Raw genomic sequence first — 72,089 nt, forward strand, 5'->3', positions numbered from 1 at the left:
TGAACTGACATGTACAGTTAAGTATTTTTGAGACATTAAAGTGAAACAACCAATAGGCTGCTTAGGCACCTAGGGCCTTGCAGGAATTTTTCTTTGTTCACCAGAAAAAGTTCTGTGTGTTTCTTAGTTCTTTTCGAATCCCACAGGCATCTAGAAAGCCCTACGGGTTAGTGCCGGCGCTTCCACGCATGCGCAGTGGCACCACTCACTGGGATGACTCGGGCAATACTTTTTACTTACCCTGAAGTAACATCCTCCTGATTCCCCATCAAAAAAAAAAAAAAAAAAAGGCGGGAACTAGCCAACAGGCCGGAGAATGATGGGACTCGCGCTGAGCACGTCCTGCCCATTTCACACTCTGATTGGTGAATATCCCTGGCTCGTGGCAGAGAGGCCTGCCTCATTGGCTGTCAGTCTCTTGGGGGCGGGTCCGCGACACGGGTCCTGCTCCTTCCTCCCCCTTCCCTAGCTGCCGACGTGGGACTGGCAGTCGCTGGCGGTTAGAGGCCGCAGCGTGGGTGCTGAGGGGCAGGCGGGGATGGGGGGGCTGCGGCTGCTGGCAGTGGCCCTCACCTGCTGCTGGTGGCCGCCGAGCAGCCAGGGTAAGACGTTGAGGGGCAGCTTCAGCAGCGCCGCGGCCCGAGACGCTCAGGGCCAGAGCATCGGTCAGTTCCAGTTCCACGGTAGGTGCGGGGGCGGGGAGAGGGATGAAGGCTCGTGAACATTTCCCATAGGCCGCGCCTCCCCGACGTGTGTGGGAACACCTGGAGCCAGGCGGCCAGGCCGGGAACTTCACCAGTTCACCTGGACTTCCAGCGTCGCCGGCAGCCCTCCCCCACCGCAGCTCACTGGAATCGTGGGGATGCGTTTATTGCCAGCCCTACTATTGCTGCTCCCTACATCCTTGTCAGCACCCTCCCCCGCTTACTGATTGTATTCTGCACCCAAAGGACTGCCTCCCCAACCCTCCCCATACAAAGGTACAGATGACAGGACTGCTGTATTTTTCGAGATCCTTCCCTCAAAGAATCATCATTTGCTCACTTCTGTCTCAGCCTGATTATATACATTAAGGCACTGTAATTATGTGCGCATTTAAGTCCCGCAACGTAGGTTTCCTGTTTTTTTGTTTTTTTTTTAAGATCATTTAATAAAACCTACTTGCATTGGAGAGGAAACCAAATAAAACACTTGATAATCTAATCTAATTGCCACTATTTGGTTACTTCTCTACTACAGGAGTAGATTTAATGTGGACTATGAGGCCTAGAATTAACTTGACAGAAATGTATGTAAAGTGTGTCCTGGAAGCTTCGTAATTTGTATCCTCTGTGGCCCTTCTGAAATTAGAACTGCATTTTATTCTTACCTTCTTGGTCTCCCTCAAAAATCAATAATTCTTCAATGAATTAATTTACAGTTTATTCAATTTTTGCTGTATTTGCATCCTTAAAATTTTTCTTGATACATGCTCTTGGTACATATCCTTAATTTGGCTACTACTGTATTTCAAATAATTATTTCCCTTATGAGGTTAGGATCCTGATTCATAAGGCCTTTAGCATTAAAAGATGCAAGATCAGAATATTGTCCCAGAGAGGATGTTTAGAAGATAACAGAAATCAGAAGCTATTTGGTGTGGGAAAGCAGTTTAAGCTATTGGAAAATTACAGAATTGGTGGTTAAGGGAAGGGAAACTGGATTTCTTTTTTTAAAATCTGGTTTTCAAAATAGCTGAGAAAAGGCGATGCAACTCAGTTTTACAGAATCCAATATGGAATAGACCTTGGGTGAATGAAATACAAACTCTAGAAACAGTTTTATTATTTTTTAGTTAACATATTCATTTTCTTAATCAACTGGCTATAAATATACTTTTGAGTATTGACAGTGAGCAGTTTCACTACAATAAATGGCACAATCTGGACAGTGCCAGAAAATCTGGGATGTATAGAAGCTGTGACATGGTAGTTATTACTCATGTCTAAAAGCGAGACTTAGATAATCCTGATATTTCATGATGATTACCTGGTAAACAGAGAAGCATTAGTAAATCCGGATTTCTCAAGAAAATTTGAGGAATAGAGTTTTTCACGTGTTTTTTTTTCCCTCTGTCTCTATGTACATATGTGTATATATATATATATGTATGAAGTGCTATCAAACAATATGGTGAATGTTTAAATTTTAAAAAATTATTACAGTAAAAGACACATTGCCATTAATCTCCCTCAAACTACTCCCCCTCACTTTGAACATACTTATCCCATCATTCTTGCCACTTTCTGAAGCAATTCTGGAACTCCTCTTTCGTGAGTATCTTTAGTTGTGCTGTCGTGGCTGCTTCAATGTCCTGAATCATTTTGACTTTGAGGAAGAGCCAGAAGTTGTACCATGCCAGATCCAGTGAATAAGGTGGGTAAGGATACACCGTAATGTTTTTATTTGACAGAAATTGTTGTGTACCAGAAGCAATGTGTGACACGGAGCATTGTCACAATGGAGGATAATTTACGGCACACTTTAAAACACACTTTCTCTCAACTGTAGCTCACACCCGACTGACTACACTGAACAAGTGGAAACTTGTGACACACTGTTACTAAGGTTCAACGGGCCACTTCCCTTGTTGAAGACCCCTGCCTTTCCATGGGATGGCACTCGGCAGCAGCATTCACCATATTTTGTGATCACAATGGAAAGGCTCCATGTCACACATCGCTTCTGGTACGGCAATTTCTGTCAAAAGCATTACAGTGTGTCCTCATCCACCTTATTCACCAGATCTAGCACTGTGCAATTTCTCGCTCTTCCCCAAAGTCACAAAAGGAAAATGTTTTTAATCTACTCAGGACATCAAGGCAGCCATGACAGAGTAACTAAAGATGCTCACAAAAGAGAACTTCCAGAACTGCTTCAGAAAGTGACAAGAACGATGGGATAAGTGTGTTCAAAGCGAGAGGGAGTATTTTGAGGGGGATTAATGGCGATGTGTCTTTTACTGTAATAATTTTTTAAAATTTAAACATTCACCATATTGTTTGATCACACGTCATATATACAGTGTGCCAAAAAAATATATACTCATTTTAAGAAAGGAAAGAACTGTATTAAAATTGTAATATTCATTATGTACCGATAACAAAAGATGAATACAAGTCATGTGTATACATTTTTTGGGCACCCACTGTGTATATATATATATATATATATATATATATATATATATGTTTACCAATTTTCAGTGCATTCGAATTCAATAAGATAATAATACCAAAACTATATATACCAAACTAATGAACTCTAATTCAGAATGATATTTAAGATGTTAATAGGGCCTTAAAATCACTTTTAAGACTTTTGATAATTTATAATGTAATCAATTTATGTAGGAGACTTAAACATTCTTTGATTCATATTATAAATGTAAATTATGTATTAAAGTGATAATTATAGTCAAAGTGATAATTATAATAACAAAAATAGAAAACAACAACAAAAAGAATAGAAAACCTTAAAATGAAAAATGAAAAAAACAGTCTACTGCTTTACTTCTCACCGAGTCCATTTCCATAGAGGCAACTATTTTTTGCCATTTATTTCTAGGCCTTAAATGTAGTTGGTGTGTGTAGCACGGCTCATTCTATAGTAGTCTTGCAACATATATCCTGAAAGTTTTATTGTAAAAGTCATGTCAAATTTTGTGTCAGGTTAAATGTCTACCTCAGAGTTGATGTAATTAAACTTTCTTGCTATTAGCTATGTTTATTTTTTACATTAAAAGTATAATTAAGCATTCACAGCCATGTTATATCAAAAAACAAAAGAAACTTAGGCAGGAAATTTCTATATATTATGAACAGATGTTAAAGACATGTGGAGTGGTTGTAAAATAAGGCAAAAATTTTATTATAGTAAAGGTCCACATATAGCATATATTGCTGTTTATTCAGTGAAATGTCATCAGTTATCAGCTGAAGTATAAGAAAACACCACACACTAATGAGCATAATTTGTTGTCTTGCATCTGAATGGGATGTTCTTATATGATCTACCTAGTTAAGTGAGATTTAAGAAAAATTGTGTTCTTAAATTCCCATTTTGATAAATTGAGGTGTTGAATTGTGCTATCGCCTCACTTTGGTACAAGACCAAACTAGTTTGTAATTTTTGTTTTAATGTCCAGGTGACCATGCGCTTCTGTGTGTCAGAATCAACAACATAGCAGTAGCTGTTGGAAAAGAAGCTAAACTCTACCTCTTCCAAGCCCAGGAATGGCTAACGCTACAGGAAAGCAGTCATGGTTATACTTGTAGTGAAAAATTATCCAAAGCTCAGTTGACAAGTGAGTATATCATTTTTTCATTGATTGTGAGATACGTTTTTTCCTCCTTAGTGTTGAAATACAGTTTACAAACCAAGATGTTTCCTGACACAGCACACAGCACACTGTGATGACACTTTGTCTAGCGTGTTTTAAACTGAAGTTTAAGGAAACGAACCTTTTCCTTGATCAAAAGATAAAATGCCTTTTTCCCCCTCTTTATCATTCAAATTTTTAAAAAACATATGTGATAATTTATAAGGGCATACTTTCCCTCATTCAGACTTCTTACAGGTCACATAATTCATACCAATATGGCAGATATATTTTGACCCAGTGGCAGCATAGAGTCAATGATAACATTTGTTAACTGCTTCTTCACTGTCAGCACTGAGCTAAAACTACCGATGCATTATCTCAGTTAATTGTGTAATTTAGCCCACGTGATGCTGTTTTGCAACACGTTGCTAGAACTCGGGATGTAGTCATATGGTGACACAATATGTCATTTTGGGATGTACCAGCACCACATCATTTGTAAACCTTTAGGTTTGCCTCTAGACAGGCCCTACTTTTGTTATCCTAGTTGTCTGAATCCTTGAGCTCTTCCATTCTCATCAACACTATCACAGGCATTAGGGTGTTAGCCATCCAGAGTGAGTGTAGATCTTTTTAATAGAGAAATGAAGAGCATGTGCCATGCTATCTGTTTTACCTCTTGGAAGTTAGTTGGTTGTAGGAGACATTAGGATGTGAAGCCTCCATGAGAAAAAATCAGAATTATCCCTCTCCCCTTTTTACCCCTCTGTTTCCCCTACCATGTTCTGCATATTGTGTCTCTGACTCTTCTTTTAGTCCAGTCACATAAAACACTGCCAGTTCTAAACATCCAGTCTTCCCAGCCTTAGCAGGTCTCTGGTTCCCTCACAAGGCAGCTCGCTAGAATAGGGGTAAGAGTAGAAGTCCCCAATCTTTGCCACCCGTTGTGGGGATCTTTCATTTAGATTTGTGAGATGACATTGATAGTACACAGAAGTCTGAATGAGTGGACTCAGATGTCAGAGAGGCAGTTACGTAAACTATTTTACCTCAGCCCTGAATTTCAGAACTCACCTGGAGAAGTTCATGCAAGTGCTCATTGTCAGTTATCCTTTCTTTTCTATACCAATTTGCGCATCTAAGTGTTCCACGTGTATAAAAAGTTCTTGCCCACCCAAACCTGGTCTCTTCCAATATTCCCTGTTTTAGAAATTAGTGCCACCATCCATCTAGTAAACAAGCTAGAAACCATGGAGTCTTCCAACACTCCCCTCTTTGACCTCTGTATCCCCTTCCAACCTATCCGTATCGCTAAATATCGCTTGAATTCATCTAGTTTTCTTCATCTCTACCCCCATTGTTGTTATTCCAGGTGGCCATAATCTCTTGCCTGAACTAGTGCAGTAGCCTCCTACCTGGCCACTGCAGCCATGCTGATCCCCCGCTGTAACCAGAGTAATCTTTCTGAACAGCATATTTCATTATGTCACATTCACTTCCTCACCACACCCCTAAATACATCAGTGGTTTCCTCCTGCTCTGAGCACAGACAGGCCTCCTTAGCCTGATCAGGAAAGCCATCGTAGTCTAGTCATTGCTTAGCCCCTGACCCCCAGCTTCATCTCACAACTTTGTCCCCCTCCTGCCTCATTTTGTCTGGAGTGCCTGTTTTATTTTAGTGCTATCCTGAGCCTTTGCACAGGCTTTTCCTCTACTTGTCCTTCCTTCCCCTCATTGGCTCGTCCCTCCGCTACATTATCACTTGAGTTTTTATAGCCTCTTGTTTTCCTCCAGAGCACTTATTATAGTTACCACTTTACATTTTATTTATTTGTTATAAAATCAGTCAGTGAGAGCAGCAGGGCTCTTTTGGTCTATTGATGGATTGATTGATTCATTCATTCATCCATTCATTCATTCATTCACTGAACACTTCTGTTGTTTCATGCACTATGCTAGGCACTAGTTACAAATCATGGACCAAAATACTGACACTATCCCAGTCCAAAACACTAGTGGGTGTGACAGGAATGAATCACATCAATGTGAATAAATGTGAAATTGCAATTATGATAAGTACTATGAATGTTAGTTACGTGATACTATGAGAATGAGAATTTAGGATACTTACTGCTGAGTTAAGCATTTACTAAGTATTTGTAGGATGAATTACCACAGAGCTTAGTGCTTGAAGGGTTTTTTGGTTGGTAGTTTGTTTCTATTTGGTACCTCAAAGTCTTTTTCTTTCTCCAATAAAAACTTACCAGGTAGTTTAAAACTTAGAGCTATTGGAATCGATTTATTTTCTTGTATCACATGGTCAGTATTATACCATACACTATATATACTTGCAAAATCATAATTTGGGTATGTGTCATATACCTTCAGTAATAGAACTTATGTGTACAGAGAAATAATAGGATGCAAAGGAAAGACTGCTAAACTGAGACTCACTGCTAGTGACTTATCACAAAATTTTATCTCTGAGCCACACTTTACTTATCACACTGTACACAACAAGGAAGCTAGACTAGTTTTCTCTAAGGTTTCTGAAAGTCCTAAAATGCTGTGGTTGTAATTATAACTCTTTAGGGTGGAGTTGCTCGCGTGTGTGTGTACAGAGGATAACAAAAAAACATATATACATTTTAAGAAAGGAAAACTGTATTAAAATTGTAATATTCAATATATACCAATAACAAAAGCCATGTTTGACTTCTGAAATTACAAGAGGTGCTCAAAGTGGTTACCATCAGCATCCAGATGCTTCTGATTATGGTGAACTATTGCTTGAGCAACATTGACCAAAGTGTCCACTTGTATATATTTTTTTGGCACCCCAGTATATGGCTGTAATTTATAAACCTCTTGGTGTTGTTTCTTTTTCTACTTTCCCTTCCTCTTTCCTACTCTATCGAGTGCAAGGGTATTCTTTGGAATTGTTGGGATGGAAGATCTCAGGAAACACGAACATTTAAAGAAGAAGATTGTTTTGTTAAATTTGGGGGCCAGAAATAAATTAAGTTCTGGTGAGATAGATCACTTTCCACATATTTCATCAATTGTTTTTCCAATAACAAAAGCAAAGTCTTAAGCTAGGAGCTTTAATGCACTGAAACAAAAAGCATATCTTTAAATTCATGACAGTGTAGTAGTACCAAATATTTTTCAATACGTCTTTGTAGAAATAATTCTCATTTCCTCGCCACTAATGAGACTTTTAAAAATTAATAGCCTTTCACCTACTTGGTAATGAGTTCATTAACTATGCCTAATGCTTATGTAAAACCTTACTACTTCTGAACTATGAAAAGACTATCAGATTTGAAAAATCCCCTCGTGTCAAATGTGGCTTGTGAGTATACATTCTCCCAAATTAATGTTTGAGAAATTATTTTTCTGTCTTCCTTTGTTCTCTTTTAGTAATTTCATTAAACATCAATTTTAAAAATATTATAGAAACTATTTTGTAGGTTTTTAAATCAAGCAAACAAGACATTTAAAAGCCCTGAAAATAAGTTTCTGTGTAAAATAAATTAACAAGGAGATTCAGAGTAATTTGCTGTCAGATTACAAGAGCTAAATATAATTTTGTATATAAAACATACATATTCAGGGATGTCTTTGTACATTATGTGCATGTATTTCCTTTCTACATTTGGTATGTTTATAAGTCTTTTAAAGGTGTTAGTATATTATTATTCTGTGTATTTTTGTTAACAATATTTACTTCCTTTTATAATTGAATAATTAGCTATTCAACCCCATTCCCTACAATTCGAGTTTGTTAATATTTGAGGTACTAATTACATCAGCATAGAATATGCGTGCTGTGCTGTAGTCTTTTGTCTCAAAAACAATGAACACACAGTTTTGTCAAAGAGGCTTGTTTCCCAGGCCTGCAGCAAAAGGCAGTAAGACAAAAACTGAAGTCACTATCACTTTATGAAACACACTCTTGTTTTAATTTGATGTAAATCAGCATAATTTAAAATGAAACATTAACAAATGTATTGGTGAAAATACAGTGGTTAATTTTTATATTGTTTTATCTACGAGGAAAAAGTGCAAGTGATAGAACATCATAGCAGAACTTTTATATAATGAGGTTCAGATTATGTAATTGCAAGCTGCACATTTCTGAGCTATTAATACTTATTGATTATATATTGCATTCTTATTAAAGGTCTTCAAATATTTAACAGAAATTAGAGTCTTTGTTACATTGTTCCAGAAGCTATATAGTAAAGAAAACAGTATGTCAGCTAAATTAAGATAGTAAAAAAGCCAGTACTGTGGTATTGTTGATAAAATCATCTTGTCCTGTTTAACTGCTATTAATGAAATTCCCAATCATAAAGTCCAAGTACTCAAAATTTGAATTCTGACTAGATACAGCTGTATCTCATTTATAAAGATAACCTATAAATAACATTTTCCCAACTTTTTATTAGGAAAATGTTCAATTATACAGAAAAGTTGAAAGTATAGTACAACCAACCTGAAAAGTATATATCCTTGAAAGTACATATCCTTGGCTTAGATTCAATAATTGTTAATATTTTGTTACATTTGCTTTATATTTCTATGTGTGTGATTTTTGTTTTTAATGGAGCCTTATGAACATAAGCTGTGGGTGTCATGAGCAATTCGACCCACATTTCAGCCTTCATCTTGGAAGAATAAGGATATTCTCCTCACTATCCACATTACCATATTACACCTAAGAAAGTGAATAATTTTATAATGGCCTCTAAAATCTCTTCCATATGCAAATTTCCAGTTAAGGCATGTCTTTTATTTATTAGAAAGTTTTTCTTCAGTTGAGAATAGGATCAAGACTAGTTGGGATGTGGGGGCAGTCTAGATTTGGGAATTTGGCCCATCATAATCTTATATTGTAAGAATACTTGCCTTGGGACAAAATCAGACTTTTTACATAAGATTTTCATATACCGTCTCATTTGCCCCTCACAAGAATCTGAGCTAGATCTCACAGGTTTCTTAATTTTACTACTGAAAAACAAATTTAGAGAGGTTAAGTAATTTATTTGCTGAGTCATAAGGTTAGTAAGTAGTAGGGCTAAGACTTGCTCTTTTAAGTCTTCTACTCTTTTTATTGTACACAGCAGTTGAGGCACTACTCCTATAACTGTGATAGTGTTAGTGAGTACCTCTTAGGTCAGAATCACAGTTTTAAATTGAGAAGGGATCTTAGACATTTAGTGTTTCGTAGAGAAGGAGGTACTATTGGCATTTTGGGTGGGGGGAGGCGAGAGGAAAGGTCTTTATTGTGTGTGACTTGACCTTGAATTACATGAGGCTTAGCATAGTCCCCTCCAAGTATCTTCTCAACTATTGTGACAACAAAACTGCCCCCACACATTTTCAAATGCCCTGGAAGGGAACAGGGTTGCCCTGGATTGAGAACCACTTATTAGTGTAACCACATTGTTTTAAAGAAAGGTAAAGGAGAATTAACCTTTATTCAGCAAGTGCTGTATGACAGGTACCATGAAAAGAGACTCATATAATTTTGTCCTTGCATCAGCTCTTTGCTCTCAGTATTATCTTCATTTTACAGATGAAGAAAGTGAGTGTCATTGCTTGTTTAACTTGCTCAAGGTCACATAGAGGGTAAGTATTGGAGCCAGGATTCAAGCACAGATCTGTGTGAGGCCAACATTCATGTGTCCCCTCTCCCCACCACTATTTAGACCTAACCCAACGTAAGTCTTATATTCCTATAGTTTCTATTTTTCCATTTTTCTACTTTTTTTAAGAATTACCAATCAGAAAAAGGTTTTGGAAAATCTTTTGAAAGTATTTGTCGGTCATAGTTTTTAGATATGATTTCCTAAGTTGAATACTCTCCTTTAAATTTAATTCAAATAAGTAATTTTCAAAAATGTCACTGTGATGGTTATACAGCATTGTGAATGTACTTAATGCCACAGAACTGAACACTTAAAAATCATTAAAATGATAACTTTTGTGTTGTGTATGTCTTACCACAATGAAAAAAAATTTTAAATGTTACTAACCCACTTGAAATTTTCACAATATTTAAAATTAAAATTCAGAGTTTCAGTGAGACCATTCTACTCATTTGTGGTTTTCATAGCATTTTATAGTGATCCCTTTAGTCAAGATACATTATTTTTATCTTCTTTATGATTTACAGGCCATATACCAATACAACAGAGTTTGGATTCCTAAGGCAGTAAGAACTCAACAAGAGAATGTTAACTTCAAATTGATTATATGACTAAAACAATTAATACATTTGAGAGTTTTGCTTTGAAAGTGCTATTTTCTTTCTCTTTAAAGTGACCATGAATCAGACTGAACATAATCTGACAGTGTCCCAGATTCCGTATCCACAAATGTGGTACGTGTTTTATGCAGACAAGTATACATGCAAAGATGACAATGAGAATTCTCAGGTGGAAGATATATCATTTGAAATGATGTTATTAAACCCGGACGCTGAAGGGAATCCACTTGATCATTTTAGTGCTGGAGAATCTGGTAAGAATATACATTTAAATATATGTCCAAAATACAGAAAAAGATTTATGCACAAGTGTTTTTCATGTTGTGTTTCTAGGATATTAAAATTTAAAAAACAACATATGCGTTGAACAGTAGGGAAATGATTAAATGAATCTTCTACAGGATTTTAATAGCCATACTATTAAGTTAAAAATGCAGAACACTAAATTTTATATTGTATGATTTCAAGACTATGTTAAAAAATGCAGAGGATAAATGGAAAGAGATAAAAAAATATTAACAGATTATTTCCATATGTTGGGTGGTTAGAATTATGGATAGTTTTATTTTCCTCTACATATTTTAAATCTTTTTTTACAGATAACCTAGCATTTTTATAAACAGAAAAATATTAATAAGTTGAGAAATCTAAATTGGAAATTCAATGATAGTGATTAGAAACTATGCTACTTTGTCTCACTATACTTTCAATATCTTGTCTGAGCAGATCTAAGGATTGCCTTTATTGGTGCTTACAGCCATTTTACCGTGTTTCCCCAAAAATAAGACCTAACCAGAAAATAAGCCCTAGCACGATTTTTTCAGGATGACATCCCCTGAATGTAAGCCCTAATGCGTCTTTTGGAGCAAAAATTAATATAAGACCCGGTCTTATTTTCAGAAAAACACAGTAGGAGTGATCAAAGTTTATAATGCTTTCCAAAATTAGATTTACTCCTATGAAATATTTCATCAAAATTTTAGATTGTGTACTTTACTACTGAACTGAGACACCTAGCCCAAACAGAAATGAATGACTTCTCATGATTCATGATAGACATGCCATAAAGGATCCTAATAGATTTGTAAATTAACATGTCAGAATGAAAACTGTAGATCTGTAGGACATCTGTCAAAGAAAAAGGGGGCCCGCCCGGTGATTCAGGTGGTTGGAGCATCGCACTCCTCCCTGGTTGGAGGTTGCCAGCTCAATTCCCACATGGGCCAGTGAGCTGCGCCCTCTACAGCTAAGGTTGTGAACAATGGCTCTCCCTGGAGCTGAGCTGCCCTGAGCAGCAGTGGGCTGCGGAGTGCTGCTACGAGCTACCGTGTGCCGCCTTGAGCAGCTGGTGGCCAGCATGAGTGACCAGCAGCCGGCGTGAGTGGCCGGCAGCCAGCTAGCAGCCCACGATCAACGACTGGCGACTGACTGCCTGGGGGGCTGCAAGGCTCATAAAAGCAGCATGGGCCAGGGAGCTGTGTCCTACACAACGAGACTGAGCAACAATGGCTTGAACCGGAGTGGGGCGGGGGAGGCGGAAGAAGGGGAAAAAAGAAAAAAAGAAAAGGAATTCATGAGTTCATTACACATTTGGAAGAGTCAATCTGCTAGAATTCAGTCTCATTACATCTCATTTGCTATCAAGGTGGGTGGGTAGAGGTTGGGCAGGAGTTGAGGCTACATTTTACCAAAGCGATTGTTTAATTCAAGGTGTACATTGCCACAGGTAGAAAGGCAACTCATGGAGCATGTGTTATGGACAATACATCACAAGTAACTTAATGTATAAAAAGATAAATTTCTTGTTTAATATCCTTTGGTCTGATATACATATATATGTGTGTATATATATATATACACACATATATATGTATACATGTATGCACAGACATATACGTGTGTGTATATATATACACACACGTATATGTATATATGAATATGAGAGGTAGAGACAGAAAGTGGGATGCTAAATGTGTTAAAATAGTAAATTCTAAAAGCTTTTTCTGTAAAGGAAATGACAAGGGTAAACTACTCAAGTTTTTGAATGCAAAGTTTAAACTTAACGGTTAAATTTCAGTTAATGGTAGTTTAGATCAGTGTAGATAGTTATTGGAAGTTAATTCAGCCCTACCGTTTCTTTTATCTTTATAAAAGATGTTGGCTTTTTTTTTTTTCATAGTATGGAAAGACATTGATAAAATCCATGTCTACTGTTGGCATTGGATTGATAGTTGGACTAAATTGTTTTTAAGGCCCCTTTTGACCTTAAGACTTCATTATTTCATATGATACTTATTTTTAGGACTGGTCAAGGCTCAACAGGAGTTAATAATACTCTGTTGCAGTCGCTGTACATGCAAACCCTACTGCCTCTAGTGGAGTCCAGATCAATAGCCCTTCCTGCTACTGTCTTCTAGGCAGTAGGCCTTTGGCTTAAGAGGTTGTTTTATTTATTATATGAATCCATGAGATGCTACTGGATCCTGATACGCTTTTTCTTGCTTCCTTATCTGGGTTCCCATTTCTGATCTCTTTCCTCATTCCCAATTTGACATGTGAACATTGACCATAGACCATAGAGTGATCAAATTTGTGTCCTGTGCCATGCTTAGGCCACTGAATGTCAGTCATACTCACCCTGGCTGATCCGGGACCTTGCCCATGTCTTCTAGTATTTTTTTCAACATCCTGAATTATGACTAGCTTTTTCTTTAGGGTTCATACTAACCATTATGATTCGGTTCTGAGGCCTAACTTCTTCTGACCTATCATCTTCTGTGACTGATTTTGATTAGATGCTTATATTATGTCTAAAATCCTTTTTTTTTTCTCTTTTTATACTAGAATGGGGAAAGTTACATTGCTCATGTCATCAACAATATTTAAATGAGGGACAAAACCTTACTGTATATAATATGTATTTTCGTTACGCATGGGATTCTGTGCAATGCTAGTCTGTAGGGACTGATTATCAAAAAGTGCTAGAAGTACTCAAAAGTATTCAAATATGTTATGTGACTAGCTTAATTCTTAAGGATTACATCATTTCATTGATTAAAGTGCCTAAAGGCCTTAACATAACCATAAAATGTGATTAATTCTACACTGAAGTCTAAATCAGTCGTTTTCAACCCATCACTGTGTAAGCATCTGGAGAGCTTTAAAAAAAAAAGTCCACCCCCAGAGACTTAGGTTTGGTTTTGGAGTGGAAGCCAAGCATGTGTAGTTGGTCAGAGCTCTGAGGTTGTTTCTAATGTGCGGAACCACTGGTCTAAATGTCCATATTCCACGTTGTTTTCGTAATGTATTGCTTTTAAAGTATAGCCTTAAGAGGGATTCTTCCTACTTTGTAGCCTCAGGTATGGAATTGGTTTCCAGGGAATAATACCCAATTGGTTCATTTTAGAAACTTTTGCTCGTTTGTCTAATTTTCTGCCATGAATAGGGAAAATTGATTTGTTATGCTTTCTACTGAGAATTAACTGTTAAACCATATAGCTGAGAGGTTTGAATTAGAATAACCTGGTGCAAATAGTTGCAATTAATGTTACATGTTATTCTGGTTAAATTTTATATTTCTTTTCTTTCAAACTAATTATGTATTTTATATCTACTAGACTTTGGTTTATCCTCTATTTTACAGACATGGTCTAGATTAAAAATAAATAAATAAACTAATATAAATTTGATGCCACTTGGCAAAATGCTACATAGGCATATCATGCTTTAAGTAGAATAAAATAAAACTGCTTCTTGAAAGTATTAGAATCCTTACTAATTGTATTTGTGCTGTTGTTAGAAACCAAAAGAAGTGTCGAGAATTCTGAGGGGTAAAGCATTACCATCTAAAGTAGACTGGTTTCTATTGGTGTATAAAATCTGCCATTTCACTGTTTTTAAGATTCCAGATATGTTCCTTTTCTCTTGTCCCTTCCTCCTCTAGTATCCCAACAGATAATGGGGTTGGGTCTTCCATTTAGCTCTGGTAACATGTTGCTGATGATACACTGGAATGTTTATGGCTTAAAGTAACAGAAAACACTAATGCAAGTGGTATAGACAATAAGGAAATTAATTATCTTACATACCAAAAATTTCCAAAGCTTGTTCAGGGTGTTTTTTTCAGCATCTCTCTACTCTCCTATCCTGTGACTGTCCACTTTGGCTGTCTGTATTTGTAGGTTCTGCGTCTGCAGATTCAACCAACCACAGGTTGAAAAAGTTAAAAAATAATCATAATAATTCTGGAAAATTCCAAAAAGCAAAACTTGAATTTTCCAATATGCCAAGCATTACGCTAAATCCATGCGAATGAAGTGATATGGAGGCATACCCTGCTGTAGCCTCCAGCTACTTTCACAGATCCTCAGCCTCTCTCCAGCAATTGTGGTTTGAACATTGTTCACCGCACATCTCTTTAGTGTGCCATTTTATATAAGGGATTGAGCATCCACGGAAGTCCTGCAACCAATCCTCCTTGGATACTGAGGGATGACTGATGGCAAAATGAGTATCTCTTTTTTTAAGAGCAAGGAAACCTTTCCCAGAGGCTCCCTTGTCACATTTCATTGACCAGAACTGGGTCACATGCCTTTACTATACAACATCATGAGAAAAATGTAAGTGAAGTTGTCAAAAAGAAGATAAGGGTACACTAATGTGTCAAAGTAATGGGTTAGGCTTATCTCTTATTGGCAAGGGTATTGGAATTTATCTGACTGGTTTAGACGCATCAAGAAAAATCTTGAAACAAGAGAAACAAATGAGAAACAAAAACTTATAGACACAGACAATAGTTGAGTGGTTACCAGAGTGGTGTGGTAGATGAGGGAAAAGGGCATCAAATATATGGTGATGGAAGGAGAACTGACTGGGTGGTGAACACACAATGGGATTTATAGATGATGTAATACAGAATTGTACACCTGAAATCTATGTAACTTTACTAACAATGTCACCCCAATAAACTCTAATTTAAAAAAAAAAAAGAAAGAAAAAAAAATCTTGAGACACTGGAGGGTGGGGTGGACATTGGGCTCTGAAAGAGAAAGCATTGTTTGTAGGCAGGAGTAGTCCAGGTGCTGCTTGGTGATGCAATGACTCTGTCCCTTTCTCTTACCCTCTTTTCTCCCATATCCTATTAGTTAGCTGGAGATGAATTTTTTGAAACTGTCCTATAAGTTTTCATCCTACTGAATTTTGCAAATGTTTCTTCCCATTAAGCTTGTCTTAAAGTCTGTGCATTTTGTAAAAACTTAAGTGTTTGTCACCTATTGCATGCTCATTTAAGGTATTTCACGTGTAGGTAAAATTTAATGCCTAGTATCTATCTCTTTTAAAATTAGATTTTAATTTCAAAGTGAACAGATTGCTTTCTTGTGAAGGATGGTGGCAGACCCAAAGTAAAGTTGTTAACCGAAGAGGAAAAAACAGACTTATTTTTCTAGAAGTGATTTATTTAAAAGAACAGTGAGTGCAGAACCAATATTTTATCTTTAAAGTTATCTTTAGACAGGGTCGAGGTAGGAATAATTTAGATAAAATCAGTGAACAAAGTATAGGGCAAATGTCCTAGTTGAAGTTATTTGATATATTATCTCAAAATTTATTGGTTATAATGTTCTAAGAGATACATTTAATTTTGAATAATCCTAAAACATTTTTTTGCTGGTGACATATGTCTTATTTTCAAAAGTTTCTCTCTTTCCTATATTATTTTGATTAGTCAGTAAATCGTCTAAGGATTTTCTTTTTATGGTGGATTTGTAACCTAATGGGTCTGCAACTTTATCTTGTAAGGAATTATAAATAAAAACTTAAATAGAATTCCATGTTTAATTCTTTATACCAAGAAGGAGAGATAAAAACCAAGATTTAAAACGCGCTAGCAAAAAGAATTTTACTCACAGTTACAATATGTTTAGCATATTTTCTGTCTTGTTTCATTACCATAACAATCCCAGGCTTATTGTCCCATTATTTCTAAAGCTGGGATACTTATCTATGTAAGGAATTTTTAAAAGAAAATATGCCTTATCTGTTATTTGATCATCTCTTCCTGAAGTCTAAATATGCCTTTTCACCTGGAATAGATAGTGGACTACCAGCGTTTATGTATATAGAGCAGGAGAGACACCCAGTGGTTGAAATACTTAACCTTTTTTTTCTCCTAACCATGCCAAAAATGTGATTGAGATTGGACTACTTATTGACTATTTTCCCTACTATTTGTATCTTCTGAATTGCTTTTCTAAAATTGTTTTCCATATAATGGAAGTATTCCTTTCTCTGCCTATTGATTGGAGTTTACCCCAAATGAGATATTGGAGCAGATTCACAATTGGAATGGAAGTGATTGCAATTTAGACTGATCCTCCACAGATTTCAATAGCGACAGGTCTATCCTTAGCCACTATCACTGTACTCTAGTGTTCGTTAGGTAGAATATAAAAGCCCTAATAGTATTAGGGACTAGCTTTAGCTGTAACCAAATAAATGTAAGCCATTCAATTCAAAGCTAGCCCTCTAGTATATTATAAAATTTTTCTGAAATTTCTGAAAAATTAAGACACAGTCAAAAGATTCCAAGTAGCAGAGAAAAATGGGTATTTATCTTGAGGATGCATGAAGACTGCTGAAAAGCTGCTAGTAGAAACTTAATGAGGCCACTTAATGACAAGCACGATTTTTAATATAAAATGTGCCAATTTGTTCTTGTCTTTAGGTCCAGTCCCTTTGCTCAGTCAATATTTCAGTGTACTCAGAATTTTTATTTTATCGTGGCCTGGTTTGACTCCTTTGGCCTATCCCAATATGAACTCCTTTCAACTTCAGTTTCTTTTGCCAAATCCTTAGCATGTTTTATGGTTTGATTTCCCAAGAGAATATGATTAGCTTAGCTTACCTTTGAGAACCCAATTGGCCAATGGCTAGTCTTTGGATTGGTAGCCATTTAGCCGGGTGTTATAATTTAAGGTAACTGTGGAACACAGTCACATGATCACCATAGTGTTTCCTTTTTCGTAAGAGCTGAAAACAGTTCCCTTCAGAAGGGGTCTGGTCATGACAGGGATATGGAAGCTTTATCCAGATGGAAACTTAAGATCATGGTACATTCCAGAGCTGTGATTCTCATGCTTTAGTTGTATCAGAATCACCGGAAGGGCTGACTTATTAAAACAGAGATTCCTGAGCCCTGCTCTCAGAGTTTTTGATTCAGTAGATCTGGGATGGGGCCCAAGAATTTACATTTCCAGCAAGTTCCCTGGTGATGCTGTTGCTGCTGGCCCAGGGCTCACACTTTGAGACCCACTGTCAAAGTGTTTTATACAATTGTTGATTGACTAAATCTGTGTCTAGGTGTCTGACGAAAGAAATCCACTTTGGAGTTAAAAAGTATGTCTACCAATGCTGAAATGATTGTTTTAATTTACTGTTTTTGAACAAAACTATGATGTTATGGTTAGGCTTTGGGCTTATTCCCTGGGTGACCACTATGCTTTTTTATAGATTGACTTTAACTAGTTTAGTTTAATCTGCCTACTTATAGTTAAAACTATCCAAAAGTATAAAATTCTTAAGTTTCAATAATTTTCTTTTTTTCTTTCTTACAAAAGTGAATGGTTTGACTCCAGTTATAAAACAAGAAATATGTTGACAGGAAGATTTGAAAGCAACCCAACACTATAACTGGCTTGTTTTACTGAAGCAAACTCCTTTCTTCTCTTCACAGGGTTACATGAGTTCTTTTTTCTCCTAGTCCTAGTGTACTTTGTGATTGCTTGCATTTATGCTCAATCATTGTGGCAGGCAATTAAAAAAGGAGGACCCATGCACATGATTTTAAAAGTTCTGACAACTGCATTGCTGTTACAAGCTGGTTCAGCTTTAGCTAATTACATTCATTTCTCCAGGTAACTCACAACCACTAAAACTGTGTCCATCATTACGTCTAATTAATCCTAATTAGTCCACCAAAATTATGCTTGATTTGATATGAACAATTTTTTTTCACATTTGTAATTTACGTTAATACTCTCTTCTTCAATTCCTCAGTTACTCCAAAGATGGAATAGGGGTACCTTTTATGGGAAGTTTGGCAGAATGTGAGTATCTTTCTGAGCTTTTTTTAAAAATGTAAACCTGCTATCTGCTTCTTGTTTGTTTTCCCTCTTTGTAAATTTTTTTGTCATAATACAATTTTTCTATTCAAGGTTGGTTTGAATTTAGCATGACTGAAAACCGGGCTACAGATTTAGTGCCCATATGTCCTGTTTAGTTTCTACTTAATAGGTAATGTGTGCAGCTCTCTGTTTTTAGAGCATATTTATATGTGTTCTCTCATTTTGTCTTCTATAAAACTTCAGTGAAGTGTAGGTTTGCTTTTCTCTATTTTGCAGATAAAGGATCTGGGCTCAGTGGCATGAAGCAAATTTCTAAATGTGAGTCAGCTATGGAGTGGTAGCATCAAGACTCAGACCCAAGTTTTCTGACCCCAAGCTGAAGTTTTTTTTCCCTATTTTCATCCCTTTTGTACTCTTTTTCTCTATTCTGACCCAGAGCCATAGAATACACCTATAATTGAGCTGATCTCACAGATATATAGATATATATATGTATTCACACACACACACACACGGTGCCAAAAAAATGTATACACATTTTAAGGAAGGAAAAAACTATTAAAATTGTAATACTTAATATATACCGATAACAAAAGATGAATACAAGTCACATTTGACTTCTGCAATTACAAGAGATGCTCAAAGTGGTTACCATCAGCGTCCAGACACTTCTGATTATGGCGAACTACTGCTTGAGCAACGTTGACCAAAGGGTTCACTTCTATACATTTTTTTGTCACCCCCGTTTTATATATATATATGAACTCTTATGAGTTAAGCATGATATAAATAATATTTAAAAATGTCTATAAGCATGACTTTTTAAAGGGAACTTCATAGGGACATCAGGTCATATGCCATTCTCAGTCCTGGAAAACTAGTTGAGATTTGCTCTAAAAACTCAGATTCTGAATATGACACCATTCTTGGGTTTACTTTTCCTTATATTGCCATATTTCTCTTCTAATCTCATCACTCTTTAAAAGGGTATCTTCTGGTAATCTCTGTTATCATCTCAGGACCCACTTAGCCTGATTTAGCTGCCTATTTTAAGATTCTAAAACTTCTAAAACCTTTCATTTTCCTTGTGAAGAGAATATGTACTGTTCACCTACTGAGCATGAACAAGAATTGCTTCTTTTTTTAACATTTTTGAGAACCCTGGTTTCTCCCATTCCTTTCTCTTAGATAATTCAGGATATATAACAGAATCACAGAATATTTTAAAGCTGGACAGAACCTTAGAAATAATTTAGCTTATGCTCTTTAGATGAGGCAATTTTTGCCTCTAAAGAGGCAAAATACACAAAAGCCCATCAGTGGCAAAGCTATTAAACTCAAGAAGGACTTTTGAAATTTTGTATCTGCTATACATAAAACAGTGTATTTGTCTGGCATCTTCACTGTAAGTTAAAAAGCAAAAGTATTCTTTAAAAAACTACAGTAAATGTATGTTGCTCATTTTGGTAGTTCTCACAACAAGTTTGGTTAGTTAAATGATTAAAATTTCAAGATTTTTAATCAAATCCCACATAATGGGATTTTTGTGTGATCTGTACATTTTATCTACAGTTAGGTTATTTTTAAACAACAAATAAGCAGTGTTCTGCCTATCCTCACAGTTATAGTATTATATCAATATGTACATTACTTAGTATATAAAGAAAGGAGCCAGAAAATCAGGTGTTTCCTACTCCCCACCCCCGCCCAGGTAGTTTTTTGCTAATTAGCAATTTATGTAGGAATATTCCTTTGGGTATAATTTTTTTATCTAAGTAACTGAATATGTATTTGTGAAATGTTTAATAAAAATAATTGGCCTCAAAGTCATTTAAAGTCTATGATGAAAGAAAATTGTGCTTGATCTGAAAGACCATGACATTTTATATCATTCAAATGTAGTGACAGTTCATTATCAGAATTCACTATTACAAGTATAAATGTAGAGTATACAGTTGTAATTTGAGTGGCAGAACAGGGGGAAAATACATCAAAATATATATATGAAAAAGTATATTATTAATAAGTTTTTGGCTTGTAACTTTCAAATATAAGTATTGTGCTATAGCTAGTTTTATCTGTTTCCCTAAGAATATCTTTATATAAAAGAAGTAAAAGTTGTACACATCATAGTTATGGATGGCAATTTGGAGAAAGTTTTATTTTGTGAAATTGTGATCATGTTTATTCCAGAATTTACATCAAAATATACTATGATAAGAAAGTGATAATTTTTTTTAAATCAGTAAATACTACCTTCTAAAATAAGTGTGCATGGAACTTAAAGTATTTATCGACTGTTAAACATTATTCTCTTGTAGCAGTGAACTTGATGCTTGCAATTTTGTGGCATCCTTTTTAAAGGAGCAGGCTTCCCCTGCAATGTAAGCGATGGCCACCTGGTGGCACATGACACTAACGCATGGAGTATTTCAATTTGTCTTCAGGACTCCAAAGTCAACAGAATTAATCGATGTTACAGTAGCTATGCATTTTATTGTCATCCTATTTCTTATTAATAGTTTTAGAAAATACTCTTCACATTGTAGTTCAGCCATCAAACAAAAATTAGCAACAGAGAAATGAAATCATCAGTATTCTTTACATTGTAGAAGTTATGTTTAAAATTTGTTTCTTTTAATAAGTAGTAAGGTATAGAGAACAGGATTGTGTAGTTAGAAAAGCTAAGAAAAATGAGAAACACAAAAAGATTTGAAGTTTGTCTTAATAAAGATATGATATAGGCCTATGTGTGTATACATGTATATATGTGTACATATATGTTTATGTACATAAGAGTGTTGCCTTTGTTTTAAGTGTTCTCATAAATTTACAAATTTAATGGCAACATTTTACTTCTTTAGAATTGTTATTCATGAATATCTCTTACTACTGAATTTCTTCAGCTTCTCTTTGAAAATGCCCTTCTTTTTGTGGTTAAAAATATATTCTCAACTCAGAAGGATCGTTCTTTGTATTATAAAACCTTGGTTGACTTTGGTTTTCATTTCCATTAGTTTTTGACATCGCTTCCCAAATTCAAATGTTATACCTACTTCTGAGTCTGTGCATGGGTTGGACAATAGTCAGAATGAAAAAGTCTCAAAGCAGACCTCTCCAGTGGGATTCTACTCCTGCATCCACTGGCATTGCTGTGTTCATTGTCATAACACAAGTGAGTATTGACATTCAGTGTTTCTGCTTTTCAGTATTCAGAAATGTGTGATTGAACATATCTCATTTCACAATGGAAACCTGGGGCCCATGAGGAATTTGTGTCATTTTAAAGTATGAACTTAAAGAGTGACAGGTCAGATAATCTAGTACTCTTTTGAGTGTTGAATTTAATTGTAATTTACCTGAACTTGAGCTTTCTATCAGCTTATTCAAGCACAGTATGTTTAATATTAGGTGAGATTCTCATTTCCTACTTAATAGCTTTCTTTCATATTTTCTAACATATAGTGAGTATTCAACATTAAATGAGTGAATCAATGAATTTGAGATTCATTGATTGGCAAGGATTGTTAGGTCCAATTCTACTTTATACATGAAATAATGCAAGTGAATATCTGAGCTCAATGAAAAAGCAAAATGTAGAATAAAAGAGAATGGGATCTTGTTTTTGAAAACAATTACAAAAATAAATTTGGTCTTTTAGAAAGGTCCTCTAAGCCTTTTTTTCCTTCTATACCAATAGTATAGACATTATTCTAGGATCTCCATATGCCTATGTGCAGTGGATTTATAAAAATTAAGAAGAAAGGTGTAGACATAAAACTTTGTACTGAGTTTGTGACCATCATTGGCTATAGATGAAAATGAAATATATACTTGGGCTCTGTAAAGGATATTATACTTTAAGTTTTAATGCATTATTAAATAAATTCCAAACTCATTAGTAAAGTGTCAAGTCTGTGTTTTATTCTTCTCTGCACCTCTAGTATTTATTTAGTACAGTAGGTGCTGAGTGAATTAGGTATATTAAATTTACATGATTGGTTTTAGAAGGAGATCATGTCATAGATAGTGATATTTAGAAAGAAGATAATGCCAGGAAGGGAGGGCTAATGAGAAGGAACTGAATTAGAAGTGAATATAGTCAGGGCAATATTATACCAACTTAATATTTTTGATTCAGGATTTGTGGAGAATAGTGTTAATAGCAGGTTAGATTCTCATTTTTCAATTCATACCTTTTTTAAATTCAATTTTTATTATTTCCTTGTAAATTTATTACCATAGACAAATACAAATTAAGAATTGAGATTATGACACTACCCTAGAGTGTATATGAGCATTTGTGAAGAATACAATAGGGATGGCCCTGGTCCTCAATAGCCCGACAAGGCAGAGCACACAGGCAACCAGAGTCTGCGTAGATACATATTTATGTTCCACGGGTCATGTCTTCGCATATGTATATACATTGTGAGATAATCACAAGTCCATTAACATATCCATCACCTCACACAGATAGCAGGAAATGGTAGTTCTGTAATAGCACTTTTTTTTTTGGTAAAAGTTAAGTTTAGAAATGTAAGTAATAAAGTGTTGAAGTAAGAAAGAGATGGAGTTAGAAAAAAGTTTATATTTATTCTCTTAATCTTTTCAACTTATTTTCATCCTTGAGATGTCTTACTTGAGTCACAGTAGCAATAGCATTTCTTATATTTTGTAGGCGGTCTCATTTGATAATCGTTTTTCTCTAGTTTAGGGTGTCAACAAGGAAAAGACCACCTGTGCTTTATTAACTGACAACTTTATAGTCTGATAAATCTTAGAACCTCTTAGGAATGTTTATATACTGTTTAAAGGGATGTTTAAAAGGGATGAAAAAATACTTTACCATAAGTAGGTATGATTTTTCTTTTCTCTAAATGTATTGTTTTTTTGCAGAGTATTTTGCTATTTTGGGAACAGTTTGAAGATACCAGGCCTCACAGCTACCATTCACACCACAGCTTAGCAGGGATCCTTCTAATCGTTTTAAGAATTTGCCTAGCGTTGTCCCTAGGCTGCGGACTCTACCAAATCATCACAATGGAGAGAAGTACACTAAAAAGGGAGTTCTACATCACGTTTGCCAAAGTATGGGTTTGGTGGGAAAATGGCTTCTTCTGATCATCAACTTTGTTCTGCTTTCTTTAGGAAGTTAATAAGCAACCACATGCCAACATTAAACTTTGATTATGTGTCAGGCACTACTGTAAGCCCTTTATGTGCTTCACAACCTCATTTAATCTTCACAACCTATGAGATGAACCTGCAGAATAGTTTCCATGTAATTTTTAGCAGGTCAGCTTTGCCTGGCTCGTGATTTCTTTATCAATAGGGATTCCACATTTTTTTCTATAGTACTGGAATTTTTTTAGAAATTAAAATACAGGTTACATTTCTCAAAAGACAGTTATATTAATTGACTACGAACTGTTACTCTCAGAATTATGCAGTGGTTTAAAATAAACCATGAGGAGTTACCCTTCAGCATAGGCAGATAGAACCAGGAGGATGAGTGTGTATTGTTTCAGCCATTTCACTGCATCCATATAAGATGTTCACTGTATTCCCCCTCTCTGTGTCCCTCTTCTGGTAGTGAGATCTACGGTGTTTCCCCGAAAATAAGACCGGGTCTTATATTAAGTTTTGCTCCAAAAGACACAGTAGGGCTTAAGTTCAGGGGATGTCCTCCTGAAAAATCATGCTAGGGCTTATTTTCTGGTTAGGTCTTATTTTCGGGGAAACACGATAAGAGCAAATTTGATTTTTTTCTATACCATTTAATAAAGGAATAGATCAGGAGAGAGATTAGGGCAGTAACATTACAAACCATCCTCCCTAGAGGGTTGTTTTTCTGTCAGATTGAGACAATCCATATTCTTTCATCTTGAGAACTTTAAACAGCTCTCTGATAAGCTGTTTAGTCAGCCCACTCTAGCGCACAGAGTCTGAGCAGTCAGAGGCAGCTGTGGAAGAAGCGCCAGATCCCTTCTTTGGTCCTAGAGTAGAGCATTTTACAGCTGCTGCTGCAGCCCTAGGAACCCCCTTCAGGCTTCTGAGCACCAAACAAGCAAGAAGACATCATTTGCTTTTGAATTTTTCACAGAGATCATAGTGCCTATTTTTTAAAATTTAGTGTATATGTAAGGTGTTTCGAAACTAAATTTTTTCTTTTGTTTTATGTTTAAAATAGTACCATTTTTCTTGAATTTAAAAGTTATTTTTATATGTTATAATTTAACATTTTGAATAGGTTCAAACATCCAAAAGTATATAAAGGATAACAAAATGTTTCTTACCTCTCTCCCATCTATTCAGTTATCACCTCCTCATATAATCACTGCTATTAATTTTTAATTTATCCTCCCAGAGAATTTTGATATACAGCCTATATATTTCCCTCCATTTTTATATAAACAGTAGCATGTATGCTAAGCACATTTTCTACACATTTTTTTTCTTTACCTTCAATACTCTAAGCATCTCAACAGCTACTATTTATTAACTTATTATTTTATTTCAAATTTAATTTTGGAAAAGAAAATACATTGCCATGGTTCTAGGAAAAATAGAAAAGAAATATTTGAAGAGTATAATGTTAAAATGTTTTCCATTCTTACTTGCCCAGTTCCACTCTCTTCTGGACTAACAGCCCTCAACTAGGTAACCACTATCAATCAGTTTTTGTGTATTCTCACATATTTTCTTTGTATATCTACATGCAAATATGAATATACATGCTTATTTTTTACAGAAATATTACACATTTGTACCTTGTTTACTTCAATTATTGATTTGTTACTTAATGTATTTATAGTATATCAAAATGTGTGTATGTAAAATATTTAAGATTTTATATGCTCCAGAAAATACCCATTTGATTAGAAACAAAATATTAATGTCATAGCAACAGCAAATTATTTCTATATTTTATTGCAAGTTCTACTTTAAAGGTTGATTGAGATCTATCCGGATCTCCTAAATATGCTACTAATGTTTTTGATCTGCTACATTCTGAAAATAAAGATATCGCTGCACTTATTTGACTCATTTTTCATTTGTTTCAGGGCTGTATCTTGTGGTTTTTATGCCATCCAGGTCTTGCATGTATTTCTCTCATGTTTAATGACTACCAAAGAGATAAGGTAAGTAATATACATGATAAAAAAGTTTGTTGTAGTCTTTATCGAGAAATTATTGAAGTAGGAAAGGCCTGTTTATCCATCCAGAGATTTCTAGAGTTCTTTAAAATAAAACTTTGAAACAAAATATTGAACTGGTGATGAAATAAATTAGAAGTTCAAAATATAAAAGAAAAAATTTTTAAGTTAGTTATAAGCAAAATGATGGAAAATAGCTTTACTCATATTTTAGACTTTCAGAATGCTATTTTATAAATTAAATTAGAGAATTCATAACACATCTTTGTTAAGGAAAAAATGACTAAAATTTTTTGCTGTGTAATGGTAAAAATCAAGATAGATTTATAAAAATCAATCTAATTACTTTAACAGACTGCAGACTAGAGTGCCACAGTCAAGTATGCCTCATTTTGATTGTGTTGATACCTACTTTCTTAGGTGAACCGCTCCATCATTTCAAAGTAGAGTTCTGCCAGGACCCCTTTACAAGTAATGCAGTATGAACACACAAATGTGTCTTGAGCCTGAGGTATTTACCCAGGGTAAATAGGTAGGAAGGTAGTCTACAAAAATAGAGAAGTGACTTGAGAATTTTTGAAAGGGCTTTTAGAGTACTCTTCAGATTCAGGTAGGGGCATGCTTTATTCCTATTACTATATTAACCAGAAACTGATTTTGCTTATTTCTGTAGTGCGTGCACCCTAAGGAGAGAATGACATAGCAAAGTATTTTTTTGCATCTTATTTTGGCATTTCTAAACTGTTAATGGAATTTTACCTTTGAACAATTACAGTTTTGAACATTAGTCATATTTTCCAATTGAAAATTTATTTGATAAAATGTACCCATGCTAAAACCAGAGGAGGAGGAGTGTATTTGTGTGTGAATATGGAGGGAGGGAGGGAGGGAGGGAGGGAGGGAGGGAGGGAGGGAGGGAGGGAGAGAGAGAAAGACAGAGAGAGAGAGAGAGACAAAAAAATGTATACACATTTTAAGAAAAGGAAAAACTGTATTAAAATTGTAATACTCAATATATACCGATAACAAAAGATGAGTACAAGTCATGTGTATATGTTTTTTTGGCACCCCTGATATATATAGTGTATATATAAAACAGATATGTATGTATACATAATATATACATATGAGGTATATATAGATTCATGATAAATTGAATATAATTTCTCTGTTTTTTTACATGCACTAAAAACATTCCCTTGTCTTTTCAGGTTATTACAATAGGTGTTATCCTTTGCCAGTCTGTTTCCATGGTTATTCTCTACAGACTCTTTCTATCCCACAGTCTGTACTGGGAAGTTTCTTCACTTTCCTCAGTAACACTACCACTGACCGTATCATCTGGACACAAAAGTCGACCTCACTTCTGATACTTGATTTTCTTTAAAGGATAAGTGGATTGATTGAACAGAGTGCAATAAGGATCCAAATACAGTGACTTTTTTTTCATACTTTTGGTATGAAAAATTGAACAGAGAAAGCAGAGCATGTAATTTATACAACTGCATTTAAGCAGTACCAAAACTGAAAAAGGTAATAAATGACGTGTTTTTAAATATACTTAAACTTTGAAGAGTGTTATTACAAGATTATTTATGCATTTTCCATATGGAAATAAAAATCAAAAAGAACTATGATATTTTGGTAAGAGATTCACCACTTATAATGCCTCATCTTATCTCCATAGTTAACTCAGGTTTAACAGTCTTATAAAAAGTAATCAATTAAGTGATTACTTGCTTACATATATCTAAACTAAGTCCAATTATGAAATAAGGGTAGTACACTGATTAAAAACTGTTTTTTTATGCATTAAGGAAAACGCATTTCATATTATAGTTTAAGAGAACTGAAAATGAAATTACTTCAGAAAATGAATATTTGTGGGTGGGGTTTTTCTCCATTTTCTTCTATCACTTTGGCCCTAGTTCAGGTTTTAGTTTTGATTAGGAAAGGGTTTTTTACAGTTTATGAAAAATAAAATTAGATGCATTACATGTGTTTTAAGGACAAAAGTTTTTAAAATATGAACATTTAGGCGAAGGGACACACCGGTTTACATGTTTAAAATGAAAGAAAGGAAAAAGTACTATATGATATGGTACTAAAATTTTAATCCTGATACAATTCATTTGTCTTACATTGAGTCCCCAATCGTAATTAAGCCATATACACAGATTAAATTAACAGAAGCATTTCACATAAATGTGGTTTCAGTCATCAACTACCCATGAATTCCTGCCCAAGGATACTTAATCAGGATTAAATTTTCTATGAATAATTGAAAAACAAAATACTCATTGGATTTGTTATAATCCATATTGGCACTGGGTTCTAAGTAGTTACCATTTTGAATCCTTTGTAATAAAGCCATATTTTTTGTGTATGTATGCCCCAGTATTGAGTATGCTAGCTAAAATATATTCTATCAAGTGCCTATTTAGAGAATTGTTAAGTGGTTGTTGATACCTGCTGTATGAAGTGAGTGTTCCCATTAACAGTCAGATTGAAAATGATTCTGTTTCTGTTTTTCAAGTTATTCAGGTCTTTTCATTTTTACCTCTGGCTTATTTTTTAAAAATATCTTTTAATCTACTTTCAAAGGTATTAACATTTTTAAGCAAGAAATGGTGCACTGATCTGGTAATTAAACTTTTTAATTAAATAGTTAAAATAACATAACACAACTTAAAAATAACTGTGGCTTCATTTTTGCTTTTCCCTTACATTTAGTCCCATTGGAAATGAATAGCATTCTGTTTCATTTTAAAGGCAAAATATATGTGTTTGTTACTAGCAAAATGGCAAAGTGACGAAGAAGTTCAGCCTGCTCATTAAATCATCTCTGACAGTTCTTTTTAAATTATTTAATAAATGAAAGCTACAGGTTGAGACTAGAAAGTGTGGGGTATATTTTAGGTTTATATGATCTGCTGAGTGGTCCTGACCTTTTCTTCCCCTTACCATATCTCACTAATAACCCCAGTTATTGTCTGTTGTGTTCAATTGTCTGTGTGCAGTTTATTAAGCTGAAAAAAAGTGAAGCCTTTTCATAAATTTTATGAACTTGCAACAATGAGAAGGAAATTATGAAATACGTTACTGTGCTTCCATTTATGAAACTAACACCTTTTTTTCTTTATTTTTTAATTTATGGTTGAATTTGCTGATTATTTTGTTATTCAAGAGCCATTGTTAATGAAGTAAAAACAGTTGTTAATAATAAATGTATATAAAGTTTAGTAATCAAAACTCAAATTTATAGTTCATAAGTCATGACATAGCATCCCCGTTTTTCTGAATGTTTACATGGAGATATGTCACAGACTATAGGAAGATACGTGTATACTGCAAACTCTAATTAAAGATCAAAACTTTTCTACTTTTCTTTCTCTGTCAGCTAATGCTTTCTAAATCTATTTTTACTTTTTTTTAAAAGATGAATGGTCTATCCAGAGCTCTTTTTTTAAGAAACATTTTGTTTTTTCAAACTTAAGAAGGTATAGAGAATGTTTATTTTTAATGACATCTATAGTAATGTTAGCTCCCACGTAATTGAGTGCCTACTGTGCATGAGGCCCTTTACACTCATCACTAAGCCCTACTGCACTAGCCACGCCCCCTTTGAGTATAAGAAAGAACAGGGCCGGCCTGTGGCTCAGGCAGTTAGAGCTCCATGCGCCTAACTCCAAAGGCTGCCGGTTCGATTCCAACATGGGCCAGTGGGCTCTCAACCACAAGGTTGCCAGTTCAATTCCTTGAGTCCTGCAAGGGATGGTGGGCAGCACCCCCTGCAACTAAGCTTGAACATGGCACCTTGAGCTGAGCTGCCTCCCAGATGGCTCAGTTGGTTGGAGCGTGGGCTCTCAACCACAAGGTTGCTGGTTCGACTCCCGCAAGATATGGTGGGCTGTGCCCCCAGCAACTAGCAACAGCAACTGGACCTGGAGCTGAGCTGCGTCCTCCACAACTAAGACTGAAAGGACAACAACTTGACTTGGAAAAAAAAGTCCTGGAAGTACACACTGTACCCCAATAAAGTCCTGTTCCCCTTCTCCAATAAAATCTTTAAAAAAAAAAAAAAAATCAATTTAAAAAAAAAAAAAGAACAAATGATGCCTCTGAAGTCACCTGACATCTTTTTCTTTTTCTACTCTACCCTCATGATTTAATGAGCACCTATGAGGTGTGTGTTTTTAGTGAGAATGAAAGGTTGATTTTAGCATTAAGCCTGGAATCGTGCAGAAATCAGAAATGAGCTCGAATATCTATAAGTGCGCACCCCAGCACATTTAATATTTGAACCTTGGCTTTCAGCCAGACAGCTAGCAGGGAGAGAGAATCCAGGCAGAAGAACTTGCTTTAGGAACATTTTTCATGATCTCACGTAAAGTAAGACAAGTCTGATGAAAATAGAAGATATGCAAGTCTAAGGCCAATTCTAACATAACAAGACCAGGACCCGTACATCATCTTGAACACTGGCCCCTTCCACATGTTGCCCTAAGGAGACTGCGTATTCTCTGGAAAGTCTTGGAAAATCTGAAATTATTTGTGAAACATTTTCTTTAAATAGCTTAGTAGTGTCATCTTTGAGGTTTTTCTGTGTGTTTTTGAGAATTGATGTGATAGCCCATCGAGACTGGATCGGAAGAAGTATTAATACCATTTTTTCTTTCAACATGAATAGGTGAATTGAGACTAAATAAGTCTGGTTTATCTGTGAGATCTGAAAACTAGTGTAGAGCACGCTAGCCTGAACTCTTGCAGTAGTTCTCTAAGTAGATTACTGCTTCCCTACTTGACATCCTCTGCACAACTGCCAGGGTATCCTGTATCTTGTCCTGTAGGAATGGCATTTCCATATAATACCAGAATGCCTGGAGTCGTGGAAAAAGTGGCCCTGCTCATTCATGCTCTGCAAAGCAAAGCTGAGTGATAGAATTCTTTGTGCTAACCTTACACCTTTTTTAAAAGTTTGACATTATTTTACAATAGCGTAAACAAAATTTTTACTGCCCTGTTAAAAACTCCATTTGCTTCCCATTGCACTAAGAAAAAAGTGATCCATGCTCATTACCATATTCTGCAAGGCCCTACAAGCTCTGGTTCCTGCTTCTGTCTCCGATATCATTTCATACCACTCTCCCTCTCACCAGGCCCCAGCCTCATCATCAAAAAATGCCTCATTTATGTCACTGCCTCAGAGCCTTTGCACCAGCCCTTCTGCCTGAAATATTCTCTTCTAAATCTTGGCATGGTTGCATGGCTGAATCCTCCTCATTTGTCAGTTCTCAGCTCAGATTTCTTTCAGAGACCTCTAACCAGCTGTTGTGAATTTATATGGTACACGTTTAGCTCAGTTGGAGATACGTTCCTCAGAATTCACCCTGCAGAATTCCAGGATCGTGTGGGTCACAAGAGATGTTTGGTGTGAGATTTAGAAGGTGGAAGTAAGGTAGCTAGATCCAGATTCCTTTTATACTTGAAAGGTCCAAGCAGGGCGAACATGGTTGCTGCTCACCCATGTTGTTGCTTATCTGCTGGCTCATCTTCTTGGCCTTGGGCCAACAGACAGGCCCACAGGAATACCAGCTCCTGCTGGATTGCCACTTTCAGCTGCTCTGACTCCTGGGCCAGGTGTGTGCTTTACTCTGTGACGAGGATGCCAGGTTCTGCAAGACAACCTCGTTGTTGAGGTTGGAGACTTGGCGACAGACTGATATGAGTGCAATTCTGTCCTCATGCGTTCTACTCATCCTGGCTGGTTCCAATGTGTCCTTGCTCTGCCCACTTCACAGCCATCTTCCCTTCCCACCTACCAGACACAAAACGAACAGTCTCCAATAATTTCTATAACAAATCCCTTAAATAAAGATGTGTGTGTGTGTTATCCTAATGGTTCTCTTTCTGATCATATCCTCACTGATATTTCATCCTGTCTAATGCTGCTTCCCATCCTAATTGCTCTATTGCATTATCCCCTTTCTCTTTATAGTACTTAGTGCTTTATCTTTTCTTGTTGCCTCTCTCCCCAGTTTAAATGTAAACTCTAAGGGAGTTTGGCCATTGTTTGTATTGTTCATTGCTGTATCCCTAATACATAGAACATTCCCTGATGTACACTAGATGCTCAAAAATATTTTTGAATGAATGGAAAAAGAGTTCCAGACATAGCAATATAGCGTTATTAAATAATAGAATCTCTCAGAGTGACTTCCATAATGCCTTATCTTTCTTTATTCAATTATGTGGAACTGAAAATGTGTAAAACTCTTGAGTAGTCAAGTAGTTGTTATAAAGTCTAATCTCTAAAACTCATCAATTATGAGAGTTGTCAAAGAGGCAGTTTCCTCCTATTTTACATAATAGTGTATTAGGACCTTTGGTCTGGTTTCTCAGCCCACCACACTAAAACCACCAATTCAAGAGAAGTTTGAGTCTGCTGGAGGGAAGGATAGTTGAAAGTAGTCACGCAGCTGGAAGAAGACAGAAGAACCAAAAATGACACTCAAATCAGCAGCCGGGGTCATTCAGTGTGGATGAAAACAGCCCAGTGCGCCCTGATAGACTCTTAGAGCTTCATTGTTTAATATAATTCATGACAATAGCCTAGTTAATCAAAAGATTAAATTATAAATTATATTCAGTATCCTCAGAGAAACGTGCAAATGCATTGCAGTGTTTCAGTCTTGTTTTCAGGTAATACAGGCACCCTGTACAAAATTCAGGAGGTTGAAAAGGGTAAAAACATCCTTCTCCCAGCCACTCATTTCTCTTCTCTGAATCTAACCTCTCTTACCAGTTTCTTGTTTATTTTTCTACAGATGGCCTCATGGATGTATAAGCATACATATATATGAAACACAAATTATAGCATACCATATGGATTGTTTTGCGCATTAAGCAGTTTATTTTGTATCCTTACCTTCAGAGTTGCCCATTCTTTTCACCAATTGCATGAAACTGCCATTATATAGGTGTATTTTAACGTTTTAAATCAGTCCTTTGTTACTTGACATTGTTGGTTTCTAGTCTTTTGCTATTACAGGTAGCCTCCAAACCCTTGGAATGAAAAATTTGCCTGGCCCTCTACCTCTTCTTTCAGTCCTCTCCTCTTCAATCTCCCCCTCTCCTTTCCCAGGATCAAAATACTTGGAACTTCCAGAGTGACAGAATATCTTGTTATTCATCGTGGAACCTGGTTTATGCTAATATAATAACTCAGGATGAGGGCCAGCCACACCAGAATGACCAACCATGTAATTAGCGGGTTGGGGCTTTAAGTCACAGGGATATCAGCCTGACCTGGGGGGGAAGAGGGCTGGAGATTAAGTTCCACCTTGTAGTCAGTGATTCAATCAATCATGCCTACATAATGAAACTCCAATAAAACTGCACACTGAAGCTCAGTTGAGCTTGTAGATTATTTTTTTGTTTTGTTTTTTTTAAATACAGGTGAAATTATCAGGGTTTTTTTGGTTTTGGTTTTGGGGGTTTTTTGTGTTTTTTTAATGGCTTCTATGTTCTACCTGGGTCACATGTGGAAAGCCTTACCTCTTTGAGATTATGTTTAAATCACCCATATTTTCTTCTAGTAGTTTTATGTTTTATTTTTCATGTTTAAACTTTTGATCCACCTGGACTTTATTTTGCTGTAAAATCTGAACTAGGGATTCAATGTAATTCTTTTTTTCCCCCCAAATGATGGCCGACTTACTACAACATCACATACTGTGTAATCCACCATTTCTTTACTGATTTGTTGTTAGTCTATTTCTGGGCTTTTAAGGCTGTTCCAGTGAACTATTAATTCATGATCTGATACCACACTTTTAATTATTGTAGCTTTAAAATAAGCCTTACTGTCTGGTATGGATAATTTCCTTTTAGTGCTCTTCCTCATAATTTTTCTGATAATTCTTGTTATTTTTATGTGAACTTTAGAATCAGTTTTTCTGATTTTCAAAGGAAAATTAAATCCTGTTTATAATATTTAGTGAGATGAACTAAGTTTCAAAATCAGTTTAGGGAGATTCAGCTTTCTTAACATGTTGGATGTTAATACCACAGATGGCCGCTCATTCTGGCTCCTTAGCCAAGCATATCATCAACTGAGTCTGTGGTTGCTTCCATAGTGACCCAAGAAACTGATACGAAATACCTTTCCACTTCTTCAATGTGAGCATGTGTTTGTCACTTTTTAAAGACTTCCTTAGCTATCTAAGGATAGCTTGTACATTTCTTGATACCGCCAGATATTTTAATGTTTTCTTTCATTATATTTCACATTCACCTGTTGCTTTACACATGAAGGCTGTTGATTTCTATATTTTGTTTGTGCTCCCAATCACCTTACTGAATTCTCCTAACAGTTGTAATAATTTTCTAGTTAATTCTCTTGTGTTTTTGAGGTAAGCAATTATATCATCTATAAATAATGATCACTTTTATTCTCCATACTTTTAACATCTCGTTTTTACCCCTTTTGCTAGTATCTCCAAAATAGTGTTAGTTTTGGTAATATGCAGTAACATTCCCGCATTGCACATGAAGTGGTTCCAAGTGGCTTTGAAAAGTTAAATATGTATATTATAAACCCTACAGTAATAACTACAAAACAAAACAAACTGCACAAATGTTTTATAAAAACATATAGTAGAAAAATTAAAGTGAAATACTAAAAAATGTTCAAATAAGCTAAATGAAGAGAGGGAAGGAGAAACAGGAATTAAAAACAGGAAAACAAGCAGAAAACAAAAGACCTAAATCAAAACACATCAATAATTACCTTAAATGTCAATGTTCTAAATACACCAATTAAAAGAGAAACTGTCAGAATAGATTTCTTTTAAATCTCCCAACTATATGCTGCCTAAAAGAAACTCACTTCAAATATAATGATATAAGTAAGTTAAAATAATGGGACTAAAATAAAATATACTCCCATGCAAACAAACGAAAGATGAAATGACTATATTAATATCGAAGTAGACCTCAGAGTAACGAAAATTACCAGGGATAAAAGAAAGAATGAAAAGATTAAAGGGTGAATTCACCAAGAAGACTGGAATCCCAAATATATACACCGAACAACAGATCTTCAAAATACATACAGCAAAAACAAAACTGAAAAGAGAAATAGACAAATCCATAATTATAGTTGGAGACCACAACACAATTCTCTCATTAATCAAACCAGTAAAAAATCAGTTAGAACACAGAAACTGAACAACATTATCGACTGAAGCTAGTTGACATATTTAGGTCACTCAACCCAATAGCAGTGGAATATACATTCTTTTCAGGTGGCACATGGACCATTCATCAAGATAGTTCATATCCTGGATCATAAAACAATATCTAAAATAATTGAAATTATACAAAATATGTATAACCAGTAATGGAAAAAATCATAACAAGTAATGGGAAAAAAATAACTGGAAAATTTACAAGCACGTCGAAACCACTTTTAAATTAACAATAACCAAATATTTTGAACTGAATGAAAATGAAAATACAGCATATCAAAAATTGAGAAAGGAAACAAAGTATTTCTTAGAAAATGTATAGTATTAAATGTTTATATGGAAGTTTTAAATCAACAATCTAAGCTCCCAACTTAAGAAAATTAAAAAGAAGTGAAAAATAACTCCAAAGCAGCAAAAGGAAACAAAGATGAGAGCAGATATGAACTTAGAAAACCCACAGACAAAAGTCAATGAAACCACAACTGGTTCTTTGAAAACATCAATAAAACTAATAAACCTTTAGCAAAATTGACAAAGGAAAAAGGGCAACACAAATTAATGTCAGGAATCAAAGAGAAGATACCAGACTCTGCAGACATTAACAGGATGACAGTAAGGAAATATTGGGGGGAAAAAACTTCCACTAACATATGTATGACAATCTAGATTAAATAACCAATTTCCTAGAAACTATGTCAAGAACTATAAGGGTCAGATTTTACCCTACTTACAAGCTAACTAGGTAGCCTGTTACTACTTCGTGAAGGCAGCAGAGCACACAGGACTCCTAGGTCAGAGATGAAGGATTTTATTACAGCACAGCAAGCTTTGTGAGTTTCATGCTGATTGGCATTGGTTACACATACCTCCTGAGTCGATGGGGCAATGCAGCTATGACTAGATAGATGCTACACACATGCAATGGATTCATGTAGCCCCCAAGGAACACTGAAGATTTTTGAGGGAATTTATCTCTTTTATAATTGGCTTTTTCAGAGAGAGATATTACCTCATCGTGCTCTCTGCAGAAATAGCCCTGAGAACAGGCTTTTGCCCCAGGTAAAGAGTGGTTGGAGCATGCATTCTTGACATACCCAGCAAGAGCATGCAGGGATGCATAAGGCCCATAGTGGATTATTTTTTCAGCACCACAAACTATCAAAAGCCACTCAAGATGAACTAAATATCCAAAGTAGTACTGTAATGACTAAAGAAATCTTGTTTAAAAGCCTTCTGAAATAGAAATCTCTGGGCTTAGATGGTTTCACTGGAGAATTCTACCAAACATTTAAAGAAGTAACACTGATTCTACACAATCTCTTCCAAAAAAGATAGAAGAGAAAGGAGAGAAATGTGCAAAGGCATTTAGTGGAAAAATTAATGTCTTCAACAGTGCTGGAACTAGCAGACATCTGTATGCAAAAATAAATAAACCCCAACCTAAACCTCATACCTTATACAAAAATTAACTCAAAATGAATTGTTGATTTAAATGTAAAACATAAAACTATAAAACTTTTAGAATACATAGGATGAAATCTTTGTGACTTAAGGTTAGGCAAAGAATTCTTTCACACCAAAAGTGCAATTCATAAAAGAAAGTATATTTGCAAACAAGGCTTCCAATCAGGGGCTAATATCCAAAATATACAAGGAACTCATACAACTCAACAACAAAAAAACAAACAATCCAATTAAAAAACGGGCAGAGGACCTGAATAGACATTTCTCCAAGGGGACATACAAATGACAATAGACATATGAAAAAATGCTCAACATCACTAATCATCAGAGAAATGCAAATAAAAACTCCAATGAGCTATTACCTCATACCAGTTAGAATGGCTATCATCAACAAGAAAAATAGTAACAAGTGTTTGAGAGGCTGTGGAGAAAAATGAACCCTCATACACTGTTGGTGGGAATCCAGATTGGTGCCACAGCTATGGAAGGCCGTGTGGAGGTTCCTCAAAAAATTAAGAATAGAATTACCACATGACCCAGCAATTCCTCTCCTGGGTATCTACCCCCAAAAAATCTAAAAACATTCTTCCGTAAAAATATATGTGCTCCAATGTACATTACAGCTTTATTTATTGTGGCCAAGACATGAGAACAACCAAAGTGTCCTTCAATAGATGATTGGACAAAGAAGATGTGGTATCAATACACAATGGAATACTACTCTGCCATAAGAAAAGATGAAATACTGCCGTTTGCGACAACATGGATGGATCTTGAGCTTATTATGCTAAGCAAAGTAAGTCAGATAGAAAATTTCAAGAACCATAGAATTTCACTGAGATGTAGGATATAAAACTGAAAACAACAAAGGAACAAAACAAATAAATGAAGAAACAAAAACTCATAGACACAAACAACAGTTTAGTGGTTACCAGAGAGTAACCAGAGGGGGAGTGGTAGATGAGGGTAAAAGGGATCAAATATATGGTGATGGAAGGAGAACTGGCTCTGGGTGGTGAACACACAATGTAATATACAGATGATGTATTACAGAATTGGACACCTGAAACCTATGTAACTTTACTAACGATTGTCGCCCCAATGAACTTTAATTCAAAGAAAAAGAAAATATTGATAAACTTGATTTCATTAAAATTAAAAGCTTTTGTTATGCAAAAACACTGTTAAGAGAATGAATAGACTAGCTATAATCTGGGAGAAAATATTTGTACGTCATATATTCAATAAAGGACTCTGTATAAAGAATGTATAAAGAACTCTTAAAACTCGTGAGTAGTGAGAAGACAATCCAATTAAAAATGGAGCAAAGTACTGAATAGGCACTTTACCAAAGAAAATTTGCAGATGACAAATCAGCACGTGAAGAGGTGTTCAATAGAATGAGCCATTAGAGAAATCTAAGTTAAAATCATGGTGAGATTCTACTACAAATCTATCAGAATGGCTAAAATAAAATATTGAAAATACCAAGTCTTGTCAAGGATGTGCACCAACTGGAACTCTCCTGTGTTGCTGGTGGGAATGCAAAATGGTACAGCCACTCTGGAAAACAGTTTTGTACTTGCTTATAAAGTTAAATAAATTACCATATGACACAGCAATCCCACCCTTGGGTATTAACCCTAGAGAAATGAAAACTTATGTTCACACAAAAATCTTTACACAAATGTTTATGGCAGCTCTATTCACAATCATAAAAAACTGGAAACCCAGATGTCCTGAATTGACAAAGTGTGATATAGCCATACCAAGAAATACTATCAGTGATGAAAAGAAACGAATTATTGATTCACACAACTTGGATAAGACTCAAAGGCATTCTGCTGAATAAGAGAAAGCCAGTCTTTAAAGGTCATATACTATGTGATTCCATGTAGATGGCATTTTCAAATAGACAAAGCTACAGTGATGGAGAAAAGATCAGTGGTTGCCAGGAGTGGGGGAAGAGCATGACTATGAAGGAGTAACACCAAGGAGTTTTTTCCAGGGTGATGGAACTTTTCTGTATCTTGATTGTGTTGTGGTTACATCAGTCTATATACTCGTATGTGTTAAAAATTTAAAAACTGCACACTAAAAAAGTCAATTTTCTGTGTCATAATTTAAAGATTAGAATAATTTTAAAAGATGTGGGATGTTGTCTAATGTGTTAGAGCATCCAAAATGTGATATTAGTTTTCTCTTTTGTTCTATTAATATGGTGAGTCGTATTAGTAGATTTCCTGATGTAGAACCAATATTCAAGTATTTTTGAAAGTTTTACCATCCCAAACTCATGAGATTTTTTAAAAATCTGAGATACTTAATAGGATATAAACCTTAGCAGTTTGGAGAATGAAAATAATTCAGATTCTCATTCCTTGAGGATGTCTTAGATAGACAAGACTCACATGCATTTGTTCTGAAAAGTATTTAAAATAAGTTGTATTATTTTGAATTTTTGCTTTATGCATCACTTATATTTCAGGTTTATTGCCACGAGATGTTTTAGAGGATAGCTGGTTAGGTATAAAAATTACCAAAGTCTTTCATATATAGAAGGCGTCCTGGAAAGAGCATGGATTTTTGGCAAGACAGAATGATTTCAAATCCTGGCTCTGCCATTTTTCAGTGATTTTTCTCATGTGATTGGGTTTCGGAGCAAACGGTGATTCTTTTAACACAGAGAAGGGGTCTTACTGAATAGAGTAAGGAGGGGCCAAACATGAGAGATGGGCTCTAATATCACTAACTCATAGGATTGTTGTACAGATTATGTATGGTGCTTGTACCTATTCAGTACAATGTTTTTTATTTATAGACCTGAAGCTTGTGTGCACAACTTTCAGTGAACCTGAGGTTATTCCTAATCCATTCATTTATGGAGATAATATTTAAATGTCCATAAGATGAAAGTGTTTGTTTTAAATGATCATACATATGTGGTTAGAACAGAAAGTAGGTGTAATTGGAATATGTTTAAGATTCTATCTAATTCACACACGACTACATTCCAACTTACACCCACACAAAATAAACTTTTAAATCTCTTGCCTAGCCTGTGAGCCTTATAGATCTTTCAAAAGATTAGTTTTTAAGACTTACCCAGAAGTTGGTGTTTGTAAGAGGGATTTTTTGGAGGAGGGGGAGTGGATTTTTAAAGTGGAAAGTGATTTCTTTTCAGATACCAATCTCTATGACTGAAGTGCTGCGTCAAATTAGTAAACTATATTACTTTTTATTTCCTTTTGTAAAGAAATCAAGTTTTGTAGAAATAAATGATATTCAATAGTTGTCGAAATTTGATATTTCTAAGTTAACAATCCTTTTAAACTCCTGTAAATTCCATGATAGTTCCTCAAAGAATATAGACTGGTATGTAAAGTTAAGCTGAGAATTCAAGATGGAAAGCATTCCTGACATGGTAAGATCTAGTTTTAAACACAACAGCAAAAATCACAAATTATATCTCCTATCTAGATTTCAAGGTCATCGATCTCTTACCTTTTTCAATATAAATTCCCTTACAGAGATCAGCATTTCACTGCCTGCTATTCAGCTTCCAGGAACCCATCTTTCACATCTGGCCACTCCTCACTCTATTCAGTGACCCCTTCAGTGTTCAAAGAATCAGTGTTTGCCCTGAACCAGATGTTTTTCCTCAGGGCTCTGTGTTAAGATGGTAAGGCAATATTTTCTGCCCTTTGTCTTCTTATTTTTTCATACTTCTACTCTTTATCATAACGTTGTTTTGGTGTTTTTGGTTCTTGATGATACACCACTGTCAGCTCAAGCTTATGCTATGAATTTCAACAACTGTGACATGTCTAAACTGCATTATCTTGAAAGGGTTGGCACTGGTGAAAAATAGAAAGGAGCCAAATTAATAAAACAAAACATTTCAAAGGGTTCCTATGGATACATCCTGCAACCAGGAAGTACACATCGGGTTGAGTTGACTCATTTAGCCTATAATAGCTTCTCCTATTTTACTGTATCATTTGTGTACACACTGTATAATACGTGCTTGAGGAGAATTAGAGCATCTGATGATTGCAATCACATCACTAAAAGTGTGCCTTTTTGCCTGTGAAATCTATTCTTAAATGGGTTATTGTGTTTGAAGTGATTTATTACAATCTTTAGGGATAAAATATGAATACTGTACAAGGGGTGTGGAAACCAAGGTACAAAATGGTATGTTTTATGTAGAAGAGTAATCAGAAAATAATGAGTATGCATTCTAATAAGGGTGAAGTCACCACAGCAGATTGAAAAGACTTCCTTTTATTGCAAGTTGAACCTGTGCTGGGCTGGACCCAGGCAGTAATAAAGTGGTGCTAGGTTCTTTTGCATCTGATTTTATGAGAACTTTATGTGTCACTGTGATTTTCTTCTTTATGTATTCATACTTTAGTTTTAATATATTTGCTTAGAGTTTGATTTTTTTAAATGAGATAAAGGTTCATGGTATAAATGTAAATGTTACTGTGTAGCCCGTGAGTTATGAGTGGCAGGGGAGGAGTCAGGAACGGAGGAATACATTCTGAAGTGAAGATCAGTTTATGTTTCATTTAAAAAGGAAATGCTTTTTATCTCCATATATATGGTGACTTTTTTTTTTCTGGGTGATTTACCTATACCTAACCTTTTCTATTTAGTTCTTCTTTATACTTTCTAAGCGCTTTGTGTATAGTGTATATTGGAAATGTTTTTCCTAGTTTGTGATTCACTTTTCAGTTTTATTTGTGATTCTTTTACCATTCAGAAATTTAAAGTTTTCATGTAGTTATATATATGAATATTTTCCTTTGGTGTTTCTTCCTTTAGTGTTCTTTAGAACCCTACAATTATGCAGTTATATTTTATTCACTAATTCTTTTATTTTTTTATTTTTTTTTTTTTAACAGGACTTTATTGGGGAACAGGTGTACTTCCAGGACTTTTTTCCAAGTCAAGTTGTTGTCATTTCAATCTTGGTTGTGGAGGGTGCCGTTCAGCTTCAAGTTGTTGTCCTTTCAGTCTTAGTTGTGGAGGGTGCAGCTCAGCTCCAGCTCCAGTTGCCGTTGCTAGTTACAGGGGGCACAGCCCACCATCTGTTGCGGGAGTCGAACCCACAACCTTGTGGTTGAGAGGACGTGCTCCAACCAACTGAGCCATCTGGGAGGCAGCTCAGCTCAAGGTGCCATGTTCAATCTTAGTTGCAGGGGGTGAAGCCCACCATCCCTTGCGGGACTCGAGGAATTGAACCAGCAACTTTGTGGTTGAGAGCCCACTGGCCCATTGGGAACTGAACCGGCAGCCTTTGGAGTTAGGAGCATGGAGCTCCAACCGCCTGAGCCACCGGGCCAGCCCATTAATTCTTCTTTTTAACAATTAATTTTTAATCTATTTATCCTGATGTAAAACAATAGTTTTCATTCAGAGCTATTACATGAGAAAAAAATATTTCTGCCTAAATCTCATCCCAGATGAAGTTGGTTAGACTCTCTAAGGATGGGATCTGGCCATTGTATTTAAAAGTTTTTTCTGCAATTGATTTGTGATATGCATCCAGGATCAGAAACCACTGTGTAAAAAGTCAAGCACAGATCCAATGTTTTCTTTATCCAAATTATTCTAATCTACCTCACAAAGGTTGTTTTGAAGAATATTTACTGATAAGAAAATGGTCCTGATAAAATGAGCATGAGTGAAAACATTGATATAAGCTTTATATATGTGTACATATACCAATACTGTCTGATTGCAATTTTACAATAATGTATATAATACTATATAAAAGACTGAAAAAAACACGTCCATATCTTAATGAGGATTATCCTAGGGTGGTGGGATTTAAATTTCTTATGTATTCCTTTCTGCATTTTCTAAATTCTCTACAAGGAGCATGTATTACTCTTTATAATAAAAAATATTAATTGCAAAAGATTTTAATTTTAAAAAACATTAATTTCTAGTCACTGTTTTTTAAACAGTGCATAGAAGAGTGCCAGAAATGTTCCAACTGTGACAAAATCATTAGATTAAGTCTATAGCTTGTGAAGATGGCTTATTAGATGAAGACATATGCTCTTGCATACATAAGTTTTATTTTGTCTGATGCTTATATTTTATAAACAAATATTTGTTTATTTTATATAATCAATCTATATATTGATTTAAATTATAACTGCTTTTATTAAATTTTTGCTTTTTAAATATTAACTTATCTATGAGAATAAAATATAATTTGAGGAAGACTTATAAAAAGAAACTATGTATTTCAGCATTTGATTTCCTTGGCCAATGAGGACATTATAGCAGCCAATATGGTTTTACCTTAGCTTGTGTTAGTACACTTCATCATTTTGCAGAGGGAAATCAATTTAATACGATCTTGCATTCAGATAGGACTTCTAAAGACGTTAGAGACTAAAAACTTTAGATGACACTCAGTCCATTCTCCTGTTTACAATAGACAAGCCCTTTTGAAGACCCTTTATCTCCTCAGAACCTTACAAAAATTCCTGTATTAGGTTGGCAGAATTTTGCTGTATTTAACTGAATCTAAGATTTGATTGCTTTTAAGGATCACCATTAATTTTATGAAGAAATTACTAATCAAATTATGACACAATGCTTTTCAAACACATTGACTATTAGATGCATTCAGTTTCAAGATCTGAAAATTTGAAAAATATATGTACCTTAGAATCAATAAAATGCTCTTCAACTGAGAATATACAAGGATGAGGAGACTTTCTTGTACAAAACATTCAGGATTTGAACCTTAATAACCAGACTGTTTTACACCGTACAAACAATTAAATTGTAGAAGTTCCAACTGAGATTAGTGTAGAAAGGTTTCATGTGATAATTTGTTGGGAGACTTATTTAGTCCAACTGATAAAGGTATTATGGTGGGGGATAAACCTGAGTGTATCAGTGGCCACTTCTTCCTGCTAATCCAAGTGACACTTGAATTAACCTGTTTGGAGATATCTGTTTCTGCCATATTAAGTGTAACATTTTATACCGTGTTTCCCCGAAAACAAGACCTAGTCGGACAATCAGCTCTACTGTGTATTTTGGAGCAAAAATTAATATAAGACCAGTCTTATTTTACTACAATATAAGCCCGGGTCATTAATATAATATAATATAATATAATATAATATAATATAATATAATATAATATAATATAATATATAATACCGGGTCTTATATTAATTTTTGCTCCAAAAGATGCATTACAGCTGATTGTCCAGCTAGGTCTTATTTTCGGGGAAACAGGGTAGCCAGTAAGAGTTCTTCTGTAAAAGCTTTCTGCTTGGTTAAATGACTCAGGCACCTACTTTGCCATAGCTTTGGCGCCTTCCCTAAGTGCTAGAGTGGAGTGAGGGGATGTGAAGGATTTTATTCTAAATCTTTACTAGTTAGATCTGAGCAGAGTAGCAATTATATTATTTAGTCAAATCTTAAAATCATAGATTCAAAAGGAGTCTTAGAGATCTTCTTAAAACAATCCCCTTGTTTTACAGATAAATCTAGAGCCTCTGAGGGTAAACAATTTGCTGAAGATCACACGGTCACATAGAGGCAGAGCCTAGATTAGATTCTGGACCCCCAGTCTAACATGCCCTTCCCACTGTTTCATATTACTAGCATTCATGGATATGATGAAGATTATGGTTATTAAGTAATTTTAAGTGCACTGAATTTGTAAACTATGTGCTTATTTTAGCATATTTGTTTTGTAAGTATTTGCTTCACTTACTTTGGAAAAAATCTAAAACAGAAACTAGCAGTGACAACTTACTCATCACTTATGGAGTTCAAGGCAGTGGCCAAGTACACATTATTTAATGTAATCCTCTCAACAACCTTGAGAGGATATGAGTTGAAATAGATTAAGTAATTTACCCAATGTTACACAGTTAATTGACAAAATTGAATGTGTCAGGCTCTAAAGCTTATTAGCTGCTACACTCTACTCCCTTCTTTTAATTAAAACTAACTTCCAATGAAGTATTTTGTACTGCATAGAAGACGGACATCCTGGGCCTGTTGTGTTTGCAAAAGGCACTTTGACAGACTTGCCAGCACATTCATAGCCACTTTGGGAGAGGAGTAAGAGGGGAAAAACTTGTTCAGAGGAATCTTTCACAGATTCTGTTTGCGCTATGCTTATAGGGAGGGGAAAGAAAGGGCATTCAATTTTCTTAGGTCACTATATGGCTGATTTTTATTGGTAGCATAGTCTTTCTCATCAACCAGATTATCACTCAACCGATCAGGGACTTGAACTACATCTTCAATATCCCTTCCCCTTTGCTTTGTATCGTAACACAATTGAGGGACTGATTTCCCATCATATTCACAGGTCTTGCCCACACTCAACAGTATGGGTCCTTGTGGGTCATCTTAGAATTCTGCCTAGAATTAGATAATGCACCACGAATTTAAATAGAAAACACATAACGATGGACAATTCTGTTGGGGTTAAATAGTGAGTTTGTTTAATTTTCAAGGTATTGAATTTGAAATACCTGGGTGTAGAATACTGTATTTGGTGACTTCCTACACAGTACCTATGGGCTTCAGCACACATTCCACTTTTCCACTTCAGCACAAATACTGAAAAACATCTTCTGAATAACTGTACTCATGCAACTGAAGAAAAGTAGTAATTGCATAAATAACAAGAGCATTTTAATTTTTTTGCATCATTACATCTTTGCATTTTAACGTAAAATTTTAATTTTATATACTTTAATTTTACTTATAGCTTTGTGTATACTCGCACATATCTTTAAATATAAAATGCTTTCCTATGATATATTTACTTCTAAGTCATGTGAGACATTCCTATGAAAGTTGTATGCACACACTACTTGTTCTACATATTTCATCAAGACTATACATTTATTTCCCAATATTTCCTGTACTCTCTGGCTTCAGGACTCAGTCAAAAACACACTCTTTCTTATGCTTTGAATTCTAAGAAGAATCATCCATATAATGATATGTTATTATGTCCTTCTATAGAGTATGATCTCATGCAGTAAAATATAGTTTATGTGATACCTGATGTTATATAGTTGATGTCCATGAACATCATTGCATTTTACATTTACAGCATGTGGGTTGGCATTTTATAGAAAGAGTCTGTGTTGCAGCTACACAATGCCACACAATTGCCCCACAAAGGTAAAAACCGTTGCCAACCGAGAGTAGGCACTGCCTGAAGCCTTTCACCGTCCTCTAACTACAGGAACGACATCAAACAAGATGGTGGATGGCTTCATTAGCAGCCTGTTTGAATAGCATGTTCTCACTTTGAGATAAAAATGTTCTGAAGAGTTTGTTTAGGTCTCCTAATGAATATTTCATCCCAGATGGAGAAAGCACACAGGGGAATGCTGCACAAACAGCCCTTCTATGAACTCACCCACCCTGTGTGTCCAAGTGGTGTGTGTAACTGGAGAGGATGGAGCTGCGTATTTGAGAGCACTGACTCTTTTCAAACATGATTTCTTGTTGTCGTTTTTGTTTGCTGTGTGCAACAACTGAGTTCTCGCTTGCAGTCTGAGTTTAGTACATGTGAGAAATTAAACTAGACCAGGATTTATTTAGTAAACATCTAATTTTAGGATTTTTAAAACCCTCCCTCCTAAAGACTTTTATTAGGCTGAAACTTTACATGGAATATAAAATTAAAGGTTTACATATAAGAATGTTTTGCTGTAACGTATGATGATTTTAATTTATGAGTTTAAAAAAAAAATCTTTGAAGTGTATCAGCCCTTACATGTTCACAAGATTCAGAGCATCAGGCCCTTCATTTGCATTTTTGTATTTTCTTTAGCTCAAAATAGATTTGATTAAAAAACAAAATTTGGCACAAGATTAATCCATAATAGGATTTTATTGCTTCTGTTACTTAAAAAAAAAAGTGAACAATATTATGCTTCGAGGTGTGATTAACACATAAGCAGCTACTTTTCAGCTACGTCTCGTTTCATTTTGTTTTGTATTCATCCATAGGATTCCACATGTGTGGAACAGTGTGTTGGAAGTATATAGTTTAGTTCACTTTCTTTGCATCTACCAAGAAACATAAAACTTAATGGGTTTTTTTGTTTGTTTGTTTTCTTTTTTTGCCAGATTGCAGCAAATGAGTCCTAATACACACTAGATGTGAAATCTAATTTATTACAAAAACCAATAGATTTTCCTAAAAGTTCACCCAGTAGATATTGGAATTGTAAGGAATTTAAAGTTACAGTTCAAATGCTAAAATTAAAGTGACACACCCTACCTCAGGAACGTATACTATAGGAGCCATATTTTACACTATTAGACTCTGAGAGAAGTAATGATTACAGAAATCAGAACATTTCCTGTAATGTGTAAGCTACTTGGAAAATTGTTCTTTTTCTTATAGTCTATCTTGGTTAGAAGAGTTGACATCAGAATAGCTATTGACTTTGTTTTTCATAAATGACCAGTTTAATTTTTCCGTTGATATGACTTGATTTTTGAATTGTTCCTTTTGTTTCCTATAACATTATGGTCACAATTTAATATTTCTTAAGCACAAATGAGACTTAACTGAGGTTAAAGACTAGAAGGCTAACTTATTCCTTGGATTTATTATCTAAAAAGACAAATTGTTAAAACACATAGTAAACATATAAAACTCATTACCTGAAGAAGCTGTGTCAGCCATGTATTTGTATTGGGTATATCTGTGAATTATGTACATGCCTAGCTCTCTACATATTTATCCTTTATCTTATTTATATATAAACATATGTGTGTGTACATAAGCATATATATGTGTACATGAGTTTATGCCCATACAGACATGTGCACACATGTATGCAAATATACAAATAAGATAAATGATGAGTATATAGAGAGCTAGGTTTGTATATAGTTCACATATTTTAAATCACAACAGTTTATCTTAGTGGAAACTTGTATACACATTGGCCTCTTATAATTCAAGGATCCACTGCAGCTCTATCACTTGATGATGTAACTTTGGAAAAGTTATTTAATCCTAACATTTAATCCTAACTCCCCACTAACCTGCTACTGTGTTTTCCCGAAAATAAGACCTAGCCAGACAATCAGCTCTAATGCGTCTTTTGGAGCAAAAACTAATATAAGCAAAAACTAAATATAAGACCCAGTCTTATATTATATTATAGAAGACCTGGTATTATAGTATAGTATAATATAATACAGTATAGTATACCGGGTATGATATATATTATATTATATTATATTATATTATATTATATTATATTATATTATATTATATTATATTATATTATATTGACCTGGTCTTATATTATAGTAAGATAAGACCGGGTCTTATATTAATTTTTGCTCCAAAGGATGTATTAGAGCTGATTGTCTGGCTAGGTCTTAGTTCTGGGAAAACACAGTAGGTAGGTTGATGAGATCTTTATCTTATTGCTGAGGACCTGGAAGGCTGGGTCTGTCTTTTCATATGTTGATGCCATTGTAAGCCATCCCCAAGCTCTCTCACAAGACATTCTTTAATGCAAGACTAAATGATCACTGCTCTGACTTAGTATCACATGTTTTATATGGGCAAAACATGTGAAATGTGTGAGCAGACTAATATCTGACTAAATTTCATCTTACAAAAGTCAAAAGTAATGTTTTTTGGACTTCAGACCCCAAACTGGAAAATATTAACATTGGCAACATTACATATTACTAGAAGAGAAATAAAATATCCCAATAATGTTATGAACTAGTTAAATATTAAATACTACAATTTAAAATTTTATTTAGGAAAGGAACGGTGTCTTTAAGATAATTTTCTTTGAGTGAGCATAATTAGGGCTGTAAGAACAATTGAAACATTATTGCCAATTAAATTGTTCAATTAGTAAAAATGATCAACTATTAAAAGCAAGTTGTTTTAATAAAATATTAAGTGTTATGAGAACTAACATTCTCAATGTAAGAGATGAGAGATACAATGTAATATAAAAGAAGTTAAATAAAACCCTGTAAGCACTGAATTTAAATTAGATATATCACTATGAATTCTTGATGTAGTTTGTTTTTAATATGTATACATTTCTAGTGCTGTCCACTGGAAGAGCCAAGAAGCAATGGTGAGTCCAGTAGTACCTCTATCCATCTCCCTGTCATTTCTCATTCAAAGGAATTAGAGATCCTTGGAGATATTGCTGCAGGTTTGGGGCATGAAATGTATAAGATGATGACAGAGCATCTTGTCAAACCAGAAAGAAAGGGAACTATCAAAGATTACTAGAGTCTTGTCTAACGGACAAGATTCCCAATAGCCAAAGATGGAATAACTTGAGTGAAATTAGAATAGTAACTGCAATAAATTAAAATACCTCAAATATGATTAAATACATGAGTTCTTAAGGATACCAAAAAATTGGTCACCATGGAGGAAACCAAATCATGATGTTGAACGTTGATAAAGGGGGAAAATATCAAATATTTACCCTGTCTTTCCTATATAAACTGTACTAGTAGATGAGGGGATGTTTCTCTTTATAGAAATATCCCAGCTTATCAATGAAGAGAGGTTGGGATGATAGACTATCACCCCCTTTTATAACTCCAAATAACTAACAGATAATCTGAATAATGTCGCCATAGACATTCCTGCACATGTTTGAAAGCAGTTCTCTGGGTCACACTTGAGAGGTAGGATAGCTGGGTCATAGACAACTCACATTTTCAACTTCAGAAGGTGATTTCAAACTATATTTTAAGTGGTTTTACCAAGTTATACTCCAGCCAGCAGTCTATAAAGATTTCCATTGCTTTGTAATTATTCCTCACATTTTTCTATACAGACATGGAAGTGGCCTGCTTGATTTTCTGTTAGGAAACCACCTCCTACTGTTTTTTCAGCCCACGTGGTTTCAGTGGGAGTGAGCCCCTTCCCTCTCCCCAGATGTACACGTGGCCCAGTCCTGGCCCATTCCCCAGGCACAAGTCAGGAAGGACTTGTGACTCACATTGTGCCTCCCGTTGGCCCAATGGGACATGATTTCGCAATTTTTGTTGGAAATTTAGGGGGGAAAGAGCTTTTGGGTTTTTCAATCTGGGGCTTCTGAGCTAATAGGATGTATGCTTCGAGATGCTGGAGCTTAAAGGTGCTGAAGGTCATGCAAGTGCGTGGATTAGGGCTGCCCGAGAGTAAATCCAACACAGAACAATTAGAACCCAATACAGGAAGAGATTGCTTTTTGGATCCAGCCCATGCCAGAAGCCAGTTAAGTTCCCCTGGCTTCTTCAGGGATATCAGCCAATGAGTAACAATCTCTACCCTACACCCCCAGTCCTGACTTACCTATGATTTATTCAGGAAGTATTTATGACACACCCTTGCTGGGGTCTAAAGATATAGCAATGAACATGCTCCATAAACGTTTATTTATTTTCATTTGAATGATCCTGGTATTGGAAAACTATAGTTTTAGCTTTTAATGATCTTTAACATATAGATATACTTAGAAATAAACCCACAGTTTCAAACTTCCTCAGAAGCAATTGGTCAAAATATTTGCTTACTATGTTAAAAATATTAAACCAAAATGCTTGTATTCTGGTACAGAGTATAAAGAAGAGATAGTTCCTATTGCAGAGTCATTTGTAATATCGTCTAATGAAAAAGATAACACAATTGCAAGGAGGGAAACTTCAAGCTCCTAAAACTAACAGTATACACAAGTACAATCTATAGTTCAGAGAGAGAGCGTGAGCAGGCATGTGTGCAAGTCCTAAGAAGGTTCTGGACTGAGTAGATGCCCACATCTAGGAAAAATAAAAAAGGGTGAAAGCTGAAGCACATCCCGATTATGTGGGGCCTGAAGCTTATATAACTGGGGTGGGGGCTCCTTAAGAAAACTAATGGAAAATTAGATAGAAGGCCATAGAAATGGCCTGTACAAGCCATGGGCCTCAAACTGTAGGCTTTACTAGCTTCATGCTGAATGCCTCTGCAGGAGCGGGATGTGTAGGTGCAAAAACCTGAGTCTTGGTTCAAGGCGCAGGAAAAATTTTAACGAACTGCAGTCTAGCATATAGAGGAAGGTGGCAATTGTGTTACTAAATGGTTGATTGAAAAGACTAGTCCTTTTCAGGGGCCTCAAAGCCAGGTGAAGTTTCATGATGATGTAGTTGGGAACTAGAACACATTTCTGAGAAGGAAAATTGCATCATTAGTTAAATATTTCTTGCCACTGGGGTGAAGATGAATTAATTAATAAGTAAAAAGGAGGTACTGGGGCTCCTAGAGATATTTCTAGCAAGAAACAATAACTTCATGAGCCAGATGGAGACTGGAGAAACTGAAAGAAAGGAAATGAAACAAATCCAAATGTTGTTGAAGGAAATAGTAAAAATATTTGAAGGAAAACTGGACTTAAAGGTCTGAAAGTTTTCAAGGCTGAAGGGCAAGGAGGTCAGCAATGGATTTGTTTTTAGATGTTACTTTTCCCAATATAAGCTTCTTGGAGGTCGGGGCTTACTTAGGGTTTCAGGATGATTTTGCATTGGTTTTTGTAGATGCACATTTAGTAAATATCTAACATTATTCTCCTCACATAGTCCAATGCTATGGTCTGAATGTTTGTGTCTCCCTAAAACTCCTATGTTGAATTCCTAATTCGTGTCCTTACAAAAGAGACTGCAGAGAGATCCCTCGCCCCTTCCACCGGGTGCGGACACAGTGAGAAGTCAGCAGGTTGAGGGGTCCCTCACCAGAGCCTGACCACGCTGACACCTGACCTTGGACTTCCAGCCTCCAGAACTGTGAGCAAAACATTTCTGCTGTTTGTAAGCCACCCGATCTGTGGTATTTTGTTACAGCAGGTCCAATAGACTAAGCCATCCAGTCACATAAAAAATTTTGACACTGCCCCCTCTGAGCTCTCAAGGGTCAAAACTATCACATGTGCTAGATTCCACTTCTACACAGTCCAGGAAAGGAGCAGGACTAGGAGCCTGCCCAAGGGAAACAAAGCCAATTTCAGGTAAATGGGAGGGCTCCTTGTCTTAATGTCCAAAGCTTGAAACACTTAGGTGGCCTCAACTCAGAGCCTGCCTATATGTAGGCAGGGGCCTAGAAAGAAGCAGAGGGGATTGTTAAGCAGTTCACCTTCTCTGCAAAAAATGGAAGGAAACAAGATTTCCCACCTTTGCCTGCAGAGTAAAGAAAAGGATTGAACACTGGATGACAATGATGACCAGGCATTTTCTTAGTGGTAACACTTGAAAAACATATAGGATTTTTCCATCATGTAAAGATAATTCTATTCTAAAAGACTGAAGTAATCTAGTTTGGGCCAAACCTTCCTGAAAAAAAGGCACAGACCGTTTCTATAATTTACTCTTTCCCTTCAGAAACCCAAAACCACCACTGAAAATATTGAAAAGACCAAGGGCATCACACTCCTAGTCTATTTCAGTGACGAGAGTGTGAACACCCAGAAATCTGAGGTTGTTTGTCAGTTTTGAGAAAACCCTCAAGACGTAAAGCTGGCTTTATGGTAGGATTTAGTCCAATCACTATGTGAGAAATTAGGCACTGTCTAGGATCTGAAGAGTGCGGAATTCAGTGAAAGCTCCTCTAAACTCTAACTAACCAGACTTTGGGTTTTGGGGGTTTTTTGTTGTGGTTTTTTTTTTCCCCTTCAGTTTCTCTGCAATGAACCTATAAACGAACCAAGTGAACAATTTGGGAAAGTAGAGTGTTCATAAATCACAGTAACAGGAAACAGACCACTAGGGGGGATTGTTAAGCCATTTTGTACAAAAGAATGACTCTTAACTTGTGAAAACGACTGTGGTTTCCTTCTTTTAAATTGTCATTAGTCAACTTTAAGTAGGCGCAGCACACCAGAACTGGAATTCAATCTTTGTAAGCAAACTCCTATCTCCACCAGAAGCGATCAAATGCCTGTAAACATGCCTTTCTTGTTTTAATTGCAAAAGGATTAATGCAGGCTTTGAAGACATAGCTGTTCCCACTACCTGCTTCCAGAAGCAGCTGTTCCCACAGCATCTCTGCAGGTGCAGCCAGAAGCTGGGCCCTGCCCTTATGTAGCAGGCGGTATATTTGCAGAGTCCAATGTGTGTTCAGCTCTGAATTAGTCAACTTTGTTATCTAAATTCTCCTAAACCCAAAGCCTAACAAGAAAACAGCAAAAGAGTAATTCCCCCACAATGATTACAGAGGGACGGGATCAGAGGGGAATGCGAGAGGCCAGACTAAACGAAGCATTTTTTTCAGACAAAGAAGCAAAACTCTACATGAGAGAGAGAGAGAGACTAAAATGCACATAGGGGGATCGTTTAAACGAAACGCCAGTATGTTAAAAATTGCTTTTCCAAAGTTTAAGATATCTTTCTCGCAGTGTGTTAACGATCGTTTTCAAATCAGTAACTAGATGTCATTCACAGCAGGTCCAGGGCTTGGTGTCAGCAAGAACCCTTGGAGAACGTGTTGGAAAAGGCAAGAGAAGGGACAGGGGCTGGTGGGGTGGGGTGTGTCCAAAACGCTCATGATTGTTTCAGTCATCAAACACCGATATTTAATTTGAGTTTAGTAATCCAGGGCACTATTATTTGGGCCTAAGCAAAAAGGGGGCAAAAAAAGAAAATTAAATAAGTATAATAAAAAATCAAGGAGGGGTCAAGCTGCTGTGGCAAAGAAGCGCAATAAAGGAGCCTTTATAACTGCTGGGTGGTGGAATATGCTTCCCACCCCCCACCCCCGCCAAGCAGAATGTCAAATTCTGTCCCCCTTTTTCTCCCTCTTAAAGCGTGCTAAAAGGAAAATTCTTCACAGAATCTTGAAGAACTTTTTTTGACACAACAGCTGCAAAATCTATTTTCTAAACAAAGATTTATACATATTTATATGAGCTTAATCCAGATTTTTTTTTAATAAATCATCCTCAGAACTGCAGAGGTAAACTATATGTAAATACCTCAAGTAATAGGCTTGTAGTGCAAATCACATCATTTTATCTTCAATTTTGCATTCGTTTTTCTGGCTTAAAGGTGCATCAGAGATATGCATTTTAGCATATTCAGAACACGGGGCGTGAAATTAAATGTTTGACAGAGTGAGAAAAATATACAGACTTTGGAGATGCCTTAAAAATAGTAATTTATGCAGATCTAGAGGAATGAAATCATTTGCAATGGAGTGACCCTCTCTCCAGGAATTTTGTGCTCAGTGTTCTTCCCTAATCTCCCGCTGTATCTTCATTTTTCATTGAACTAGCCAGTTTTCTGCGAAGCCGTCTTGTAGATAAGGGGAGTGCTAAAGAAGAAGAAAGAGGACGCTCGGTGGGTCCGTTTCCATTGCACTTTTACCCAAGGCAATGGGCAGAATTTAACGGATTCCTTCCAACATATGTTTTTGCCAGATAAGTAAACAGTGTGTGTCGGAAATGAAAAAGCATTTGCAATTTAATGACATTACAGCTCTCAGCTTAGGCTGGCGTGCTGCGAGGCGAAAAGCAGAAAAAGAGAGGAGAGTAGAAAGAGAAAAAGAACAAAGTTCATCTTCCCTTTTGTGCATTTTTATCAAGGAAAATATTACTTCTTTTCCCCTCTTGTTCTCTTTTTCTTTTTCGTCTTTTGGCTTTTTTGTCTCACTCATTTACATTTTTTTTCTTTTCTGCCTTTCTGTCCTCTGTTCACTTTTACCTTATCCTTATATTGCCACTGACTCATTTCTTTTTTTCTCTCCATTGTGTCTCCTTATTCATCTATTTTGGCCATTCAGTTTTACTTTATAAGAAGCTGTTTATCCTACAATGTATCTTTTTTCTTGTGTTGTACTCCTAGTGCTATAGCTCACAGTCAACAGGATTGTCGGAGGGATTATAACGTTTCATTTCAAAGCACTACAAATCTGCTCTCTTGCCTTCCATCCCTGCCTGTTTCCTCTGATACTTGTCATTTTATTTCACATTTATGGCAGTCTTTAGTTTCACCCCCAGACATCACAGCACCCCAATGTCTAACCACTGACACTCACTGTCTTTGCATTGTATGTTGTTTCTACAAGGCTCCAGAAACTTAACCTTCACAGCCAAGCTCTCAACCCCTTGGTCAGGTTCAGATGGGTATGGACAGTGAATATGTGGTCAAAACTGGTTCTTCCAATGCCTAATGGGCAAGACAGGGTGTCCTGTAGTGGATGCTTATAATGGGCCATCCTCCAATAGGAAATGAGCCCCACATACTGCAGCCGTATTTGGTGCTATTTTCCTTTGTGTGACGGTGATTACTGAAATCTGTGTACATTTGAGTTCTGTGTAATTGAGTGAGCATGTGTGCAGCAACTGGACTATGTGACAGGGGTACACAGGAGGTCATGTGGAGTTGTTTAAGGCAGTGTACAAAAGGTCTTGGAATACAGGCGTATAGAAAGCATGACTGTCTTTCAGCTTTGATTCTACTTTAAGTTGCAGACATAAAAGTTGAATGGAAAAACCAACATTTTCTTCCTACTCAGGTCCATGACATTTTTATTTCTAGGAGTACTTTGACCATACCTTTTAAAAGTAAGAATAAGATTTTCCACCCAGTCTTCCTTTTGTGACAGACTAGATGACCGAGTGACCCCTATTTAGTAGTGAGGGATTTCTCTGAGTCATTTTTGCGGCCTTAAGTTGTTAGTCTGTCGATCTAAGCAGTTCCTGAAGAAACAACGTCTAACGTGAAGATGAGGATTCATTCTTGCCTTTTTATTTTTGCAAAACAACTTCACATTATTTTCGATACCGTTATCATGAACGTTTGGATATTAGTACTCCAGATGTTTAACATAAATTCCATTCCCAGAATACACTTGAAAGTCACTTGTTAACCTGCAGGTTGAATGTAACTGAAAGTACCCATAATCAAATTGCAGGTCCTATCACAGAAATACTGTACAGACTTTAAAAAGATGCTTAAATAAAAATGCTCATCTAAGGACATGTGCATGTTTTTACCATAAAATTACATCGTCCACATCTTCCAGATCCGGCCTTTGCTAAGTAAAAAGAAAATCTATTTGGACATAAGGATGTGAAGTAGCTGGAGGTGGTAATTTAATCAACCAAGGATATATTTCAATGTTTTTCTGGTCTTCTAGGCATTAGCACTTTAAATTCATTATGTTGGTTTGACAGATATATGCAGCCTTAAGGATCTAAAAATGAAATCCGAGAAGTATAGCCTGCTAGAGGATATATATTGAACTTAAGAGATTAAAATGGTATAACCATTGCAACAGAATGGAACATATCACGTTTCTCATTTTTTTTCCCACTAAGCATGAGTATTTTGCAGATGTAAAATACAGTCCTGTCTAATTATAAAACCTGACTCAAGAGCCAGAGCTTTCTAACTTTTATGCTGATAAAGTGGATATTAAAAAGAAAATGTTGGCATCACATACAGGCTGAAGATGAAGAAGTCTTCTATTTGGGATTTTTATATCAATAATTTATTAAGGAAAATGACACAAGTAGTTACATGCAGCCTACTCTTAAGAGGCAAGCATCATGCATGCTTTTCCTATTTAAGGCAAATAACAAAAGAGCCAAATTACAAAGCAGGTCTTAACATAACTGGGACGTTAAATCTACTGTATCATTATGTCAATTTAGTAATGTTAATGATCTGTAATATTAATTCATCATCCTGGAAAATGGGGAAGAGTTGCCATAATTAACTATATTAAGCCACAATTAAAAAGTCATCCAAGCTGTTGTAAAGATTCTAGTGATGATTAGAGCGTTCGTTATATTACATACCTTTCTGACCATGTACATTTTGTGTATAAGACTTTGTTACATGCAGCCCCTCACTCCGAATTCAGATATGTCAGAAGAGCAGCCACCCACGGAGGCAGTGGCACCAACGAGACGCCGTATCAGACTTTCCATCGCCAACTGTGGTTTAACACTTTCTTACAGGGAGAATCAGCTTTGAAAGAGGTACAACCTTTTAGCATATCTACTTTAATTCCTTTCAGGGAAGCAAAAACAAGCTGTCTAGTGAGTCACATATGTCGGACAGACTATCTACTCCCCTGAGATTACGGTCATCGCTGAAAGCCACATTTCAAACAGCACAAAATGAGCATTTTGATGTTTTAAGATGGAGATCCTATAGCATCTAAGCCTAAATCCAAGTTCCTATCACCGATGTCTATAAGCTCTTAATTCTCCTCCCCACCTATTTGAAATCTCTATTGTGAATGGGAGTCTTTAAGGCACAGACAATATCAGGTGAAAAGATAAATGGGACCGTGAAAGGGTGAGATGCAGCCCAGATGACAGCTGATTTAACTGTCCAATCCAAAGGACTCCCTTTATCTTTGGCAGGATAGATCAGCTGGTGATAAAGAACTATTTCCTCATTCACGCCAACTTCTCTTTACGCCCACTGTTATTATCCTTGCCATTAATGATCATGAGTTCTTTCTCCCTGAAGCAATATTTAGTATGCTGCTATCTCTATGTACTAAACATCCCCTTAAGTGCATTTATAATCAGGGACTGTCACTGCTGTAGTAAACCGAGTGAGGAAGTATAGGTGGCAACTTGCACACACGTATACATGGAAGTAATTTATGACAACTAAAAAGGAAAGCACATCACCAAATTGTTCTGAATAAGGCACTAGGGATTTATATCTGTAGAGATTCAAAAAGGACTACTGTGTGTATTGGTATGGCTCTGGTTTTTTTGCCTACTAAGCCTAAAGCCCCACTGCAAATCTAAAAGCACATCTGATGCAATATTGTTCAGCATTTGATCAATATTTTCAATGAGAAGAAGCTGCAGTGAGTGCCCTCAGCAGATTTTTCCCCCCACACCGTTTGCCTTTCTATCAACACTATGGTATGTGCCTTTGTAAAAATACACATACACTGAAACTGTGTAATGTGTCATGTGCTAAATGTCTTGATAGCAGCATCAATATACGCTCTTACTAACAGGGACAAATCATTTGACAATTTTAGCCTTACTGATTTGAGTTAGTGACATTTGATTCCAACCTTCCCACTCATTAGGACCCAACAACTGTTCCAGCAAAAAATCTCTGCTCCATCCTTGTACACAAGCAGCCAGTCTAAACATCCAGCCAAGAAGAATCATTTCCTTTCATGGAATGCTGGAGGCTTCATGCCTGTTGGCCAAAACGAAAGCCCCTTCAAACATGGTACTAGATAATAAAATAGCAGTTACTGCTTCTGATATGAGAGAGCTCCCAAGGAGACTTTCTTCCAATAGTCATTGCCGGAAGGAAAACAGGTCTCTTTTATAACCCTTCTGGAAATGCAGATACATTTACCAAACCAAACCTACCTTCAGTCCCACCCCTCTGGAGCAACTACCATCAAAAAGCCTGATTTACCCTTCCTCAGGAAATGATATGTGGGATATAAGGATGAAAATACATGGTTTTAGACAAGTTTACAAAAGTCATAGAGCTAGCCTGGCCAACGCATTGGGAAAGAGAGGGTCTTGCCAAGTCTTTATCTATAGATGTACATGGGTCCAGTTCTTTTCTGTGTATTTTGGGGATACATTCAAGGATTCAAAAGAAAGCCAGATTTGGGGTACTTTTCTGAGGCTCACAAGACATTTTCCTCTCTATATGAACTGGACTCCTGTGAAAACCTGCCAAAACAGTATTCAGCTAGTGATTCCCATCAGTGTGTTCATAGTCACAAAAAACACGCATGTGTTATGAACTACTTTTTAGGATCCTTGTTCCGAACTGACAAAAGTGAGTCTCTCAACCCTGTCATCAGGCACGTCTGAATCATCCTCATAGAGGTGGCCAGGGTCCCCAGACCTGACCACTCTATTTTGAATGGTTCTGTCCTTAGATGGATTTTTCTCAATTTGTTCATGCTCCTTTTAGTTCACACAAGCCTTCGTTTGGTGAACCTTCCACATAGACCAGCAAATCCTTCAAAGGCAAAGGCCTTAGCTCCCGTTTCCTTTGTGGCACTGTCCACACACTGACTCCCAGTGTTTGTGAGTGAGTGGAGAGGAAGTGATTAAGAGAAAAGAGGAGCTCCTAAATGTGCTGTCTAGTAAGAGTTGCTCTAAGTTTTTCATTTCAGGTGATCGAGGCCTTGATATTTTCATGACTCCATAGCTCCACTGTGCGTGGGAGCAAGAGTAACATTTATTGGCCTTGATTATTAAATCAGTGGGGCACACAGTGTACAGACAGCCTGGACTAGGGCCTAGGGATCTTACTCTGAAATGGTTGAAAGAGTTACTTCTTCCCATCTCAGACACGTATGAGCATATCTCACCAGGTCTTTAAGTGTTCGGTGGTCACTGAAACACAGGTCTGGGAAGGAATTTAGGAGTCATTTGTCCAACCTCCTCCTGAGGATGTTGAAATGAATAACAGTTAATTATCAACCTAAAACCACCAGCTCTTTGGAGTGAAGGTGGAACTCTGCCTCTTTCTTAGTCCTGTGCCTCTTTTCACTGCATAGCTAGGCAACCCATCTGTATAAGGAATCTTGACTTGTTAACATCAGACTTACTACTAAAGTCTATCTTGTTGAAGGTTTTGATAATTTATTTTTGGTCAGTGGGTCAGGAAACATGAGTTGTAATCAGTGCCTCCATGACTATCTGCTATAATAACATCTTGTGTAATGTCATGTAGTGTGACACTTGCTTTCCTGTGACTGTCTAGATTAAGATGCTTTTGGACTCAAACATCAACTCTTCACTTATTAAACTTGAGGTTAATAGGACCATACCAGTTTAGCACAGTTTCCTTTTTTTTTTTTTTTTTTATTAATCCAAAGGTTTGTGGATTGGTGCTCCATCTCCCTGTTCTGAGTTGAATGGTAGTCCCCCAAGAGGCCAAGGTCCTAATCCCCAGTACCTGTGATTGTGACCTTATTTGGAAATAAGATCTTTGCAGATGATCACATTACATTAGGGTCATTAAGGTGGATTTTATATGACTGGTTCCTCATAAAAGGGGGAAACTTGGACAGAGACACAACTCAGAAGCAAGAAGATATGAAGACACAGGGAGAACACCATGTGAAGACAGAGATTGGAACAATACATCCATAAGCCAAGGAAAGTCAAAGATTGCCAGCAAACCACCAAAGCTAGGGGAGAAGCATGGAACAAACCCTTTCCCAACAGCCCTCAGAAGGAACCAAACCTGCTGACACCCTGACCTCTGACTTCCAGCCTCCAAGACTGTGAGACAATCAATTTCTGTTGTTTAAGCCACCCAGTTTGTGGTACTCTGTTACATCAGCTGTAGAAAACTAATATACCTCCCAAAAGGAATATGAAATGCAGATTTCCTTTTGTGGGCTACTTCATGTGTTTTTTCTTTTTTTCTTTTGCTTAAGGCAGTTTTGAGGTCACACACCTTAAAAGTATCTGGGAAAACGCACCATTGATGATCTTAAAGGAAATGAGAGTTGTGGCTCTTATTTTGTATCTATTTAAACTCTGTTTTTCAGGGATTTTGTTTTTAATTTCCAGTATTATTTCATCTTTATTTCTAAATATGATTTAATAAGTACCCCTAGAATTTGTTATTGTGTTTGAGTTTTAACATGATAGACCCTCAATGAATGAATTATTTAATAAATTTGATAAGGCTCTATCTAACCTTTTGTCTCTCTGAAAGTAAGACAAAATCCTTTGTGTAGCGCATAGCAAGGACTTTATCAATACTGAGTTTATGAATTACAGAAGAAGTACATATGTGTATATATGACAAGCCAAGAGTCTTTGTAGCTAAGGGTAGATCTTAAAAGTTCTCATCATAAGAGGAAAAAAATGTAACTATGTCCAACGACTTATTGTGATCATTTTGCAATTATACAAATATTGAACCACTATGTCCAACGACTTATTGTGATCATTTTGCAATTATACAAATATTGAACCATTATATTGTACACCTGAAACTGATATAATGTTATATGTCAATTATATCTCGATTATTTTTTAATTTCAGAAAAAGAAAAAATATTTTTTTAGTAGAAGTATTGCAAACTTATACTAAAAAAAATTATTTCTTGTTTCTCTGGCAACGCTACCCCACCTTACTCATCATCTGGCTGCTTCAGGTTAATTCTTCAGGTGACTGAAATGTCACTTCTTCAAAGATGTCTCCAGAAGGCCCAGTCTAAAGTAGGTTATTCTGTTACTCTCCTTCAGACCACCCCATTCTTCTCCTTCATCTCTTCCACATTAATTTGTACCGTGTTTCCCCCAAAATAAGACCGTGTTTTATATTAAGGTTTGCTCCAAAAGACACATTAGAGCTTATGTTCAGAGGATGTCATCCTGAAAAACATGCTAGGGCTTATTTTCCGGTTAGGTCTTATTTTCGGGAACCATGGTAAGTATATTTTTATTTTTGTGTTTATTTCATTCAAGCCTGTCTTCACCATGAAGGCAAGGACCGTGTCTCTTTTGTTTACTGTTCTAATACCCAGTGCCTGGCACTTATTAGACTCAATAAATACCGGTTCATTGAATAGATGAATGAATGAATGAAGAAGGGAAAATCTTACTGAAAAAAATTCCTTGTTCTGCTTTATTTTCAGTTAATTTATTTGGCAGAATAGCTATAAGGTTGGTGCAAAAGTAATTACAGTTTTTGCTGTTATTTTTAACCTTTTAAACCACAATTACTTTTGTACCAACACAATAATTATTTAAGCAGGTTTACAGAGAAAAATGAGATTCCTCAGGAAGTCAATGGAATGTTCACAGAATATGTTGAGAGTAGTGTTAAAGTACCTCAGATCATGTAGTATGTATTACATGTTATAAAGTAGATGTTCAAAGAATTATATATTAACCATAGCTTAATCTAGTTCAAATAATTTTGCTAATAGATCTACTGTTTATTCTGAGGTAGAATTCTGAATAGAAAGGTTATTAGCTCCAATTCAGTTGTTAAAGTGGTCAAATTGAAACAATCAGCATTTCTATCCATTAATTGGAGCTGCAAATAGTTCATTCAATTGGACATATAAACCCATCTAGTATATGGCAAAATATGTCTTATGACACACAGTTGTAATATTTCATGGAGAATGTTAGGTTCTCCACAGCTATAAAGAACTAAGGACAAAAATGGCTTATACTTTTATAGAAAATAATAACTTCAAAACTCCTATACATGTATTAATGTGTGTACATATATGATTTTGAAGTTATTATTTTATATATGTACATATATACTCATACATATATATACATATATTTATATATATATATATATATATATATATATATATATATATATATATATGTACATATATATACCAAAGATTTTTTCATACTGTTTATAGCTCTGGCAAAATGCATATTTTGTAATTGAAAATCCAAGATCAAATTTTGACTGATATGTGGGATTTTTTTTTTCCTACTTAATGATCCATTACTAAATGTTGGATCACAGTTGTCACTCTAAGAACAATTTCAGAACAGACAGGTTAGGGTTGGATCAACTCAGATGAAATGAAGAGAATGGTTGGACCAACAGTTCAGCTGGGATATTGGCATGAGTTTAATTTACTGGAGGATGGTTCAATTTCACTTCTTTTTAGCTTTGTAGCCATGTGACTAGAGTCACATAAATTGGATATCATTCAACAGTTGCAATTGTACATATTTTCCTTTTTTTATAATGCCCAAACCAACTGTCAGATAAATTAAAATCTCTCATCTTAGTCCATTTTTACAGGATAATGCCTCATCATTGATTTTACCCTGTTTTATGGGGAGGGGGGTTGTTTGTCTTTTGGGGGTTTTTTGGCTAAAAAATCACAAGCTTATAAGGTAAAAGATAGAAATGTGTGTATGTATTTAAAAATCTCCAAGCACTCTCACTTTAACTTTTACATTTTAGTTGTCAACCTCTATCCAATGTAGTACATTAAGGGAGTATAAATAAGGAAAACTTGTGAACACATGTCATGTAATAATTGCTGAAGTTATTTATTTAATATTTTCTAAAGAGCATATGTGTATAATAAAAGATAGATTTGTCAATAGGCACAACATATGCCATTAAGATTAGATTGTGTTTTAGCCACAATCTGTGGCTCGTATATCTAAAACATGCAAAATTCCAAACCGGTCATTTTTTTATTATTAGTTTCAGGTGTACAAAACAACACAGTGATTAGACATTTATATACCTCACAAAGTGATAACCCCAGTAAGTCTATTACCCATCTGACACTGTACATAGTTATTATAATATTACTGACTATATTCCCTATGCTTACTTTATACCCCCATGACTGTTTTTTTAAATTATAGTTGACATTTTTATTTTCTATTATTATGCTTTAAATATGGCAGAAATGCAATTTTTCTCCAGTATTCATCCAAAATGCACAACACAGTAAAACATGGTTGTGGTGTGGTTTATATTCACCAAAGATCTGGTTCAAAATTCCAAAATAAAGTTGGAAAAATTGTCCACTTGCTTAGAAAAAAGCTGTCTAGTTCACTCGTGTATTGCTTTGTTTCAATTTTGTGGAATCTACTGTGGAGACTTCAGGGTCTTTTACCTAATCATAAAGTGGTCTGTGGACAGAAAAAATTCAACCACAAATAGAAGCAAAAATAATCAAGACTGTATGATATTTTGCACATTTTTTTAACCAGACAGTTTGACTGTTTTATGAAATAATCTCAAAGTCAATTATCATACTTTTTGAGGTGACAGGAGGTATTACAGTGGTCTGCCACTCCTGAACACACTGAAGGCCGGCCTGACAATTCTGGGTTTGCATCTTTGTCATGACAGTGAGGGGCATTTGGTCAGGATTCCTTGTGTCTTTTCTCTCCAAGTTGCAGAAATAAATGGAAGTCTTCTTTCAGCAATTGTGGCAACCTGAAGGACGCCCAGTGAGCTCTGCTTTATAATTTTTAACATCCATTTACTTTTTAAGTTATATGTTCATAGATCAAATTAGGGATAGTATGTGATAGAGTTTGTAAGGAAACTGAGTACTATTTTGACTTGTGTTTTTTAAAAAAAATCAGTAGCTGAGATATTTGCTTATGTAAGATGCAAGAAACTCTGAGGACTGTGATTGTGTGGTTGTGTGTGTGTGTGTGTGTGTGTGTGTGTGTGTGTGTTTGAAACGAAGTTTCTATGTGTACCAGTCTACATTTAGCAGACAAATACTTTTTCTTCGAGAAAATTCTTTAACTTCATGGAAAGGAGACATTAGTTTCCTTTGTAAATTAGCAAATAAATTTAATGTGACTGGTGACATTTTTGCTGAAACTTAATGGGTGCTTGAAACATAAACATGTGCTGACTGCTCCTTTTTAGTATAATTTTTTGATTAGCAATACATTGACACAATTCGAAAATAAACATAACAATATACAAAGATCTCCTTTCTGTCCCCTGAACACTATTCCCAGCTCTTTTGTTTTCTTCCGGAGTTCTGAGGATGTTCTTCATATATGAAACATAACATATCAGCACTTTTGAAAACATATTGAGGTAAAAAGTAGTGGCTAAATCTTTGAATTTTCTGACTCTCAGTTCACTTAACTAGCTCTAGCATTTTGACTCCTCAGTTATGACTCTTTGTTAAAATATTTTAAATTATATACATGTCTGTATGAACCTAAAGTTACTTTTCAAGGGGAAGTGAATACAGCAGCAGTTGTTTCGTCTGGAAAGTTTTGAAGTGGGATTTTTCTCACTAGGTGGCGCTGGTGTGCCTGGAGGTCATGGACGGGGCGGGGGGGCGGAGTGGGGGGGTGCCCGTTTTTTTTGCTGATGCACAATTCGTCAATTAGCACAGTTTCTATGGACACCTTTAAGGTCACACGGAGGGAAAGGCCTCCATATTTTCTCCTCTATCAAGAATGATTGTTCTCCTCAAACATTTTCATCTATGCTGTATGTATGACTTTCCAAGCGGAGTGAAATTGTGGTTTCTTCTTTAGACTGAAGGTATGTTATGTAAAATTTGTACCCAGGCAAGAAAAGATCAGGGCAACTGTTACTTTGACCTGGGGTGGGGGAAAGTTCAACTGGAAAGTTGAATTTTTTTATAGACCCTATAGCACATGAATGATCTGGAAGATGCCCTTCCCCTTTCTCTGAGGACCTTAATGTCCATCCAACAACAAAAAGCTTTTAAACATGCTTTGGTGGTATTATTATCTTCCTTAGGTGTTGACATGTCCTCCCCTACTAAAAAGGAATCAAATGCTTTGTCCTGTGATTGTCACCCCCCCCCCCCCCCAGACAAGTAGAATGTTACAGATGTGCATAACATAAGCATCTTGGCGTTTCCATTTGCCACTCAACCCTGTCAGAAAGTCAAGAAGTTCAGCAGGCAATAAGGGAAGAAAAAAAATTTAAACTAAGATAGAACAAGATAGAAATACACTAGTTTACTTTTTATCAGATATATTTGATTTTGAACAATTCATTTTTCATGTATTAATTCACCAGACATTTTTTGCTCACCTACTATGTGCCTGGCACTATGCTGGTTGCCCTGGATGCAAAGGTGTATTAGACTAAATCTATGTTTCAAGCCCGATGGAAAATGAACTTTCTTCCAGAATTTTCTATGTTAAACTCCCATCACCCTCATAGGAATTACTCTGACTCAGCTCCATGTCTTTTTATACACAACTCTCTTCCACAAACTCTCTTCCACATCAAAATCTCTCTCAAATTTACCACTTTTGGGAAACCTACCTCAGATTACTTCCTTAAACCACATATTCTATTGGATTTGTAATTTGTCAGTGCTCAGAATGATTTCTAGCTCTTGAGAACAATGTCTTTTGAGTTTTTTGCACACAAATTGTGACTTCAGGTCTCATTGAATGAAATACTATTTTTAATGTTTTATCAGGATAAACAAACAAAAGCCTACTGTGGAAGACACTTTGGGAAACGGGACAAGCAGGTCAGAGGATATCAGCTTATTTCAGGGGGGGTGCTCCTCCATAGGGACATGGATAAAGTGGGAAAGCCTCTAGCTGGTGCTCAGGATAATGCCAACTGTCGTGATGATTGTTTGTTCCTCTGGCTTCCAGAAACAATGCTAATGCACAGGTGGCCCATATTCCTGTTCCCCAGTAAAAAAATTTCTCAAAGAAGAAAAAAGATAGAAAGAAAACTCAATATCCTCAAGTCTCTGGTCTCTGGTGTTGCTTTTCTTATGAAGGTGGTTGGTGTTTGTTTGTTTTTTATGCTTTTCCCCTGAACGTAGGAGGAAAGTGGGAGAAGAGAGGAAGGAGGCATTCTCTACTCACAGGAGTCTAAGGAAGATTTTTCACTCCTGTGATGATGGCATGTGAGATTCTGAAGTGCCCGATCTTGGGACTCCACGGGGACAAGGGGAAAGAGCATTTAACTCCTGCAGGGATACAGTGAGTTGAGGTGAAGTGTAAGAGAGAAAGGCCCTTGAGGTGAAATACACTCCTGAGTAGCAGAGAGCAGGGAAGGTACTACATGGTTGTTGTTTTTTAAACCACTAAAGCCTCTCCAGGACAACGTACCTATATTCCAATTGGAACTAAAATGCAAAAGAGAATCAGGAGAATCACATGATGCTTCTCTATGCCTGGTATACTGTGCCTTACTCCCGTGTGAGTCTCGCATAAATGCAAAGAAGGGCAGAGCTACACATTTCTGAACACTTAGATGGAAATAAAACTTAGGCAATAACACAGTTGTGCCTGCTTTCCCTTCAGCCTCTGCACCATCCTAGCTGTGCACAAAGGTTTTCTCCATTGTATTCCTTAGTCCTTATGGGTGGACAGTAGTACAATGTTTCCCTCCAAACGATTTCTCCAGCATTTCTCCTTTTTTAATTACATCTTTTTGGGGTGGATGAATTTAACTGAGCACCCAATCACAGCAAATAAATCCCCTTTATAATCTGGTCAATCACCCATGTGGGTTGTCCCAAATAAAAAGGACCACAATGGACACACTACAGCAGTTACTTCCTTTGGCCATCAAGCTCCAAGCATCTTATCACCAAATCATATCACAATTGGTATTTGTTGGGAATGGCAAGTGGCAAGTGGTGGCGACTATAATGAGGGGGAGCTATAAAGATGTAACATCTGGAGCAATTCCTTATCTTAAGACACGTATAGTTGAATTAGACAGAAAATGCAAACACTTCAAAAACTAAATAATGATTCATGCTCGGCTGTGATATGGGCAGAGTGCTTTAGGAACTCTGAGAAGGACACAGTTGCCCAGGAAGAAGCTTCACAAAAAACAGAAGAACTTGACATGGGCCTCAAAGAATGAACACAAATCTCAGTGGGAGGCTGGAAAAAAAACATTTCTGGTGGGTGAATGGTGTGACTAGGCTGGTTTTAGTGGAGTCTACGAAAGCTGTGGTGAAGAAGTGGGCAATACACTGGAAACGTGGATGGAAGCCAGATAGTAGAAGGAAACTAAGGCACTTGGACTTTATCCTGGTGGTAATGAAGAGATAATGAAGATTTTTAATTAAGGGTTTGGCATGATTAAATGGTGTTTTAGGGAGATTACTGTGGCAGCAATGAATTGGAGGGGGAGAAACAAGTACGCGATTAGTTAGGAGGCTATTATTATAATCAGCCAGGCTTGAAACAGCAGGGGTCTGGGGGCAATGGGAATTGAAAGGAAGGGTGGAGTGTGCGAGATAGTGCAAGGGACCGCCCAGCCAGCCTTGGAGACTCATGGATGCTCCAGACAAAGGAAAGGAAGGTGGCCACTGAGCATTGGTACCAGACAGTGAGGGGAATTGGGAGGGGAACCATTTGGGAACAAAGCAGGGAGATTGGAGCATTGAGTTAGCTTTGGGTAAGTACAGGTTATCCAAGGTCAAATGTCCAGAAGGTAGGTGGAGATGTAAAACTAAGGCTCTGGAGGGCAGCCAACTTAGGTACCTAGACCTCTCTCTTTTCTTTCCTCAGAAAGAACTGAAATTCAATGACTAAGCCATTATGATAGAATGTGCATATTTTGGGATATGTCCCATCATATCAACAGGGAAGATGAATCCAGGTCATTCTTTGAATATTTTAAACTTCTGGAAAAGTACTTTTTAATAAATCACCCAAGTATTTCAAATGAATATTTTTTAAAGCTAAATTTCGCCGATAATATTTCCAAATGTTCAGATTTCTTCCTTCAGGGAGACTCAGGCTTAGTGTCTAATAGAGTTCAATTACAGAATAATTTCAGTGTTGAATGTGGTGGTGATTGCACTATCTACAGGAGCTCTGTAACCGCTGTGTAGCTTCAGATGAATGGGACAAGAGCCCTCATAATCCTTGTAGGCCCTTTGCCTAATTCTCTCATGCAAATTAGAGGGAAGAGAGGCTTCCAGATTTCATTTATCAGGAAAGTGTATCCTTCTAGCAAAAGGAATCAGCAAGAAGAGGCACACGTGTTCTTTAATGTGTGCTGCATAAGCAGTGGCACATGGCCACTTGGAATTCCACCAGACTAAATGCCAACTGGCCCTTTCCTTCAAAAAGTAGAACGTCACGGATCAAAATGTGACCATGGTAGAAATAAAACAGCTTTGGACTTCACCCTTGCGGTGTGGATTCAGCTGCCAGAATCCTCCCTACACAATTCAGATCTAATTGGCATTGAGTTTTGCTGTGACGTTCAAGGGACAAAACAAATCACTGAAGTCAGCCATTATTTGAAAATCAAGGGAAAATATTTTTTAACCAAATACTTTCAAACAATTGGCTTCCAAATCTAGAACAATACCTCTTAATTCACAAATACATTAGAGTAGTGCTTGCCCTTGCATGAGACTTACAAGGGGGAATTTGAAGGCTCTGTTGTCATCTGTGAATTTAGGTGCTCCATGGTATTTTTAATGTCGGGTGGTGGGGCAGGGTAGGGGTGGGGGGTGTCTCAAAAATAGAGTCCTTGGCTGTCAAGGGAGTTATAACCATCATATCTGGTTATCACCTGGCCACAAAGAGCTTAAAATTCTGTCTACTGTCATTGATTCCATCAGCAGAACTTGTACTGCCTCTTCCAGAGGTAAACTCCACTGACTACTCCAGGAGCCTTTGTCAGCACTTTGAGCCATTTCTAGTTGAACTAGGGAAGTGGTGATGTCAGTTGCTCTCCTATAGAACAGCTAGCTGTTAACTAAAGCCTGAGCTCAATGGCCCAAGAGCCCCCAGGAAACCTGGAAGGGGACATTGAGATCTCGTAGGCATCACCATCTCCCCACTCCCAACCTTTCCTTCCTCAAGATGTATCTGAATTTAGCACTCAAATTGTTCAATCCTATGCATTAAATTAAAGCAATTAACAAAGAATGCCATCTTGGAATTCTGCTTTATTTGTGATCAAACCTTTTTGTTGGTAGATAACAGATTATATTAAGTAATCAAGAAGTTTACAGCCTTCTACAACCCAGACAGACTGAATCAGGTTGGGGAGGAGCTCTTTCCTCCTCCGCCCCTCGTAAGATAACAGTACAACCTTTTTTCTCAATACAAGGTGATGGGATTACAGAGCTTTTCAGGGCCCTCCTGACTCTGAGATCCTATGTCTTTTCATTAAGATAAATATACTTGCACATTGTGCATTTTTCCATGGGTCTCCGCTCAATTCAAACATTGCCTCTGACCTCCCCAGTAATGGCCTCTACCCTTGATTTGGGGAAGCCCTTATCAGTAAATGTCTTCTGGATGTTCCCAGCCTCAAAAAACTGGAGGAAACACACAGACACACACACACACACACACACACACACACACACGCACGCATGCGCGAGCGCACACACACGTTTATTTTAAATTCTGAGTCAATTCCAAATTTTCTGATGTACCTAAGATTTAACTTTCTCCATATTTGAATAACTTTTACATTCTGTATTAAAGTACATATACCTATATGCTTGCTAATAATCATTCTAAAGCAACATATAGGAAGACATTATGTAAAGAAATCTAATCTTAATTAATTCAAGGTAACCAAGGTTGATAGTTTAGTCTTAGTTCTCCTTCAGCAAAGAAAGACAAAGGTCAAAAAATAATCTCTTTTAAGTTATTCTTGGCTGAAAACAAATTCTGAATTTCTCTTTTATTAATATGCTGCCCTTTATTACATGTCAGAAATAGAAATGGTAGCGGGCTGGATTGTGATCTTGATATATGACTTTACTGCTCTTCCTACTAACTGCTGAATTATTATCATTTCACAGAACTTACATCTGAAAGGGAGGAATGTGTTTTTAAATCTCATGATTCCAACTGAATAACCTTTGCTAAAGTGATTAGTATTTCTCCAAGCGATGAGCTTGAAAATACTCAATTCCAAGGATCTATATAACCCTTTCACTCTTCGTCTACAACTGTCACGCACTAAACAGAAAACACAAGATAATGTCTACAATACATGGAAAGTGTTCTACTTTTCTAGATATCAGGAAAAATAAAAATAAAAACAAACCACCACAGAACCAACAAATTACTCTGGAGAAAAAATAGTGGAGGGGTGGGTGGGATGAAGACACTGTTAAATACTTAAATTAACAAAAGTTGTTCCTTAGTGGCATCCCTCTATACATTAACTGTATGGGAGCGCTTCTCCATCAGCAAATTGAACCTCAGGAAGGGACGTAGAAACTAGGAAGACTAGGCCACTGTATTTCATCAAATACAGCAAAAGCAAACTACTTAAGACTCAGAAATCCTGAGACCACTTTCTAAAAGTGTGTTTTGCAAGAAGGGGAAGGAAATTTCTTTCTCAGGGAATGCTGGTATTTGGGAGTGGGTGCTGGCTTCCTAGCCCACTTACACTCACCTTGTGATGGGACCTTGTAAATACCACATTGGCAGCCTCTGAGCACACCCTACTGGCCCCTGAAGGTGACTTTATACTGCTGCTGTGACGAGGACTTTCATTTGCTTTGTTTTGAGTTTGAACGAAGATGAGGGTGACTTTCATGTCTGCTCAGAATCCCTAGGAAGCTTTTAGGAGCAGGTTTGTCAAAGTCAGCTGCAGGCATGACTTGAAGACACAGTAATGATATCTAGTAGGACATGAGTGGATTTCAAATGCTTCAGGAAATCCACTTACATCCACATTCTCATGTTTAACAATAGACCCCACTAGGTAGTTTTATCTCCTCGTGTTCCAGCAGAGGTCTCCCTTGGGTCCAAGACAGAAGAACTACCCTGCATCCTCCTTTCTCTTGCCCTTCTGGACTTTAGTTATAACCAGGCCTGTTCCTGGTGGGTGGAAAAAGGCAGGATGTTATTATGGTTAAGATGATGGTCTCTGAAGACCTACTGCTGGGTTCAAACCCTGACTCTACCACCGATAGCTGTGTTACCTTTTTCTAGGGACTTAACTCTCTGTGCCATCTGTAAAACAGAGATTCATTTGTTCATTCACTTTGACAAGTGTTTATTGAGTGCTCTAGGCACAGAGATGAACAAGAGCCTTTGCTCTTATGGAGTTTCCATTACAGTAAGGAGAAAGGCAATAAACAAATAAATTAGGACGTATCAGACAGTAATAAGTGCAATGAAGAGAATTAAAATAAGTTTATGTGGTAGAGTAACAAGATGGCTGCTTAGCAAAGACCTCTCTGAAGAGGTGAGCAGAATGACAGGGAGTCGTCCATGAGATGGTCATGGGGAAGAGCCTTTTCTAAACAGAGGAAATAACAAGTAAACCCTAAGGCAGAATGAGCTTAGTGTGTTTAAGGTAGAGAAAGGCCAGTGAGGCTGGAACATTGTGGGCAAGGAGGAGAAATGATGAAATCAGGCCAGAGAAGGGGGTGCTAGTGCCTGGTAGACCAGGGTATTTTACCCTGAATATAATGGAAGCCACCAGAATATATTAAGCAAGGCAATGATGTGATTTGATTTACATTGACTGTGTTGTGTGGAGAATAGATGGCAGCAGGGCAAGAATGGAAGTAGAGAAACTAGTTCAGAAACTGCAGCAGTGAACCAGGTAAGAGAAGAGTGAAGCTGGAGAGAAGTAGACAGATGCTGGATGTGTTTGAGAGGAAGAGTCAAGAGAAGTTGTGAATGGATTTGGATCTAGGGGATTAAAAGAAAGGATGCCTCCTAGGATTTTGGCTTAAGCAAGCAGGTACTGCAGATGATAGTTTCAGTTATTTCGATGACATAGACTGGAGGGGTGAGCATGTCAAGGTAGGGGAGGATCAAAGGTTCTGTTTTGGATCTAATGCTTGAGATGCTTATTAGATGCGCAAGTGAAGAGAAATGTCTGGCAGAATGTTGGACAGATGAATCTGAGGTCTGGGGACACATCAGGGCTGGTGATTTGAAAACTGCAGGAATATGTGTGGCTTTTAAAGCCATGGGACTGGATGAGATC

General features: G+C 36.4%; 1 protein-coding gene across 2 annotated transcripts; it reads left to right on the top strand.

The window, feature by feature from the left end:
- The first annotated feature begins 416 nt into the window (after window positions 1-416).
- GPR180 (G protein-coupled receptor 180) lies at window positions 417-29,322 on the top strand. 2 transcript variants are annotated; one of them, XM_019737181.2, is made up of 9 exons: window positions 417-683; window positions 4,187-4,345; window positions 10,694-10,894; window positions 18,373-18,553; window positions 18,696-18,745; window positions 21,781-21,938; window positions 23,663-23,854; window positions 25,831-25,908; window positions 27,135-29,322. In XM_019737181.2, the coding sequence occupies exons 1-9, from the start codon at window positions 539-541 to the stop codon at window positions 27,291-27,293; spliced, it is 1,323 nt and encodes a 440-aa protein (XP_019592740.2). In that variant the 5' UTR covers window positions 417-538; the 3' UTR covers window positions 27,294-29,322. The 2 variants fall into 2 exon arrangements, with proteins under 2 accessions (XP_019592740.2, XP_019592741.2); XM_019737182.2 differs by having other exon boundaries at window positions 440-665.
- Window positions 29,323-72,089: the final 42,767 nt, after the last annotated feature.

The sequence above is a fragment of the Rhinolophus sinicus genome, linkage group LG04 (assembly GCF_036562045.2).
Source record: "Rhinolophus sinicus isolate RSC01 linkage group LG04, ASM3656204v1, whole genome shotgun sequence".
NCBI classification, from domain to species: domain Eukaryota; kingdom Metazoa; phylum Chordata; class Mammalia; order Chiroptera; family Rhinolophidae; genus Rhinolophus; species Rhinolophus sinicus.

Excerpts from the sequence above, each read along its gene's own strand:
- GPR180 (XM_019737181.2), top strand. The coding sequence starts at position 539 with ATGGGGGGGCTGCGGCTGCTGGCAGTGGCCCTCACCTGCTGCTGGTGG. Across the intron at positions 10,895-18,372 it reads TTTTAGTGCTGGAGAATCTG|GGTTACATGAGTTCTTTTTT; the intron begins GTAAGAATATAC and ends TTCTCTTCACAG. Across the intron at positions 25,909-27,134 it reads ATGACTACCAAAGAGATAAG|GTTATTACAATAGGTGTTAT; the intron begins GTAAGTAATATA and ends TTGTCTTTTCAG.